At 33.3% G+C, this 70,474-nt stretch overlaps 9 protein-coding genes across 15 annotated transcripts; 5 read left to right on the top strand and 4 right to left on the bottom strand.

Annotated features, from left to right (window-relative positions):
• The first annotated feature begins 1,649 nt into the window (after positions 1–1,649).
• LOC100783063 (probable aminotransferase ACS10) lies at positions 1,650–4,960 on the top strand. Its single transcript, XM_003517396.5, has 4 exons — positions 1,650–2,712; positions 2,790–2,915; positions 3,014–3,174; positions 3,483–4,960. The coding sequence occupies exons 1-4, from the start codon at positions 2,347–2,349 to the stop codon at positions 4,336–4,338; spliced, it is 1,509 nt and encodes a 502-aa protein (XP_003517444.1). The 5' UTR covers positions 1,650–2,346; the 3' UTR covers positions 4,339–4,960.
• Positions 4,961–5,286: 326 nt separating this feature from the next.
• On the bottom strand, positions 5,287–9,402 carry LOC100805681 (probable LRR receptor-like serine/threonine-protein kinase At1g12460). 2 transcript variants are annotated; one of them, XM_006573681.4, is made up of 2 exons: positions 7,206–9,402; positions 5,287–7,116 (listed from the first exon to the last, which is right to left on the bottom strand). In XM_006573681.4, exons 1-2 carry the CDS (start codon positions 8,363–8,365, stop codon positions 5,619–5,621), a joined length of 2,658 nt encoding a protein of 885 aa, XP_006573744.1. In that variant the 5' UTR covers positions 8,366–9,402; the 3' UTR covers positions 5,287–5,618. The 2 variants fall into 2 exon arrangements, with proteins under 2 accessions (XP_006573744.1, XP_003516680.1); XM_003516632.5 differs by having other exon boundaries at positions 7,203–9,399.
• Positions 9,403–12,438: 3,036 nt separating this feature from the next.
• LOC100782521 (TVP38/TMEM64 family membrane protein YdjX) lies at positions 12,439–16,159 on the bottom strand. 2 transcript variants are annotated; one of them, XM_003517395.5, is made up of 4 exons: positions 15,712–16,159; positions 15,112–15,348; positions 14,792–15,009; positions 12,439–13,036 (listed from the first exon to the last, which is right to left on the bottom strand). In XM_003517395.5, exons 1-4 carry the CDS (start codon positions 15,955–15,957, stop codon positions 12,853–12,855), a joined length of 885 nt encoding a protein of 294 aa, XP_003517443.1. In that variant the 5' UTR covers positions 15,958–16,159; the 3' UTR covers positions 12,439–12,852. The 2 variants fall into 2 exon arrangements, with proteins under 2 accessions (XP_003517443.1, XP_014632325.1); XM_014776839.3 differs by lacking the exon at positions 12,439–13,036 and adding an exon at positions 13,057–13,472.
• Positions 16,160–17,503: 1,344 nt separating this feature from the next.
• LOC100781989 (probable sodium/metabolite cotransporter BASS5, chloroplastic) lies at positions 17,504–20,834 on the top strand. Its single transcript, XM_003517394.5, has 8 exons — positions 17,504–17,806; positions 17,881–17,966; positions 18,355–18,482; positions 18,775–18,968; positions 19,045–19,297; positions 19,378–19,631; positions 19,711–19,793; positions 20,535–20,834. The coding sequence occupies exons 1-8, from the start codon at positions 17,662–17,664 to the stop codon at positions 20,616–20,618; spliced, it is 1,227 nt and encodes a 408-aa protein (XP_003517442.1). The 5' UTR covers positions 17,504–17,661; the 3' UTR covers positions 20,619–20,834.
• A 2,175-nt stretch (positions 20,835–23,009) lies between these two features.
• On the top strand, positions 23,010–25,289 carry LOC100805141 (ycf49-like protein). Of its 3 annotated transcripts, none has more exons than XM_003516631.5 (3): positions 23,010–23,415; positions 23,482–23,550; positions 24,850–25,289. In XM_003516631.5, exons 1-3 carry the CDS (start codon positions 23,077–23,079, stop codon positions 24,943–24,945), a joined length of 504 nt encoding a protein of 167 aa, XP_003516679.1. In that variant the 5' UTR covers positions 23,010–23,076; the 3' UTR covers positions 24,946–25,289. The 3 variants fall into 3 exon arrangements, with proteins under 3 accessions (XP_003516679.1, XP_006573743.1, XP_014632321.1); XM_006573680.4 differs by having other exon boundaries at positions 23,011–23,415; positions 24,868–25,289; XM_014776835.3 differs by having other exon boundaries at positions 23,012–23,415; positions 24,815–25,289.
• A 7,914-nt stretch (positions 25,290–33,203) lies between these two features.
• Positions 33,204–42,940, top strand: LOC100804612 (kinesin-like protein KIN-UA). 3 transcript variants are annotated; one of them, XM_014776824.3, is made up of 19 exons: positions 33,204–33,672; positions 33,993–34,093; positions 34,218–34,340; positions 34,762–34,947; positions 35,037–35,258; positions 35,378–35,534; positions 36,037–36,186; positions 36,697–36,785; positions 37,024–37,227; positions 37,746–37,859; positions 38,284–38,415; positions 38,519–38,650; positions 39,650–39,785; positions 40,113–40,205; positions 40,518–40,643; positions 40,752–40,877; positions 41,560–41,712; positions 42,179–42,307; positions 42,396–42,940. In XM_014776824.3, the coding sequence occupies exons 1-19, from the start codon at positions 33,543–33,545 to the stop codon at positions 42,554–42,556; spliced, it is 2,664 nt and encodes an 887-aa protein (XP_014632310.1). In that variant the 5' UTR covers positions 33,204–33,542; the 3' UTR covers positions 42,557–42,940. The 3 variants fall into 3 exon arrangements, with proteins under 3 accessions (XP_014632310.1, XP_040873018.1, XP_003516678.1); XM_003516630.5 differs by having other exon boundaries at positions 33,216–33,672; positions 41,560–41,703; XM_041017084.1 differs by lacking the exons at positions 42,179–42,307; positions 42,396–42,940 and having other exon boundaries at positions 33,205–33,672; positions 41,518–41,640.
• Positions 42,941–46,616: 3,676 nt separating this feature from the next.
• Positions 46,617–48,710, bottom strand: LOC100781436 (AT-hook motif nuclear-localized protein 26). Its single transcript, XM_003517393.4, has 2 exons — positions 47,441–48,710; positions 46,617–46,870 (listed from the first exon to the last, which is right to left on the bottom strand). Exon 1 carries the CDS (start codon positions 48,380–48,382, stop codon positions 47,480–47,482), a length of 903 nt encoding a protein of 300 aa, XP_003517441.1. The 5' UTR covers positions 48,383–48,710; the 3' UTR covers positions 46,617–46,870; positions 47,441–47,479.
• A 14,470-nt stretch (positions 48,711–63,180) lies between these two features.
• Positions 63,181–65,174, top strand: LOC100804083 (protein DETOXIFICATION 56). Its single transcript, XM_003516629.5, has one exon. It carries the CDS (start codon positions 63,181–63,183, stop codon positions 64,714–64,716), a length of 1,536 nt encoding a protein of 511 aa, XP_003516677.1. The 3' UTR covers positions 64,717–65,174.
• Positions 65,056–68,619, bottom strand: LOC100527844 (ATP-dependent Clp protease ATP-binding subunit CLPT2, chloroplastic). Its single transcript, XM_041017079.1, is given in 6 exon segments — positions 65,056–65,348; positions 66,535–66,714; positions 68,088–68,197; positions 68,281–68,319; positions 68,401–68,570; positions 68,572–68,619. Coding segments are annotated over 6 exon segments (705 nt in total). The 3' UTR covers positions 65,056–65,190.
• Positions 68,620–70,474: the final 1,855 nt, after the last annotated feature.

Here is a 70,474-nt window from a genome sequence, read left to right as displayed (position 1 = left end):
CAAATCACATTTATTTCAATTGATATACGCGTGCAAATAATCAGGAAAACAAAAACAAATGTTCACGATTGGAGCTAAGACTTATCGGGAATGAAGGACAAAATTAATAAATATTTTTATTATCTACTGGCTTAAGAGTGAGATGAATTGAGATCCTGCTCCTTTTCCATATAGGAAAAAAGTACTCATCCTTATCCACTATTAATTTGTTCTTACATTCATGATTCTTTCAAGAATTCATCCCGTCCTTGTTTTCTGTTTATATTTTCCTCCACAAATAAAAAACATAAAATATTCAAAGTGTTAGAGGGAAAGATTGAATGATTGACATCAAGAACTAGAAGTAGTATCAAGTTATCAACTACCACTATGTAACTGTCAATATCAATTACGTATCTCGTTATATTAAGTTTTGAAGGAGTTTATTTATTAAGTACTAGTATACTATTAAGTATTTCGTGGATTTCACGTGCTTATTTTCATTTAAGTAAAAACACATAAGAGACAAACATACTATTATTGTAATTATCTATCTTAAAAAACACAAGAAAAATACAAAAGGAGATAATCCTTTATAAAAATAAGGATGCTATTTTATTAAATATAGAAATAATTTTTGAGAAAGCTTATGAAATTGTCTTGGAAACTATAAAAATAAATTATTTGAATCAAAGATACATTATTTTCATGCCTATCAAATGTGTTAAATTTTAAAATTAATAAATCATTATTGATATAACTTTCATGATAATTATTATAAAAATCAAGAAACTTATTATAAATACATAATTACTATAATTAAATAAAAATATAAAATACTTCACACTATCAATATATAATCTATTAATCCAAATCAAAATCAATATATAGTCTATTTTCTTAAAAATGAATTAAATCTAATTTAAATCAAACTTATATACACATTTACGATCTATTATGTATGTGCACTTATATTGGTAGTTAACTTTCTCGGCGTAATTAAAATTTGATGTTTTCTTGTAAAAAAGGATTAGTTATTTTACTCACTCTAAAAATCTTGGATCTCTTTTAATTTGATTGAGATTAGATTTAATTTAATATCATATTCAAATTCCCAAAGAATATATTGAATAATTCAAAACTGATATAACTGTCATTTAAATTTTTTTAAAATTAATTTAATATTTTCTATTAAAAATTTTATTTGTGTGGTGTAAGAAAATTTAAAATTTCTGTCATGAAATTGGTAATGGTACATGTTTGTTTGCTAGCATTAACTTTACACGCAACAGGATTCTCATCCAAGCCTCAACCTCAAACGTCCACGTCCCTGTTTTTATATATAATAAAATATAAATAAAAGATCTTATGCATGATTGAATATTGACACCAATGCCGGCCTAAGACTCAATCTCGGACTCTTAATATGAAAGTTTATTTTTAAACTTTCTAATGTATGGGAAAATTGCTTCATACTAACAAATGGAAAGAATAATCATACATATAAAGTCCTTTTAAAAAAAAATCATACATATAATATTTTTTAATCTCTATTTTAGTACTTGACATATTTTATTTTATTTTTCTTTTTTTTTAATCTGTCTTAGTCTTGTCATATGAAAATTATTGTAAAAGTTGATATAAAAGTATCATCACTCAAATTGAAATGAGGGAGTACCTGAGATTCTAAGTTTGATGATTTGTAGAGTTCTTTTCTCCGCTGAATCGTGTTTTGTCTCTCTCTCTCTCCCATACATTGATTATGCGCGAGAACAACCTTAGTCTGGGTCCAAATGTCAGCTTGTGGCCCAGAGACTCTCATTGCTTGTTTTTTGTTTCCATTTGTGCTTCATATTTACCGTTCATTTCGCTAATTGTTCTCATGATAAACTCGTTGACATACATTGTCGCATCTATAAACGTTCCATTGAACGGTGCACAAACCATTTGGCCGCTGCATGAGAACTGTGCATACGGCATGTCGCAGCAACGATGGGAAGCCACATGTATAACTTTATTTTATTAATTTAGCATAAAGTATGCGTAATATAATATCACATTTTCAAAATTTTATAAACTATTTTATTATATCACTTGTATTATCTCTTCAATTATTATTTACATTTACTGTAGAAATTATCCTAGAAAAACAATAAAGCATTATTTTTTATATTATATTAAACATTAATGTTTTTACTTATAAGTTAAAGGCAAATGCTAGTAAATAAGAAATTGTACAAGTTTTAGGTGTGTATAGTAAGAAACAAAAGTGGGTTAGAAGAAGAGCATAGAAGAGTGTGGATGGAGTTGGAGGGATGAGAATATCCTGAAGAAAGAGATTAGAGTTGTTTTGCATTCTTTGATGAGATGAGAGTGATAGTGCCTCTGCAAGGCCTGGTCCAAGGCACAGGGGGTCTTTTCTGGGGTTCTGTCATTCCTTGTGCTCTCTTGTACTTTCTTCAGCTCTACTTGAGAACCAAGCCATGCCACCACCCTCAGCCTCCACCTTCCCACAAGGACCAGGACCAGGATTCCACCAGCTTCCACCGCTCCCTCTCTTCCAACCACAGGCACTCCACTTCCTCCGCCTCTGCTTACGTGTCCCCTCGTGCCAATTCCCTCACTGCTGCTAACTCTCCTTATTATCTAGGCTTGCACAAGGTTGCCGTTGATCCCTATCACCAAACTCATAATCCTCACGGCGTTATTCAGCTTGCTTTGCACCAAAACACCGTGAGTTGAGTTTCTTCTCTCTTCACTCTTCTCTTCACAACTAAACCATAATTGCCTCTCTTCTTTGCTGTCTGTAGCTATCTCTTGACTTGATTCAAGATTGGATTCACCTCAACGGCAGCGCTGCTGTGTTGGGGACACCACTCGGCATTTCTAGGATTGTTCCTTACCAACCTCTCCATGGATTGATGGACCTCAAAGTGGTAATTCTTATCATTTCCCTTCTCTGTGCTCTGTTTTTTCTTATTATGAAGTGATTCTTGCTAGATGAATGCTCTGTTTTGATTCTCTTATCCTGCAGGCTGTGGCTGGTTTCATGTATCAAGTTTTGGAAAACCTTATTTTCTTCAACACCTCCCGAATGGTACTAACTGCAGGTGCCACTTCTGCCATTGAGATTCTAAGCTTCTGTCTAGCAGATAATGGAAACGCATTCCTTGTTCCCACGCCTCTTAGCCCTGGGTAACAATCACTTTCCCATCTCCCAACTATTCATTTTATGTTGCAGACATGTTTTTAAACTGCACCCATGTGACTACAGTTGTGGCCGCAAACACTCCGAAAATCTTCAAGTTGCGGTCAAAATTGCAGTTGCAGTTCAAAAGTTTTGCAGATTTTAATTTGGGGTTGTAATCACATTTTGTCACAACTGATGTGACTATAATTACAATTAAAAGATTCTAAAAACTTGATGCTGCAATCACAATTGAGGTTACAGACTGTTTCTTTAAACCTTTGCCTGCTTTGACAGTTTTGAATACATTGTGCAGCTTTGACGGGGTTGTAAAATGGCGCACTGGCGTGGAGATAGTACCTGTTCCCTGCCGCAGCACTGATGACTTCAATTTAAGTATAACTTCACTTGAGAGAACCTTCAAGCAAGCAAAGATGCGTGGTCAAAAAGTTCGTGGAATTATAATAAACAATCCCTCAAATCCTGCTGGCAAATTGTTTGATAGGGAAACACTGTTGGATCTTTTGGACTTTGCTAGAGAGAAGAACATTCACATAATCTCTAATGAAATGTTTGCTGGCTCTTCTTATGGAAACGAAGAGTTTGTGAGCATGGCAGAAATCATGGAGGCAGAAGATCATGACCGGGACAGAGTTCATATAGTGTTTGGTTTGTCGAATGAGCTCTCTGTTCCAGGTTTGAAGGTGGGTGTTATCTACTCTTATAATGACAATGTCGTGGCTGCTTCTAGCAAATTGGCAAGGTTCTCCACTGTTTCTGCCCCAACCCAAAGATTGCTCATCTCCATGCTTTCAGATACAAGTTTTGTGCAAAAATTTATTGAGGTTAACAGGTTGAGGCTGCGGAAAATGTATAATACATTTGTTGCGGGGCTGAAGCAGTTGGGGATTGAGTGCACTAGGAGCAGTGGTGGTTTTTGCTGCTGGGCTGACATGAGCAGGTTGATTGGCTCTTACAGTGAAAAGGGAGAGCTTGAGCTCTGGGATAGATTGTTGAATGTTGCTAAGATCAATGTTACCCCGGGTTCCTCTTGTCACTGTATTGAACCTGGATGGTTTCGTTTTTGCTTTGCTACATCCACTGAAAAGGATGTTTCTGTAGTAATGGAACGGATTCGGAGAACTGTTGATGCCACAAATGGACATGGTTGATGTGGGTGGGGTCAATTAGTTATGCAAATTTAGTTGGTTTATTGATTCTTTATTCTTTTGGAGAAGCCAGCATCATCCTAGGAGGAATAATCAATCACCAAGGGGTAGTTGGATGACATGGACATGGTGTTATGCAATGGAGTGGCTTCAAAATGATTGGTGGTGAATTTTAATTTTAAAACCTACGCATCAAGACTTAAAATTTTCAATGTGTAGTCGGAACCTGGTAGATGATTTCTACTTTCTTCAAATTAGTACTGAAATGGCTTCAGGTGCAATCATTTGAAAAACAGTGAAATACTAATGACCTGAAGAAGAGGTGGCACCACTGATGCTATCAAGTTAAGCCGCTTACAATGAGAAAAGTGTATGAAAAGAAAGGAAATATAAAAAGAAAAAACTCCTTGCAAGAACTCAATTTGGTTATAGGCATGATGGCAGTTTTTATTTTTTATTCTTCACCTTCACTTTTTACACTTGCTTTTATTTCATAAACTTATATTAGAGATTAGAGAATCACATATCCTTCAAGCTTTGTATATTTCAGCAGGAAGGTCCTATTGTATTATATACTGTAATATTTGGTGTGATAATTAACAAACCTGGGGGAAGAATTTGATAAGTGTTCTTGCTTGCTCAGCTGAAGTTTAATGAGCTTTTGGATGACATACTCCTTCTAAGGAATTCCTGAAGTCCCTTTATTAGGGGTGCTCCTCCTTCACGAGGATGGATCAAATTTAATGTTGATAGCAACTTTCCTAAACAACACTTTGTAAGAATATGGGTAATAACAGGCGTCCATTTGCTTTTGGGGGGAAAAAGGTAAAGAAAGAAGAAAAGGATAAAGATTAGAAACAGAGTATGGCATCATGCTTTCTCAACATTTTCTCGTATCTTTGTTTGTACCTCATGACATTTATGGAAAGTCAAAAGAGAAAAACTTGGAAATGAATCAAAGGCATCTTTTGTATTCCCCCTGAAAACACGTGAAGTAATGGAATAAACAAATGCCTTTATTTGCAGATGTTACAAATTTTATGGAAAAAAATGGCAATATAAGAATGAATACAAAAGAATTTTATCCTTCATCTTTTTTTACGATGTGAATGCCAAGTAACATCCTTCCCCATGCCCGCTTGTATACACAGTCCATCCCGATCCAAATCTCCTTCCATGTATGCTTGAATGCCTAAATCTGATACATCCGTTCCATGGAGAATTTAACAAAATAAGCAATCACTTCAATTCTGAACTGTACTGCATGGAAAAGCTCTTACTGGTTAATGGGATTGGGACTCCAATCCATTTCTAATGGACTCAAGGACCTGGACAACCTCAGCCATGCTTGGTCTCCTTAAAGGATCCTCCGAAGTACAAATTAGCCCCAATCTCATAACCTGAATCAATTCGTTCTCAGCAAAGCCAAGTATATTTCTATCAAAGCAATCTGAAGCTGAGCCAGTCTCCAACAAACCTCTTACATATTCACACAGAACCACTACCTCATTTGTGGTTGGACTTTCCACAGGCTTCCTCCCTGTAACCAGCTCCAAAAGAATGACTCCAAAACTGTAAACATCACACTTCTCACTCTGCCTCAGGCCTTGAGCCAACTCTGGTGCAACATATCCCACAGAATTGTGGAATTTGGTCAGACCATAATTATCCAAAATGGGAAGTAACTTTCCTAATCCATAATCAGACAACTTAGCTTCATACTTGTCATCTAGGAGAATGTTAGAGGATTTAATGTTGAGATGAAGAATTGGAGGTCTACAGTCATGGTGGAGATAAGCAAGGGCTCTTGCAGTTCCCACTGCAATTTGGAACCTTCTAGACCAATATAATTCTCTGTTGCCTGTACTAGTGCTGGTTCCAGGAAAGCCAAACCCATGTAGATTGTCATACAGATTTCCATTTGGGATAAACTCTGATAGAATCAACTGCATTGAAGAGGACCAATAGTAACCTTGAAAAGCAACTAAATGAGGGTGTTGAAGGTTGCCAAGTCGCCCAAGTTCATGCTCAAATTCCTCCTGGTTTCTGATCCTTCCCAAAGTCTCAAGCTTCTTCACTGCAATTGAGACGCCACCTTCAAAATCAGTTCGGTAGACTGTACCAATTGATCCACCACCTATCAAAGACTCTTTGTCAAGCAATGCTTTGGTACCTGCCTCCCAATCTTCATATTTTGATGGTAAACTTTTGCTGAAGAGAACCAGCTTTCCAATTATAACATTTGATTCTGTTGATCCAAGAGGTGTGCTCTCAACAATCATAATCTGATCATCATCTTTTCTTCTTCTACCACGCGCCCTCATATTCATGATGGTCACCAAACAAACCCCAGTGAGAATTACAGCTGCAGCAACAATTGCAACAATTGCTGAGGTGCTTAGAACTTTAGCCTTCCCAGGAGCTGAAGACGATCTAGCTCTGTTGCAAGGGGTATCCAAAGGAGGACCACAGAGAAAAGGATTATTGGAAAATGCAGATGCACCAAAATGCTGTATGGTTGCAACATCAGGAATGCGGCCAGAGAGATTATTGAATGAGAGATCAAAATGTGTCAAGTTATTTAAATTTCCAAGGGAAGGAGGGATTGGGCCAGAAAGTGAATTATGTGACAGATCTAGATACTGGATCCTTGATAGGTTTCCTAGGCTTGGGGGAATGCTTCCATTAAGCTGGTTATGGTGTAGGTTAAGGGATTCCAGGTTTGTCAAGTTGTAAAGGGTCTGAGGAATTTCACCTTCCAATTTATTACCCGAAACATCCCTGCAACAACATAAAAGAATGAACTCAGATTTTATTCAGAGGGTTTAAGATAATGTAGAGCAATTTAAGAAAGTTACAAAACTCACAACCCAAGAAGAAACTTGCAATTGCTTATGTCATCAGGAATTTGGCCAACGAGGTTTAGATTGTGCAAATCCAGCAACTCAAGAAGCTCAACGTTGCCAAAGCCACTGGGAATCATTCCACCAATGAAATTATTACCCAATTTGATAACTATTAGTCCACGCAATTCCTGAATATCCACTGGGATATTCCCCTCCAACCTATTCAACTCCAATGCCAAGAGCTTTAGGCTCTTGCATTTAGTTATGCTGGGAGGAATCTCCCCATCCAAAGAATTCCCTGAAGCATCAAAGATTTCCAATCTGCCACTACAGGCACTGATCTCAGGAATGTGTCCTCCAAACCCGTTATACGATAGATTGAGATAGGTAAGATTTTGCATTTCAAGGACGCGGAATGGAGCAAAATCAGTGAACCTATTACTACCAAAATCCAAATGTACCAAACTTTGGCATGTGGAAATGAGTTCCTGCACGCTCCCTGACAAGGCATTGTTTCTCAGAGACACATATGACAACCTTGGAATGCCACAAAGCCGCGGAGGGACAACCCCGCTAAGGTTGTTGAAGGAAAAATCAAACCCTTCAAGGTTGGAACAATTCACCAAGGAGGCAGGAATTGAACCAGCAAGGTTGTTATGAGAAAGAGAAACGAACTTGGTTTTGTAGCAGTACCTAAACAAAGCCGAAGGTATCTCCCCAGTGAAGCCATTCTTGGACAAATCTAGAAACCGAATGCTAGGAAAATCACCAATGAACTCAGGGATCGAACCAGACAAAGCATTGGAACTCAAATTGATCTTCCACAACGAGTGAAGTTCACCATACCCTTCTGGAATACCACCCGAAAAACGGTTCCCGAACAACGCCAATATCCTCAACCTCTTCAACCCCGAAAGTGACGAGGACAACACCCCCCCCAAGCTAGTGTTCCAAAGCACAATTCTCTCCACAAACCCTTCGGAGTTACAAGAAACACCGTTGTAATCATTGCACGGGTTTCCACTTGAAACCCACGAACTCAAGCTGGCGCGTGGATCGTCCGTGATGTTACCCTTGAATTCAAGCAAAATTTCCTTCTCAGTTGCTGCAGAAGCTGTCACAAACAAACAGAAAACGGTGGACAACAGAGCATGAGAGAGATGGATTTCACGGTGTCTTCTCATGCTCGAAACAATGTGATCACCCCTTTGACATCATAGCTGTCACAACCGAACTGGATTCGATTCTGAGTGTTGCTTCCTCAGCTACAACGTTTCAGGTCTCGTAAACGTTGGTCCGATAAGAAACAAAACATCACGATCATCACCGACTGGGAACATTCTCATTAAGAATACAGGAATCGAAGGAGAGAGAAACAAAACCCAAACAAATAAAATAAAATAGAGTTGTACTACCCGTTTAATCTCTCTCTACCTTTTCCTTCTGAGTTCTCTGCCTAGGAATGAAGAACAAAGATTCGTTAATGCCCATGTTGTGTTTTGTGTATTTTAATGGTTTGGGTTTAGTGGGGTGGCATAAAAATGAGAGCTTTTGTAGCGGGAGAGAGAGAGGAAATGGAGGGCAGGGTGGAATGGGGGAAGAGAAGAGAGAGTTAAATGTGATGAAATGAAGAAGGTGAAAATGGTGGCTGTACCTTTGCTGGAAAGGAAGCAGGTGACACAGTGCGAGGGAATTAAATAAACTTCTTTTAATAGGCTGTGATATATAAATTCAGAGATTGCCACCAACTGAAGGCTGAACCACGTGCATGAGAGAGTGAGTAGTAGACTAGACACTTTTCTCTCTCTATAGACTTTCTAAACCAATGATACCCTTTAACTATGAGAACCCAATCTGTGTCTGTGACTACGAGCTTGATGAGGAGTTACTGGTACTAATCTCACCACCATGTCTTGTGTTGTTATGTAGGGCCTGTTTCTCTTACCCGGCATTTATTCTTCCCTACCAACCAAGCCACTACCACCCCCGTCGCTATCACCAACGCCATCCCAATTAATATGCAAGAGGAGATAGGTAATGGCATGGGTTAGGAATATTGGGGAAAGAAAGAAAGAAGAGAGAGTGGAAAAGAAAAAAGTGTTAAGGAGAGTGTGTTTGTTTGTCTGTTGTACCGCTTCCTTGCTTTTATTCTATCTATCCGTTTCGTTCGCGACACTTTTCGTTGGAATTCGTCCTAATTAGCAGCTCATTACTTAATCATCTACAGTGCCAAGAAAAGAGAAAAATGGTCACGTCAAAGTATTTATACTTGCATTTGATATGTTGGTGTAATTAATTAGCCTAATTGTTTTCATTTTCTAAAGGATTAGGAAATAAATTTTTTTGAAAAAGCTTTTAGTGTACCAAATGTCACAAAACTTACAGTTATAATAAAAGAAGAGATGTAGGTAGCATCAAGTTAGTGGTTAAAGTAGTAGTATTATATTTTGTTAACAAATATTATTTCATCTGTTTGTTTTACTTGATGTCTTAAATATTGTAGAAAACATATTATTATTTTTTTAAGTAACTAAATTATTAAAAAAATAACGAGAATATTCTAACAGTTAACGCAGCCACTGCGATGCGACCACAATGAGACAGTGAAAGGCAAAGTAGAAAAATACGTAGGTGATCCGATTCTTGACACGCAGCGTTCACTTCTTAAGTTAGGTGATTTTGGCCGTCCGATTAAATTGAAAAAGATTGGTCCTTCCCTCCCCATTACTTCTTCTAGACGTTTGATTTTTATTTTTTTGATTTTTCAATTGTCTGAAAAGTCCTTCTCTTAAACGTTATTCCCTTTTGTTCAAATTTGTCTTTTAGCATTTGACTAGTAAAGAGGGACCAGAATCCTCTTCACTTCTGTTACGAAAATTTCTTTCTTTTCCTTTTACGTAAAGGGAGATTTTCTTACTTAATCAACGGCTAAAAAGCTCAACTTTTGCAAATGACACATTACAATGCAAGCATAAATCAACGTCTTCAAAAGGTAGGTTTCCCTCGTGCCACGGTTTGAAAATGCATTTAATTCAATGCCTTTTCTATCTAATAGGTAATAATAATACTAATACCAATAAAAGTCATGGCTGGCATAGTTGGGGTCACCGGGGGGTCCTTCTAAGTAAGCCTTGTCCAATGTCCTTATCTCTTTTGTTTAGAATAATTATATTTATACACCTCTGATGATATCATGTTCAATTCAACATTCTACAAATTAAGTACTTAAACCATAGAAGAGAGAAACTATCTAATAGGTTGGTTTATTTTCATCCTTGGTTGGTGCCTCTGTTATGGATGAGCTACCAGGTATGCCCTCCCTCCCACGAAAGAGTACGCACCAATATTGACCCATGTCCCCCAAAAAGAAAACAAATGAGAGGGCCAACTGACACCAACAGTTCAATGTCATTTATGGAGTCCACGTCATATACCCATTACATTTGTAATCAAATTCGAGTCTGTACCTGTGTGTTTATGTCACTGTGAAACAGTAGATGAGAGTCTTCAACACATTGAGACAATTGTTAAAGACGTGTAGCTTTAAGCACGTAATGTAATACATACATTCAATACGCGTCATTCTAAATTCTAACAACGTCTAACGTTTGTATGAACGGTGAATACAACCAAGGATAACCAACACAAAAATGCTCTACTGAGCTGTGCCGCACTGAATCTGAGTCGACGGAGGACAAAACATAGCTGATAGCTCACTCCACAACACTACAAAGTGTATACATATGTTATTTCAGACCTCCATGTACCAAACTCAATTATATACATAACCCACTCACTATATATGTGCGAGAATACATATGCATATATACACATTATACACACATAAAAAATAATATAAATATATTATAAACAAGTACCCAGTTGCTAATATGCCCCAGGGGTGCAAACAACACTGAGACTCTCTCCGCCAATTTTAAAAAAAGCCAATAAAATCAAGATAATTCGGTTATATCACTCGTCATGGTGCAAGAGAATCAACCTTACCCATTGTGACATTATTGAACCCTTACTATACTTCCGAATAATCGTTACAGACCAAACCCATTGCATTCTACAACAATACAGGGTTCATAACAAGTGAGATCTTATTATCAAGTTCATACTGCATAAATATTCATTCGAACATTGATACAAGTGAGATATTTTTCATCAATCATTATCCAATGTTTACTAAAAAAAAAAAGGAACATTTTAAAAAGGAAATTCCCCAGAGCACGATAAATCAAAATAAAAAATGGGTAACTGAGAGATACTAATGAGAGCTGTAGCATCAATAGGGTGGAGACAATCTTTACCCTTAGAAAACCCATCTCTAATTCTGTAATTCATGATTAGTTCCTTATATTTCCTATAATTTACATGACATTTATGTAGTTAAGCATGTCATACAGATTACCATTTCCCCGTCGAGCTTTCACTACTCTTTTCTTGTCCTATTTTTAACGCACAATTTCTTTTAGTGGAGTATATTCACAATTTACAACTAAACAGAAAAAGGTATGAATGTGATAGCTATACCTATACGACAAACCAATGAAGATATCAGATCATTAGTGGACAAGCATGTAGCTGGAAAAAGACAGGAAACATAAATATAACTTGTCAAACTCAGGGAAATCAACAAATTTCATGTGAATCGTACGCAGAAAGTAAATAATAGATTCAGTTAAAATTTAACTGAATCCAGTTCATTAAACCTAAGATATTTTATACAGAAGAATTTGAAATAAATAGTCGCGCATTAAGGGGTATTAAAAGAAACTCATGGCTCACACGAACTCATTCCCTGCCCTCCCGGTCATAGTTTTAATCTCAGATAGAAAGTTTTAAGGTAGGCCTCATATTTCACGTCATTTATTTGTATATTTATCTTATATTTACACCTAACGAAAAAGAACTACTTTGGTTCTCTTTCCTCTCTCTGTTCAGTGATTTAAAATTTTACAAGAAATATAAAGTGTAAATGAAAATAATGTGAGACAAACATTTTTCATAACCAACAAGTCAAAAATAATTCAGATTCGTTGGGTGCAGTGGGGGCAGGGTGGAGATGAACAAGTCACAGTGTCATTTCCATCATTTCTGTATTATTGGTTCTTGAGCTTTCCTTCATAACAAAAGGTTAAAAGAAAAATGCCAAAACCAAGTGGACTAGAACATTGAATCAATCATATGACAAATCAATGACGACGATATACTTGATTTACACAGACGAATCTTGGTAAGTTGAAAACAATTACTCTAAAAGCGGGAATTTCATTTAATTTAATACACATATAGCGTATTTGGAAATTTGTTCAGAATGAAAAAAATTACATTTAGGATGTAGAAGCTATAACTATTAGCTTCTTAAAATCACATCCAAAATGTACCACCAAACATGCTAGTAGTGAAATGAGATGGAAGCACCATCAAAGAAAACAGTTGCTGTAAGCAACATATGGAAAAAAAGATAGGAATGCTGATGTTAGCCGCGTTAGCTTGTTCTGTGGTAAGCCAACATGTGACGTTCAATCCTCCCATATATGAGGTTACTTAATAAATAAAACCTCACTCGACTGTGCAGTGTGCATCAATTTGATGTGCCAGTATAAGATAGTAGTAACTGCCTCATGCTGCCAGCAAATAAACCCAGACTACACCTACTGGATTATTGAAAGACCAGATCATTCTCTTTCTGTTGTAACTCCTTTAGCTGCCTCTTAGAATAGGCTGTGAAAAAGATTATTGTGGCTACAGTTACGCAGAAACCAACTACATTGAGGACAATTTGTGGAGTGGATAGAGTGTGATTTTGATGTGAAGCATTAGCCAATGCTTCTATCAAAATTCCCCTGCAGTGGAAGACCAGGAAACAATGAATTCAAGAGGATATTTGGCACCATTAGTTCCTAATTCCTATCTTTATAAGCAGTATAAACAAATCAACATTTGAAATGGCTAACATTAATACATTCAAAAAACAACTATAGCAGTATCAGTTAAGGGCTACCATCACTTCTATTTAGCTGATAAAAAGATTTTAGTGGAGATAGATGAAACCAAGAAGAAATGGCAGATCAAGTGAATGTGAGTTTTTGAAAACGGCCTAGGAGAGGGAAGGGAATAAGAGGAGAAAGAAAAGGCTCGACATAGAATTGACACGGTAATGATGTTTATGGCTGTCAAGTAAATATGCATTTTCAGAAAAGGATTCAGATAGTATTGTATCTTGCTGATGAGAATCAAACAACCCATCTATCCTAGGTAGTTGTATTTGTTTTCCAACACCTGTTCAAAAATAGGAAGACAAAAAGAAAATACTCAACAACATTCATTAATAACAAGGCATACTAAATTTATTTAAATAATAAAATGTGGCAAACAATCTAAGAAGAGAAAGAACAATCAGATAAAATTTTATTTTCAATTTTTAGCTTAGGGGGTGGGGATGGGGGGGATTATGAGAAAAAGAGGTTCCATAGGTTACCACAGTCATCACCATTCACATCGCATATCATGCATGAAAACAGATCATTTGCTTACATATAGACAAAGTCATAGAATAGATGGTAATGCATATTCCAAGTGAATATCTAAATAAGAATAGAAAGATATCACTGCTCTAAGAAAAACAGTCATTTACTTCATGGGTGAAATATCAATTTACCTGCCCAATATATTTTCCATGGGCAACTTCGTGGAGTAGCAAATAGTGAGGACAGAGTGAAATACACAATAAAAGATACACTTGTTTCTAAGATGTAAGTGTAAAATTTATGAAGGGAAATGGATCAGCAAGTATTGATCTGTTAAATGAACAAACTTTGATGACCAACCACAAACAATGTTTGAGTTTGGTCTGAAATACAGATAAAGAAATTTTATGATTAAAGACAACCATGAACTGAAAAAACTAGAGGTAAGGAAAATCTTGGCATATATGAAATTAAAAAAAAAATCAAAAAGCTATGCCAACTTTACCATTATATTATTTTTGGGCTTACATAGGCAGCAATGAGGTTGCAACTTATGACCTCATGCAAACTCCAAAATCTCTTTCCACTACTACTAGGCTGGGCTGATCCTAGTGAGTTGTTAAGATTAATTAATCCACCAAATCATTTCTAGATATATTTATTTGACTTAACTAATCATGAGCAGTAACATATTACAATGTACAACAAAGGGATGTTGTAAAGCAAGTTGGAGAGTCTGCAAGAATCTCAATTATATCAGATCTTAAAACATCTAATTGAAGCAATTATCACTAAATGACATGAGTCATGATGTAAGCAACTGTCTTTTTTCTGAAATAACCATACTATGGTGAAACATACTCATGCTGGAGGAGGCAAAGCAAGCTGAACCAATTACACAACCTAAATCCAAAGTATGGTATGGGCACCCAAAATTGAGCAAAAACAGGTCACCTTCTATATTTTCTGATGTACACCACATCTTCTGCATCTATACACACTTATTAGGTATTCAAGAAGTAAAAAAGTATGTAAATGGCCAGGCATAACAAAAGCAAACTCCTAGTATAGCCAATAAAGTGTGCATTAGAGAGAGAGAGAGAGAAAGAGAGAGAGAGAAGAGGACCCTACGTGTAAATTGAAACAAATATTTCTGGCACCATTCCTACCAAGGATCCGAGCAAGTAAGGCCAATACTTAACATTTGTTGCGACAGCACAATAGTTGAAGATTATGTATGGGAATGGAGAAACCCTGATTAAAGCAACTGCCCGAAATTGATGAAACCAATTTCCCCCACCAGCAGATCTTAGAACAGAAGCTCTCTTTGGATACTTTTCTAACCACCCCTGCAAAGAATCATGAAATGCCGGGTCCTAATTAATTAGCAAATGTGAGGCAAACACATGAAAGACAGATAACAACTTATACTAAAGTCACGAGGCATGTACTTCAATTTTACTATGGAAGATTGAACCGATCAAGAAAGGAAGTGATACTCCCACTGCTGCGGCAGAAATGATTAGCAAGAATCCAAAGCCATAACCAAATTTCAACCCAGCCACCCACATAGAAGGCGAGGACGGCAAAATTAGGGTAGGGAATAGCGCTATAGAAGCAAACAACAGAACAGCTAACACCGGAGAACTGAACGTGTTCGTCTCCCATTTTATTATAGGAATAATCACCTGAAAATAAAAATAAAAAAGTAATGTCATTCATAAGATAGGTGTTTCAACATTTAAAATTGTAATTTATAAATACAAAAACTCAAGTGCAATTTGTAAGTATTCTGGTAGCTGTTCTCCAATCAGAATTGAAATTTTCCCTCAGTAACCTATATTGACCTTTAATACAGACTTTTATTATTATATAGATTATCGAAGTGAAACTCTAATTCTGATGGGAGATCATTACCAAAAGCACCTAATAAACTAGATGTCCAATTTACAAATGAAGAGACATTGCATGAAAAGAAAAAGAAAATAAAATTTAAGATCATATACAAATTAAAATGCATGAGGCATTTGATATGAAGAAAAAGAGGAAACCTTTTCTATGAAGAGTGGGGCAACCCATTCAAAAGCAACGAGAGCCAAGAGGCCCAGACATAAGAAACAGAGCACCAATTTAACCCAATACCAGAGGCGCGATGATCCTCCCCGGTGAGTGGGCACGGCCTCCGGTTGTGGATCCCAAACCAATTTGACGTATTCTCCTCCGCCGTCGTGATTGCGCTCGACGTCCCTCACGCGATCACCGTCATCGTTAATGGCGTCCTCCTCGAAATACGTCATCGTAATTCGAAAGGCTGAAATGGATTGGACGGTGTCGGTGGCTGGTACGGTGGCTTCGCCGCCACCGGCAATGAAAGTGAACACAGTATCGGCGATTTGAGGGCCCCAAAATAACGGTTAAGATTCAGCACAACGGAAACCGCAACCGCCAACACCCGTCAAAGGAATGAAGGTAGATGCGGAAAGATACTAGTCAAATCAAATTCCTTTGCTTACTTCCAATTTATTGAACGCTGTCGTTTCGGCTATGTGGACCTCACCTCTCTGTTTTTCTTTTTTTAGATATTTCTTTTCTTTTGTTGTTTTCCACAATAATAATACAATTAATTTGTATTTCAGCATTTGGCTTCTTTTGTTGATTACTATTTATATGTTTGTCTCTTATTTAACTGGTGTAGTGTAATAATGCATGTCACTATGTCTTATATACTTATTTTTATAACATTTAATTTATAGTAAATGATATATTTAAATATAATTCATACAAGATATAACCATGACTATTTTTTTAATCATGTAGATAATAATATTTTTATATTTTTTCATCTACCATATAACAGAAACATTTATTTATATGATTTATGTACTAATATGTTTATTGAAAAAAATGTTGACTTATAATGTAAATGTGTATTTTGTAATTTATATATTAATATTTTTTACATGTTTTTTTTATTTACCATATAATAAAAGGATTTTTTATATACAAATGTGTTTATTAAAAAAATGTTGACATGTAATGCAAATGTGTATTTCATAATTCATGTAATAATGTGCATACTTTGTTTTTTGACAGATTAATGTGCATACATATCCTGCAATATATGTAAACACGGTTATTCTATAATTTAATACTAGCATATTTTTAACTAAGAGAGTTTAATTGGTTGAATGAGATGAATGAGTTATTTAATTTTTATGAATTAAAAAATATTAATACAATTTTAACTGGAGTTTTTGATCTAGATTAATACCAGTTTTCTAAAATATAAAAAACAAACAAGATTAACGAATTTGAGAGGAAAGAAATCATAAATAGAAAAAGTCAAACTATTAAAGTTTTATTATTTATTTGAAAAGAATATAGATAAAAAGATTTTTTATTTTAGTTGCTTTGTGACATAAAAAAAGTAAATAATTCATATTGAGAAATATTAGTAAAAGCAAAAAAATATTTTATTTAATTTAAATATTATGAATTTTTTAATTTATTTATTTCTTCTTTTTTCATTTATTCAAATAAATGAAGATATTTTTTTCACTTCTTCCCTTTTATGTATCTAAATAAAACATTTTTTTTATTTTACTTTTATTTATTCTTCTCTCCATTCCTTTTTAATTGTTATGTTCTTGAAAAAAAAATATTTCTATTTATCTATGGTTGAGAAAGTTTAACATTATATTAATTACTCCTTTATCAATTATACCCTATTCTTCCCCTAGTAAATTTGATTTATTCATATTTATTAACATATTTAATGTTATTATTCCACAAAACACTTAATGCTATTAAATAAATTAAAAGAGATGAGTAGAAAGTCAACCCGATTTCATTGGGCATTGCCGGGTTTTTTTAATTAAAGAATAATAAGTATGAGTGTTTTGAAGAAGAAAGATAATTGGGTGATTTGATAAATCAGAATCAGGTGGGAGTCCCATCGCAATAGACAATAGTAGCTGTTGCTGTGCAGTTCTTCAGTCACTATGATTTCAAGTGGTCTGAAACTGAAGCACTTCCGCAATGTTGATTCGCTCTTCCATTTTCCCAAATCCAAACCCCCAATTTTACTCCCATGCTGCCCAACCATCTCTTCTCCATGCTCCATTCGTTTCAATTCGCATTTCCCATGTAATCTACTCTCTCTCTCATTTTGCACTTCCACCCATCTTAACTTAATTTCTATGTGTGTTCTGTTTTCATAGACCGGAGCACCAAAGTTCCCCTAAAATGTGCACCACTCCCCTCTTCAGATTCTCTGCCACCTGATCTTTCCGATGCCCCGACCCAGGTATTTTTTGTTCCCCTTAAGTCTAGACTTTTACTTAATCAGATTTTTTTAGCAATTGAGTGAAATTCGTGTGCAAGTGCAGCCTACTAAATCATTTAGGTTCCACTTCCTATTTTATGATACTCACATAAAATTTTCCCAACAATAAAATTTTTTGTTGACATTTCTATATGTTTGCACATGATGGAAAATCTGCTTAAATATTAGTATCAGCAGTAGATTTTGCAGTTTTTTCTTTTCACCTTTTCCATCAAGATTCAGAGCATGTAGGTTTCTTTCATGTAATCAAGTTTGACTGCTGAAATGCCTGCCATGCACAAAAATGACAAAATCAAAACAGAATAACGTAGGGCATTTTCGTTCTTGGTTATTTTGTTTCTTTCCTCAGACGGAGCAAAATTCCATGTCAATTCTGGAGATTCTGAAGCAATCAAATTCATACCTGCCTCATGTACTCATTGCTAGTATACTGCTAGCTCTAATCTACCCACCTTCTTTAACGTGGTTCACCAGCAGGTCTGTGGATTTTCTGATGAATTGATAGATGACAAGATTGTTTTACAATTATTTGCAATTTTGTGAACACAACTAGTGAGATGATTTGCAGTTAATGAAGGAACAACGATTAGCTCTGCTATAGAATTTCATGCGGTATCTCTTTGAAGTTTAAACTGCAAATGCAAAAATGGAATGTAATGCTGCAAACTAGTGATATCTGAAATCCAGAATGAAAAACAGACAAATAACTTTTTTTTTTAAATATTTACAGCCATAATTGTATTATTATTATTAAGTGATATACTTGCAGATACTATGCACCTGCACTAGGTTTTTTGATGTTTGCTGTTGGGGTTAATTCAAATGAAAATGACTTCCTCGAGGCATTTAAGAGGCCAGCAGAAATTGTCACTGGTTATTTTGGCCAGTTTGCTGTGAAGCCTCTTCTTGGATATCTGTTTTGCATGATTGCAGTAACTGTTTTAAGCCTACCAACAACAGTAGGTGAGGGTGGTTCATGCTAATATTAAAAATTGCTGCTCAGATGCATTTTCTAATTTTTGGCAGTAAAATGAATCAGGCGCAGGAATTGTATTGGTGGCTTGTGTTAGTGGTGCCCAGCTTTCAAGTTATGCTACTTTCCTGACGGATCCACAAATGGCACCTTTAAGCATAGTTATGACATCACTGTCCACTGCTTCTGCAGTGTTTGTCACACCACTCTTACTACTGTTGCTCATAGGGAAGAAATTGCCTATAGATGTAAGAGGAATGGTGTACAGCATTACACAGATTGTGGTAGTACCTATCGCAGCTGGCCTGCTTCTAAATCGGTAATACTATGGTCACAGATAAATGCTAATATTAGTGTTTTTTTTTAAGGCTTCATCTTCTTACCCATTCATTTTTACAGATTCTATCCTCGTATTTGCAATGTTATTCGACCATTTTTGCCTCCACTATCAGTACTGGTGGCATCTATCTGTGCTGGAGCACCACTCGCCTTTAATGTTGAGACTATGAAATCCCCTCTGGGAGTTGCTATCTTGTTGCTTGTTGTTGCTTTTCATTTGTCATCTTTTATAGCTGGTTATATCCTCAGTGGATTTGTCTTCCGTGATTCTCTTGATGTGAAGGCACTGCAACGAACAATTTCCTTTGAGACAGGTACAAAGTTTCTCCATTTTCATACATCAAATGCCTGTAATAGCATGTTGTTTCAATAACTTCATTTATCTAATACCAGGAATGCAAAGTAGCCTGCTTGCCTTGGCTCTTGCTAATAAGTTCTTTGAAGATCCAAAAGTGGCTATTCCTCCAGCAATTTCTGTAAGTTCCCCCTCCACTTAGACTTCAATTTCAGTCATTTGTTTGGCAATATGAATCCGCTGTCTCTTTTCTGTCACATGCATGTGTGACGCTGTGTACATATGTTCTGCTTGATATATGATTTTAAATCTAAAAAAAAGGGATAGAATGGTATATGATTTAAATTCCTTCACTGCATACTTATAGCAACACAGCTGATTGTTCGATGTTTTGGAAAATGCAAAGCTTTTGTTTTTGGTCAACAAAATAGAAGGCACTGAAGTATCTAAATATCAATAGTGATGGGACACTTATGTGAAGTGTAAACAGCATGGTAATTTTTTATGCATTTAGTAACTATCGGGCAGTTTTGTGCTTAGTAACCATTTTATAGTTATGTATGCGTGCTTTTTTTTTCCCCCTCTGTATATGGCATGTTAGTTTCTGCATTCAGTGTGGGGATTGCATTTTGAGTGTGATCCAGAGAGGAGGATTTGCTCTTGGGGCTTAGGCCTGTTATTGTGTATTTAAAGATGTTACTCTGTGAGGGACCTTGTCGTGTTTTTTTACTCTTTGAAATCTGTTGCTACCGCTTTTCTGGTTTAATTCAAAAGATATATAAACAAAACTACCTAGTTTGTGTGTGTAATTCTCGAGGCTAACATATATTATTGCATGACTAATCTACCGAGAGAAGTAGGGTGTAGTGCTGTTTAATATTTTTTATGCTATTGCAATGTAAGTTGCCAAATTTGCTTGCAGACTTCAATCATGTCTTTGATGGGATTTGTTCTTGTCCTGATTTGGACCAGAAGAGGAAAGAGAGACATAAAACACAGCTCTTGAAAGGTATGGATATAGGGATACATATTACTACAAATTGGTCCATCTTGTATTCTAGTGAGCATCGGTTCTGCTTACTAGGAGGGACCGATGGCAGTCGTAGTGATAATGTATTAATATCACATTATCTATTCATGACTATTAGCCTGTCCCTTTTAGATTTTAGAAACCTCAAATAAGCAAGTTTGTTGTGATCAATAAAATCCAGATCATCAGTAACTTCTGTGTTTTAATTTTTATTTTTTTTAATGCTCAAACCAAAGTGGTATCTAACGTACGCCAGATCCTCAAGTGTTAGTTGTCGTTAGATTTAATAAATGTTTTATTGAAGGCTGAGGTTTGTTACCTGCAACTTAGTGGATTCGGTGATAGGCAGCTTTCAAAGGAAGAGATTTTAGTAGAAAGAGTAGCAGGAAATATTAAATGCTAAAATCTTAACAAATAATATTTCCAGCAAGGGCATCTGTATGGAGTGGACTAATTCCCTCGAAAGGTACATAAACATACTCAAAAACTGCCTTCGCTAATCCTCAATAACGTATTTATAGTATCTTATATACAAGACGTAAATGACAAATTAACAATTGGACCTACAACTAAAAGCTGGTTTTTAATTGATGCTGAACATGCACATCAAAATACATTAGTACCCAAAGAGAGAGAAAAAAAAAAACAATTTCGGATGTATATGGAATAAAAAAGAGTCCTGGGCTTGTCAGCGTGTGTCCATATAGGTTGCCAGCTTGGTCTTTGGATTTGGGTACCTTTTGCATCCAAGCCATCCCAACCTTTCTGTCACCTCTACTGTTTATTTCATGGTCGAGACTTGAGGGTTAAAGTTTGCATAATAGGTAGACCCTACAAGCAAAAAGTTTGTTGAGTTTAGTTTCCTCATCACATTGTTACATCTTAATAATTTCAAACACAAAGCAATAATTTGTTGTTAATCCACCGAGTTTTTTACTTATTCCGCATTACGTAGAAAAAAGTTTAGATAACAATTATTTAAGGTGAAATATATTGTGTCTAGATAAGCTTTAAAAGAAAACTGTTTGAAGATATAAATTTTACTGATTTTAATTTTTTTTAATTAGTTTTTATATTTAAATGATAAAAAAAACTTTTAGTCAACCAAACATATTAAATCATTATATAAATATCTCAATAATATGCATGATCAACCAAACATATTTAGTCATTCAAATAAATCATAATTTCAGGACATAAAAACTTTTCTTGTACCAAATGCCTTCAAAAGAAAACATGAAAAGAAAATATCAAAATAAAGAAAGTCCCTAATTATAATCGGATTTTTCTGGTTTTCTAAAGTATAATGTGAACCATTTATTTGTTTTGATAAAGAAAAGATACTTTTTAAATTAGATCATCTAGGTGAAGCTAATATTTTTTAAACATGAGAAATAAACATTGCCAACTTAAAATTTATGGAAAACTGACAAAATTTCTTGCACCAACGTCCCCTTAATCTCTTCTAAAAATTAAACTTAACCGCAAAATCTCAATCTATATTTAAGATGCATTTGTTTAAACTTATTTGTTAAAAAAAGTTTTTTTTAATAAAATAAGTAAATTTTTTTTATTTTTTGGAGTCTATTTAAAAAATTTTGCTTTAAAAAATAGTTTTCAGCTTTTTTAAAAAGTAAATCCTATCAGCCTTTTTAAAAAAGAAAAATGTTTCTTGAACAACTTTAAGTTGTCTATAACTTGAGAGAGAAAATAAAAGAGGAGAGATAAGTAATTGATGATGTACTGGGAAGAGAGATAGAGAAAAAAAAAAGAATTATTGATTGAGTGTTTTAAATTTTTGATTGTCAAAATATAATCATCCTTTAAAAAAACAGTTTTTTCAGAAGCACTTTTTTTTTTTAATTTAAACGAACGAGCCCTTTACCTACATGGACACACGCTCAGAAGCCCAGGACTCTTATTATATTCCATATACTTTCGTAATTGTTTTTTTTTTTTTTGTCTCTTTGTGGTACTAATGCATTTTGATGTTTGGACTTGAGTAACTTCGGACTTTCTCTTATATTTTAGCCCATGAGCCCTGTTTTGCATTATTTAATTTAAGAGAAAAATGATTATAGTGTAAATTTTTTTACATTATTTATTTTATTAGACATAATAAAAATAAAATAAAAGAATTAATAATTTAAAAAAATGAAAAATGATTTGAAATAAATTAAAAAATATATTTTATGCTCGCCAGATAAAATTGTTGTTTCTTATCTATATTAAATTAGTGTTTGAAATTATGAACATCAATTAATTTAATTTTAAATTATAAAGATAAAATTTTTATTTTTAAAATGATCAATAATGATTATTGTGATTCTTAAAATTACAGTACAAATGACCAATGTTTAATAATGTACATTTTTAGAACATCAAAATAGGCGTGGAAATGAAATGAAGGAAGGAGAAAGGGTTATCCGAAGCGATGGCAGCGGCAACGTTGTACTTGGCAAAACCATCTTGGTCTTATACTCCCAAAATTCCGTCGTTGCCAAGAGTGAGGGACAGTGGAATTGGAACGGTTAAAACCAAAGTGAAAGCGAAAGCGGGTATCCTGGGACTGGGTCTGTTCCACTTCCTCAACTTCGTCGAACCCGGTTCATGTCTCCAACTGCAATTCCACGAACCCCCCAATGCCCTCTCTTTGCCCACATGGGCCATTCACGTGTCCAGTGTCGCTGAATGGATTATAGCTATGGCTTTGGTGTGGCAATACGGAGAAAAATCTGGATACCCAGCTTGGAAGGGCCTTTCTTGGGGAATGGTCAGTCACTTCACTTTCTTCACTCCATTTTTTGTTCCTCCATCTCTCATTTTCTGATTCTTCTAGGTACCTCTACTTGGTGGAGCTTTTTGTGCGTGTACATGGCATTTCTTTTATAACTCCGACTCCCTCGAGGCAAGACTCTTAACCATGCCTTTGCATCCTAGCTATGTTTGGATTCATAGAAAAGACTGAAACTCTGTTCCTTTGTTTGGATGGTTTCGAATGTTATGGAATATGATGGAATGCATTCCATACCATACACCTCCATTTCTTCCCTTCAAATTGAATTGTGGAATCAGTCTTCTTTTTTTCTTTTTTTTTTCTTTCCTTCCATAAAAAAATATCCAAATAATGAAATGATAATTTTGTTCCATTTCATTCCATTTAGTTTTATCTCATTTCATTACATTCCACTCACCATTAGATATCTAAACTTATCCTTGGAACCCAGAGTTTAAAGTATAATTTAAGAACATTTCAAAACTCAACATTGGCTTGGCACCGATCCTTGTGGAAATTTTCTTATTACAGATACTTTGAGAATTACATACTTTAGATTACAGAGTACTTTTGCTATTCTGCATTTAGATTATAAATCATGTATAACCAATTTCCTTGAAAGCAATTTGTTGTCTAGGAAAACAAACTAGCAAAACATTAAATATGTTCCTCGTGTGTGTGTGTGTGTGTTGGGGTGGGGGGGATTGAATTTGGACAGAGTGAGAGCTGGGGTAAAGGTTGCCAACCCTTTCTCTAGTCCAGCAAAACTCTGCCCGTTTCTGTTTTATAAACTGAAATCTAATTTCATTTCATTCATTACAACATCATCGAATCAGTTTTCTCTTTTTAAAATCCAGAACCTGAATAAAACCTGCTTTCAATTGAAACATATTAAAAAATTACAATTTGAAAAGAAGTCTCAGGAAAGTAGGAAGTGAGTGTTAGTGGTGGACTTCTATGGTTAATTTGCAATGTCAATTTTCTCTACTTTTAGTTTGTTAAAACAAAATACTAGCTTGTTGAAAAAAGTAAGTATTAGAGACGAAGTAGGAGAATCCCTTCCTGTCATGGTGTAAATTGTATAATTAGATATTACTAATTTACTAGTTACTTCAATCTGAACACTTAAAATTTTCTATTTTCCCTCATAGAAACTGAACTCGTGTACCAAGTTACCACTAATCCACTACCATTACTATCTATACTTCTCAGAATACAACAAAGTTTAATTTTTGGATTACCAAGTTGCACTGTGAGATCCATTCTCATCCATTACATATTGTCATCTATGTTAGTGTGACACTGTTTAGAAAATTGTCTTGTTGGATTACAATAGTAGACATTCGGTCGTTCCGTCTTGTAATAAAAAAATGTTTGACTGTGAATTATGCTGAAGATATGAAGCGATTGGGGTTCTCTAATGGGCTGTAGGTATTGGTGGCTCTTCAGGCGGCACTGACTATTATAGGTAATGCCACAATGTGCATAGCTGCATATCGGATATACAAATCATCCCAAGACTCCTAGAACTTCTGAATTGCATGGATGTGAGAATCTGGAAGCATGTATATACGCCTCAATGAAAATCAAAGGCTTTTGCTGATTGGTAAAAATTATCCTTCATGGGCTGCATGAATGTGAGAAGTGTCTGCTGGCATACCAAAATATTTTAGTGACGAAGATGGAATTCATGTGTCCTGATTTCTGTTTCCTATTGTCTTTTATTTTCTTGTGACAGGATAAGCATGCTAGGAGATGTTCATTCTTTCTGAATTTTATTCACAGTTGGTTCTTTGATTTTATGTAAGGTAGCTTTACCTGAAATTGAGCTTTGGACTTCTTACACTTAAATAAAAATATTATTTTATAAATTTTTTGGGCTTTGGACTACTTGCAAGTATCTTCTACCTAGGAAACAACCTTGTTTGCATCGTGGACATATGCATCATGGTGCAATTAACCTTCCAATAAGATTTTTAGTACTTTTATATAAGGTTAGCATATGATATTTTGTTTAAGGAATTTAGACATGCATAACATTAATTAACCACCCATTAGTAATATTATTTTATATTTTAATTATAAAGATAACAAACAAAATATATAACTAAATTTAAATCCAATGTAATAAATTAATTACGAAACCTGGTGTACATCTAGTGCTTATAATAAACAGAATAATTACAAAACGTGATAATTGATCTCACTTTCTCCATATCATAATTGAAGTTTTACTCCTCAACTGTATATTACAGAGTAATGTTTTTTTATTTAGCAACTTTCCTCTCTCTTTAAGTTTATATTTTATTTATATAAAAACGAATTAATGTAGGTACAGAATGCCTCTCGTTTTCTTACTTTACTTTTTTGTCAAGCAAACTACTCACTTTGAGGAGTTAAATTGGAAAGGACTCGATTATAAAAAGAAAAAAAAATGTTTGATAGACTTAAATATAAATAAATTTTAATTACTTTTATTTTATTTAACAATATCATCTAAAAACATCCTTCAATCAACAATTAAGATTCTATGTAATTCTGCTTTTCTTGGAAGCTCATTTGTATAGTTCTTCTCAAAGAGCCATAAATTATAATGACATCATCAGTATTGGACAGTTTACGTAACAATCTAAGATTGACCTTATACCTTTAATTAGGATTTGTGCCTATATTTATTTTATTTTATTTTTATAGACAAAAGGCATTCATTAGAAGGATTTGTGACTAGAATGGCTGGTACGTATAACGTATTAAGATGTCAAGACTCCTGCAGTACGTAGTTGTAGCCATACGTTTACTGCTTAATTATAGGGCAGTGTAACTATCCTGTGTGATGATTTAGTTAAAAAATAAATGGTATGACCAAAAAGTTGTTACCATCACTGAATTGAAGATCGATCGATGTGAATATAATAATCTGATAACGCAAATGAATATAATATGATCAACTGGAGCACTTTCTTGGTAGCTACGTAAACCATGGAAAACACTGGATGTTGGGGCTAGTTTGTATACGAATTGAAACTCAGATTCAAAGGATGATCCCAATTTATTAGGTAATGGATGTGGTTTTTATCAAAATTAAAAATCATAGCTGCTGAGATCCAACTTTGAAGAGTCCTCCATAATATTTAGCGATGCTATATATATATAGGAATTGACCAATCTTTTTTTTTTTCTTTTAATCACCGATGTAATCCGGAAATTCAACCACATGCACAATAGTTCAGTACTACAAATCATTTCAAGCTGTGGTCCATTCCATAATTAGCGATGCGATTCTTCACATGTCCTACTTCTTTTCAAGTTAACAAAAGCTGTTCCATCTTATCTCTACGGAAAGTCTTTGCCATCCATATCGATGATAAGAGACTTCACGGCTTGTGTCACCACTCTAAATCTAAAGTTGCTCAAACCACCGGCTTTTTTCCTGAACAAAGCTATTTGTTCTTCATGATGCCACTGACTGTGTGGACTCTTATTCATGTATAACATGCTCGATATTATTTGGTGATCATGCCTATGCCTTGCATGTGTGAGTCATGCTATTGAATCTCAAACGTGTCATTTATTCTTCTAATCTCTTCTTGGCTTCTCCTTTGTTGGAATTTTGCATTCTAGCTTGGAAATTGAACGAGTTGGCGCTGTGAATGCTCACATAAATCTAATAATGTTCCAAATTTGAAGATGAAGGATTTAATGATACATATGCTATAGGAAAAGTGTTTAAGGTGTGGGGTTATTAATTTCACCACCCCACGTCCCAAATTTCCCAATTCTCCACTAATTAGATTCCACCGCCACCCCCTTTCCGAAAAAAGAAGAAGACACTTACACAAATAGAAAAGAAATAAAGAAAGTCTACGGAAAGGAAAATAATTAAACAGAAAAAACAAAAGTAAAAAGTAAAAAGTTAAAAGGGAGAAAAAAATTGAAGTATGAAAGAAAAAGCAGAAATAGAACGTGATAAGCGGAGGAAGAAATGAGATAGACATTAAGAATTAGATGTGGAAGCGGACAAAGTGTATTATGAAGAAGTTGTGTGTTTCAATTATTCAGTGGCTGTCACGTGAGTTGGCTTAGAGATGCTTGGAGTTTGGGAGTGCTAGTGAAGTTTGGTTCGTCAGAAATAATGAGGGATAGGGCAAGCTAGGCTGGGAAATAAGTATAACATGCACATTCACTTCGGGCATGATTAAGTGGGGACCACAGACTTCACTCTCAACGTTGAACTTTTGAAACTCTAGCATTATTGATGAGTCTTCATCGTGATGAATCCAAGGTGGATGAGCCTCACCCATAGTCATAAGGCCTGCATTGGTGGAGCACACCCTCCTCCAACTCGATCTTGAAATCTCCGTCACTAAACTTTTTAGCCTTCCGAACTAAGAATGAAAAAGATAAGGTCCACTTTATGCCTTTAGCTTAGACATATCCCACTGCCGAAACTAGCTAGCTAGGGCCATCTCTTCGTGTGTGTTATGTCTTTCTTGCTAAAGTGATTGTTCAGACGGGGTTGAAAGATTCTATAATATTTATTTAATAAAATAAAGACATTAGTGGGGATCCTAATGAGACAATAACATTTGAATTAATTTGGAGGGCAAATAGCCAATAGAAGAATTAATGTAGAGCTAGAAGAGCTGAACAACGAGAAATTATTATATGATCCCAAATTATTATTATTATAGACTCAATCAATTTTCACATTGTACAATTAAAAATTTTAGTTACATTTGCATGAAAATTGATTAGGACCATATACATACTAGGGCTTTAGATTGTTTGTTAAATTATTGTCCAAGGTCAGCACTTGTCACCACCTATCATCTGGTTGAAGGAAGACATTTGTAATAATTGGTTTCGTTGTTGCTGGCTTCAACAATGTTGGATTTTATGTTGAGTAACCTCATCGATCGAATATGATGGCCCTAGCTTAGCCCCAGTTGTAATTGACATGATAACTAGAATGTTATTGGTTGCTTGTATGTTGAATATATACTTGTCCTTCGCTAAAAAAATTAAAAAGAAAAAACTTTGGTAGGTGAGAATATATGATGCAACCGCCGACAAACTGCCAAAATGCATATCACCATCTTTTCGTATTCTTTCTATTTATGTACAGCAAATTGATCATCTTAATATAGTCCTGCACGTTCATGCAAGGTAACAATTCAGTAAGCTAGACCATGTATATAACTTACGAGGTTTTTCTTTTTGATACGTTACTACAGCTAGCTAGCATTGCAACTTAGGCATGCATGTAACAAAGATGTACAGATGATTTGGATGTTGTTATATATGATACCTACTAAAAATAGCTGTTAATATTATCAGATAATAGAAGTTTAATAAATTATTTAAATATTAGTGAGTTTAACGTACTAAAAAAGTAAGAGATTTTTTTGACACAAAGTAGGAGATTAATACAAGTCAAATTACACTGCTGCATAAATCTTGTTTTTATTTAGTCTTTGTTTTTCCGCTTAATTGTATGAAGTGACTGTAAGGTCATTCGAACGGTATATATTCTGCTGGAGAGGGATGGAGAGAAAAGTATGTTGGAGAAGATATGGATTCATAAGAGTGAGTTGGTGGGAGAGAGGTACAAAAAAAGAGAAGAAGAAAATGAGAAAGAGCTAGAAATTAAGGGATTTGACTCTCCTTTAGAAGAAAGTAATAAATGAGTAACTCACTTTTAAAGAGAGTAGCAAATCTTAGTTGTTAATGAGAAAATCAATTGTTGAAACTAATACATTAATGATCTCTTATGTACATATATATAGTATTAAAGTTGATTTTTTTTTATCTATAATTGAAAATTGTTATTATACTCTCTAGAATGAGTCATTCATGACTTTAGATGAATCAAATCAGATCAAGGAAAAGAGGGAGAAGGATGATAAGTAGTAAAATAGGTGCAAAATTGATAACTTTGAAATTTAAGTTTAATTGATAGTCAATTTTGGTTAAAAATGATTAGAATTTTTTTATCTTATAGTTATTTTTAATGAAATAATGAAAAATTTAATATCATTATAATTTTTAACAAGCAAAATTCAAAAGAAGGAAATTTCAAGTGCTATGAAGGGAAATTGATGCAAAAATTTAAAGAAAAAAGTTTAAAAAAAGGGGACAATTCGCTTAGCGCACAAACTATGCTCAGCGCACATCCTCGCTTAGCGGGCAAGCTCAAACTTAATGTGAAGAAGACCCACGAAAAAACTCAAAGGTACGCTTAGCGCAAAATCCCACGCTAAACGCGTGACTGCCTCGCTAAGCCCAGATGTGCCGCGCTCAACGCGTGATCACCCCGCTAAGCCTTAAAGGGGCACGCTTAGCGCGAGATCGTGTGAATTTTAAGCTACTATAAAAGGAGTATGAAGCAAAGGAGAAAGACACACAAGACTCAAAGCTCTCTATTGAATACATTCAAAACCTGAACATCTCTCATAGGGGAAACTCTCTCTCTTTAGCCATTCCCCCTTCTCTTCTTTTATCTATTCTTTTTTTTATATAGCTTTGAGAGACTAAACCTCCTTTGTTGGGAGACTAATAGCTAACATCCTTGTAATGTAACTCTTTTACTATCTATTACATACAATTTTTGTTTTTATTGTTTCTTTTCTGCTCTTCATTTGATTGTATTATTTGATCATCTATGCATTTGTTTTAGGAGTTATACATTGGAAAATTGTAATTTCTAAAAAACTGGAAAATGACATCTAAACAACTCATTGCTAGGAATAGAGTGACTTTGTTTTTTGTTTTGTCTTTGCATACATTTCTATACTTCAATCAATTTTCTATTCTATTCTTGTAAAGGGGTCTTGAAGAGAGAATAGATAAATTAGGTTCTTGAGGGATCAAGATTAAGTGTCTTAGTAGATATGAGTGGAAAATAGGATAACATTAAATAGAGAAAAATATTAATATTACATCAAAGGTAGTTAGACATGTTAGACCCCAACATATTAAATTTTGAAGTTATCATTTGGATTTAATCTTGTTTATTTTATTGTTCTTGCCTTTTAATTTCAATTTCTTTTTTTCTTTTTTCTATTGTAATTCTTTATCTCTTGCTTACAAATTTGGATATTCATCAACTCAAGTACAAATAAAGTTCATGTAAATTTGACACTCGAATTTTCGTTTTAACTTTATTATTTGTGACAAATTAATATACATACCAACGAGTTAACAAAAATAAGAAGACAAAGGGAGAAAAAAGAAAAATTGAGGAAGCTGAGACCAAGATATACAATAGAGGGAGGAAAAAGAAAAAGATATATATATATATATATATATATATATAGAGAGAGAGAGAGAGAGAGAGAGAGAGAGAGGACACTAAAGTTTTGGTGTGAGAGAGTTAAGAAAAACTATGAAAGAGGAAAAAAATTCTTATTTCAGGTATTATTTAAAATTTATTTATTTTATTTGAAAAAAAATCTCTAAGATTTTCTTTCTTTAAAAATGATTGAAATTTAATATTTAAACAAGTTATTTTAATTAATCCATGATATTTTAAATTCACTTAAAAAATAATATTTTTCTCTCAAAACTCCTTATCTAAACACACAATAAAAACATTTAGTAAAATAAGTGGTTAACCTATCAAATAAGTACAAAATGACATAAAAATACATTTAATTATGTATTTGACTATAACTTGGAATTTGATAATTATTTGTAGTTTCAAGCAATTATATATTACTTTTTTGTATTTTTATTTATTTTAACCAATGTCCTATAAGTATTAATTAATATTTTTCTTTAATAAGTGAACTTAATAGCCTTTACCAACTCCGGTTAGTCTTTTAGCTTTTCCATATATTTAACTTTTATCATACACATTCAATTCAATCAAAGCTTATAATCACGTTTTCCACTTTCAAGTAGCTTGAAAACTTGTGACTTTACCATTTATAACCTTAATCAAACGCATTCAATTCAATTAAAAGCTTATAATAACTTTTCAAATTTTAGAGTTTATATATTTATTACTTAAAAGTAAAGATTTTTTATTTAAGTGGTCACTCAAAATTAATGTGTCATTATATCGCTTTTTAAAAAAATCACTAAAATAATCTTTCAAATATCATATCTTATTACATTGATCCTTTAAAACATTTTGATATCCAATTAATTCTTTAAATATACTGTACAAAATAGTTATTAAATAATTTTGTTTGTGCTATTTTAGTTTTCATAAAGATGAAACGTAATGGCATTTTTAATTATCAAATCATGATTTAGACATATGAATCTTTTAATTTACAAATTATTTTAAAAGATTAATGAATAAATTAATTTAAACGATTAATGTTGTATAATCTTTTTTTTTAAAAGAAAAATCTTAATGCTCTATTAAATATATATTTGAAAGGTGGATATAATTCTGAAATTTCCCACTTCCTTTTGGAAGGAGCGTTAATAAATAAGTTCACGATTGTTTGTTAAGAAAATTATTTTATTCGCTGAAAATACTGGAAACCCCTAATTTAAGTTTTATTGTAGGCTCTTGGCGCAAAGTTTCCAACAATCACACTTGATCGAATGAATTCATAAGTTTGTAATCAAAAACATCATGACAACTGCAGAACACAGCGTTGGACCGATCAGAAGGGGGGAAAACGAAAAAAGTGTAGGACAAAAAGTTGCATATTATATTTCAAAGGTTAATGGTGGTCGATGCTTCTTCCCTCCATAGTTTATTTAATTTGAATATCTATATACACATGTATAGATTTAAAGCGATTCATCTTTATTCACTTGTTACCCCTTTTTGTGACAACTGCATAGTCTGCAGTCCCTCTTTGCCTCTCCATGGCATTCTTTAGGAATTTGTCAAATCCTTGCATTTGTTCCTCAATAGTTTTTTTTTTATCATGTTTTGTTGTTACCACTTAAAAAATAATTTGATAAATTTACATTTAATTCTAAATTTTCAAATATATATTCTTTAAAGATTTTTATGTTTTACTTTTGCATAGTCTGCAGTCCCTCTTTTGCCGCATATTGTGATGTTTTACTAACTATTATTGATTTCATCTTACTTTATAAAAAGTATTACAAACAGTAAATTTGATATCACTTTTCAATGGATATCAATAATTTCATTCGAATAAATAATTTTAAGTAATTAGTAAAAAAATAAACGTTTTTTGTACAGTAGTATTTTTGTAAAAATACATGTATAGTGACTTGAGATAAAGGCAGAAAGGGTGTAAATTGCTTTTAGAAAGAAAAAAAAAAGTATGTGTACATAACAGTTTGAAGGATTATGCGGTACCTGAATTGAACGAGCATTGAATTTATGATTAGCTTAGTTGAATTTGAACCCTCAAGCACTAGTATTAAATTTTAGGAAACTTGAATGTTGTTGGATTTTGGACGTATACGACATTGGTAAGTGGTAGTGGCTCCTCTGAGTCTGAAACGTGTTCGCAAATCAGCATGCGAAATGGACAAAAAAACACATCCAAAAAACGGCACAACAGACAGTTTACTTGTAACAAAGCTATGCTTTCGAAAAATAAAATGCAATAAATAAAAACACCCAGACCTTCCATGCGCTACATTTGACCTTTATTCTTTTATATTAACCTTAATCACTCGTAATTATCGTTTTCATGAGTTTATTTAACTGAAGCAGTTGCAGAATATTAATAATTTTTACATAAAAAATAGCAGTAATCGGTGATTAGAAAGTGAATAGAGCGGTTGGGGGAGTTGAAAGAAATTGAATGCTGCCGGCCTACGATTCATTGCGGGTGCGAGGTGAGACCTCCTTTTCTGTGGAAAAAAGAAAAGCAAATTAAACTTGGTTCCGATTTTGCCCATCCTTAAGGACCTTTAATTTGAAATAAGGAAGGGCGTGTTGGTACCTTAGACAATTCATCTGAAGAATATAGAAATGGGACCCGCGAGATGGTCCATTATTAGGCCCAGTCTCAGGTTGCAATTGCTAATTTTGATGCCCGAAACGCAACTACGTATGAGGAAATATCAAGTCAAAAATACAGTGGAAGCAGAATTTATGTGATTCAACAAGTGCAATGCAACAAACAGCATAATGACCAACATCATAACATAGATCAAACCCTCTTATCTTGAAAACAATGGCCACCTCTCAGGGTGCTAACAGTTACAGAAATGCCAGAACCTCTCTCAAACCTCACGTCAAGTCAAAGCCTACGCAACAACGCCGTAATAGCACCGGCTCCGTCAACGGCAAGGAACACGCTGCTGGTGAAGCTTTTGCATCCTCTCTCTCTCTCTCTCTCTCTCTCTCTCTTTGAGATCTTCGTTTCCTATTTTCCCTTTTTTTTTATTATTTGTATGCATTTTCTGTTCGGTGATCGATAATTGTTCCTAGTTAGGAATGAATTGTTTTCTTCTTCTGGAGGAAAAAAAATCTTTCAGGATCCGTTAATTTGGTAAGAGAAATCCGTAAATAAATGCATGAACAGACGCGCGATTGGTGTTTATTGAAGCTTAATTAAAAGTAATGTTGTTGTCTCACTTTGGTTTGGTCCTAACATCCACGTGCTTATTATGTTTGGGTGAAGTTCCCGGAAGAGTTAGAGTGGCTGTTAGATTGCGGCCACGGAATGCAGAGGAATCAGTGGCGGATGCTGACTTTGCTGACTGTGTTGAACTGCAGCCAGAGGTATGGTAAATATATCCTGTAACTTAACATCTTGTTTGTTTGAGAACTATCTTCTGGCTGCTGTCTGTATCTTTATGCGGTTGTTGGATTGTTAATCGCACTCATTTGTCTGGCTCTATTGCAGCTCAAGAGGTTGAAACTTCGGAAAAACAATTGGGATGCTGATACTTATGAATTTGATGAGGTTCTCACCGAATTTTCATCACAAAAACGTGTTTATGAAGTTGTGGCCAGGCCTGTTGTGGAGGTGGGTATTCATCCACCAGTGGTTTGGGTTCAAGCTCTAGTTATTTGTTAATCAGGTCCATTGATGTGTGAGGGTGCATGAGCAAGTGGTTCCAGGATCTCTGGTAGAAAATTAATTGCGTTTTTTTTTTTTTTTATCAAATTGATCAAATATGCTTTCATGTTCAGCAATTAAAAGCTAGTTTTAGTGATGTGGGCTAACCGTATAACTTCTTGCTTGGGTTTCCCTACTTTTTCGAGCTCATCATTATAGATTTCCTCAAGAATCAATCCTAAGGCTTTACATCTATTTTGGTGCATGTATTTTATCACCGGAAAATTTGGAAGAGTATTCATATTAAAACAAATGCGAATTTGGGAAACTATGCTCTTACTGTGGAACTTCCTTTTATTTCATGATGACTGACTTTGACCTTCTGCAGAGTGTACTGGATGGCTACAATGGAACAATTATGGCATATGGGCAGACTGGTACTGGTAAGACTTATACTCTTGGACGACTTGGAGAGGAAGACAATGCTGCACGTGGAATAATGGTGCGGGCCATGGAGGATATTCTTGCAGATGTTTCTTTGGAAACTGATTCAGTCTCAGTCTCTTATTTGCAGGTACTTTGCAATGAAAAAGATTTTGGTATATCTTTCTAATTTAGTTTCAATGTCTATGATGTATGATGTTTCTTAATTTCATTGTTCAGCTTTATATGGAGACTATACAAGATCTGCTTGACCCTGCCAATGATAACATAACCATCGTAGAAGATCCCAAAACTGGTGATGTTTCATTACCTGGAGCTAGCCTAGTTGACATTAGGGACAAGCAGAGTTTTGTAGAACTATTAAGATTAGGAGAGGCTCACCGCTTTGCTGCAAATACAAAACTGAATACAGAATCTTCTCGAAGTCATGCTATTCTGATGGTAAATCGATTTGCATATCTTGCTTATGGGGCTCATGTTACTGTCTTAGGAGTTATTGTTCACTGTTCAATATTCCTATTTTTTATGTTGTTGGAGGATTGAATATAACCTTGATATAGGTGCATGTAAAGAGATCCGTGAAAGGAATAGATGCTGCTCTTTCAAGTGAAAATGGCAATCATCCACACATGGTTAAATCAATAAAGCCACCTCTTGTTCGGAAAGGCAAGTTGGTTGTTGTAGATCTTGCTGGTTCAGAGCGAATTGACAAGTCAGGTAAGTACATTGATTTAATAAAGTGAATTTTGTGATCTCTCCATATTCATCTGTTTTTAGTGGCTTTAAATCATCAGAGGCTTTACTTTCAGGAAACAATCCATATTTCTCTCCATCTTTTTCCTTTACATTTTATACATCTTGATATACAAATGCTTTGAGGCAACATGAAATCTTTCAAATTGCTGATTGATATAATTCAAACTTCCATGCTCAAGGTAAATATTGATTATCTAAGATGGAAAGCTATACAGTTCTGGTTCTGCTATTTTCTTGTTTTATTGTTATAAAAATGACAAAAGGTTATCGGGGTTGAATGCTTGGAATTTGGAAAGCAAATATGAAATCTTGTCAAAGTAAAACTTGAATGGCATACTTATGAACTAAGTCTGGTAAAATCACCAGTTGCCAGTAACCTATTAGTTAGGCGATCAGGCTTGTTTTGCTTGGTACAACATCTATGCTACTTAATGAGACCATTACATTATTTGTGTCTTAATAGGAAGTGAAGGACATACATTAGAGGAAGCCAAATCTATCAATCTGTCCTTGAGTGCATTGGGGAAGTGTATTAACGCACTTGCAGAGAATAGTGCACATGTGCCATTTCGTGACTCAAAGCTTACTAGATTGCTACGTGATTCATTTGGAGGTAAGATTCAGTGAGTATAATAATTCATATTTTATCTTTGTTCATTTATATAAAGCAGTAAGATTCTCAATTATGGCATGCTATGTAGTGGATGCTGACAGGCAAAACACTCTGGTAACCTGGATCAGTCACATTTTTCTGCCTGGAGGAATAAAAAGATGCCCCAATAAATAAAGAATTATTCCAGGAGACATTCAATTTGTACATAGGGAACACATGGTGAAGCTTGGGACACTTTGGGTGTAGTAATCTGACATTTAAGAATAAATTCCTGACTCAGAGTTAATGCTTGTATATATACTTGCAGATAAAGCTTTAAAAAGGGTTTGTGCTTAATGTCTTGATATTAGAGGGAAATCTTGGGTTAGAAAATTCATAGATAAATCATTCCTTTCTAGATTAGAGATATTACTACGAAATACATATTTTGTTAAAGTTGTCAATCATCTTTAAATTTTATGAATCACATCTGTGTGGTGTATGTTTCTTGACATCTAAAAGTTTTAACAGGTACAGCGAGAACTTCACTAGTAATCACTATTGGGCCATCTCCACGGCATAGGGGAGAGACTGCCAGTACTATAATGTTTGGACAGAGGGTAGGTTCCGAATTCAGTAGTATTTTCTTGTTTCTCCCCCCTACTTTTAAGATTATTGTAGCTGCTGAAATGCCCTATTTTCCTTTTGTTGGTTGGCTTGATCTCCTGTTCTGCAATTAAATTTTAAGCCCTCCCAGGCAATTTATATTTATGACTTGTGAGAATATTGCATAGAATAATAAATGACTGGGTGCCTTGTAACCATTATGAAAATGCTGAACATTTGTGCCTCTTGTAGGCTATGAAGGTGGAAAACATGGTAAAGCTAAAGGAGGAATTTGATTACAAAAGCTTATCTAGGAGGTTAGACATAGAATTAGATAAACTCATTGTGGAGCATGAAAGGCAGCAGAAGGCATTTGAGGATGAGATTGAAAGGTTATCCACTGAAGCACAACATCGGATATCTGAGGCTGAAAGAAACTATGTAGATTCATTGGAGGTCGGTTTCATATCAATTTTATATATCTATGTTACTTGTATTGCGGTTTGTATGAAAGATTTTCTCTAACACAGTATCCAATTACATAGTTTCTGCTACAGTGAATCCATAGTATCTGATTTAATTAGTGTGTGTTTGGATGGATGTTGGCAAAATTGATTTTGAATGGAATTGATTTTGGTTAAAATTGATTTTGAAGTGATGTGGTTTATGTTTGGATGTTATATATAAAATCAACTTAGGAGTAAAATTCAGTACAAAATTTTGGATCCGACATAGAAGCTACTCAAAGTTGCTTCAACTCAAAATCAATTCTGAATTCTTCTGCAACGTGAAACCAAATACATGTGAAAATGTATCCAAAATCAATTTTGGACTAAAAGTCAATTTCCCAACACCAAACCAAACACGCACTTGGTCTTTTGAGATTATATTGCCCATATTGACAAAATATGTTATTGATTTGATGCTGATGATTTCCTGGGGAAAATGTTCTGATACTCATTTTCCTTTCTCAGAAGGAGAGATCAAAATATCAGAAAGACTATATGGAGTCAATTAAAAAGCTTGAAGAGCAGTTTGTGATGAATCAACAAAAGAATGAGGAATCTCATATGAAATTGAGTGGAGAGGTAGTGGTTTTTACTATACTATATTTGTCTCAAGCTTATTGCAATAGATAAAAATTACTAAGAACTGCTGAGTAGAGGACAATTTCTCTGGAAAACATAGAAGGAGGACAGATAAGACTTGGGGAAAAAGTATCATGTAAAGTTAAATCAGGATAAGGACCTTTGTAGCCTAACTTGTTAATTTAATGATTTTTTCCCAGTGAGTTTATGATATGAATTTGTCACTTGAGTTATGCTTGGGGGATTTTTTTCCCTCATAGATTTAAGGACTTAAAATATTCCAATGAAGCCTAACTAAACTGCAATTTGTGAATTTGAAAACAACTGATATTATCTCCATATGAAATAGTAAAGTTTTCCCATTTAGTTATTCGGGATTTTCTTCAATTGAGCATTGTGGTTCACTGGAATTATCTTTTCCTAGATTCCCAGAGTGTCTGCTGAGGAACTGGCTGATTTGAAAAAAATGCTTCGGAAAGAGACTCATCTAAGAAAAGCTGCTGAAGGGGAAGTAAACAATCTGAAGATTCAAGTGGCTGAACTAAAAAAGTCAGAGGTTTGTTTCCGTGCCTCCAATGTTTATAATTTTCATTTGCATGTCCTCTTCTCTCCTTGTTGGTATCTGGATTAATTTTACACTGAAATGCTTATTGTAATAGGCATCAAGAAAGTCAGAGATCTTAAAACTTCATACCATGTTGGAAGATAAGGAACGCCAAAAAGAGAAACTTGAAGGAGAAATAGCAATATTACAAAGTCAATTGTTGCAGTTAAGTCTTGAAGCTGATGAGGTAAGCTGTATCAAAAGTGTACAAATGCCTTAGTTACTTGGCTTTTATCTAGCAGATGTTTCATAAAAAGATTAGCACTTTTTGCATTATCATTTTTCTTCCTTCTCATGGTTTTCAATGTGGAGAACTTTTGAAATTTTTGAATTTAACTAGTTTGTCAATTATGCATTCATTTGCCATGCATATTCATTTTGATTCACAAAAAAAATATCTGATCTCATTCCCAAAGTTTTAATTTTTTTTTTGTAACAAAAAATGACTAATATTTTTGTCCTCTTTACTTTCTAAATGAGAAATTAAGCCAATTTTTAAGAGGAAGAAATTAGTTTACAAGTTTTTCTTTGAAATCCAGCAACTGAAATTATTAAATTACAGTACTATTTAATATCTTGAATTCAGCTTGGGCTAGATATGACTATGTCAAACAAGTGTCTATCTCCTTTTTTAGGTCTATTTTTGCTTGGAAATCATATTTTTGCCATTGGGATTATGGGAGGTAATGGCAACTTCAGGCGCTTGACTTTGGGCTATATTTTTAGAGGGCTAACATGTTGGTTTCCTTATCTGTCATAAGTCATGATTTATGTCCATTTTCATCTGTGGGAAGACTATTCGATGGTTTATGGACCAATAAAGAGGCCATGAATGAACTGTTTGTGTCCTTATGATAGCTATCTACTGGTAACATGTACATTGATATTGCAGAAGTTGATACTGCAGAATGTGAATGTAACTAGGTGAAAAACTTTAGCATAGTTTACCCGTCCACCACCCCCACACCCGTTTTTCACCAGCGGGTTTCGTTTCTTTCTTTGATGGCGGAATTGGAAAATTGACCAGCTTAAATAAAATTGTATTGAGACCATGTAAATGAAAGCAAACCAACGTTGTTGTTCTTTGCCATTTTTTTTATCATTATGTGCACTTCTTGTGAATTTTCATGTATGATCCTGTGCTGGAATTATGTTTTGGCTGATCTAACTGAAATTGATCCTGTAGACAAGACAACAACTTGACAGAGGTGGGTTTGAAAAAGAAATGGGTGGTCTTAATTCTCTCACTTCTCAAGTTAAGCATCAACAGCAAGCTTCAGGAAATGGAGAGAAACCCTCAATAGCCAAGCTCTTTGAGCAAGGTAGTACTTAATTAGAATATATCATTTGTGTTGACACGACTTATATTTTGTTAACGAGGAATGATAATGATACTCTTTCTGACACTCTCTTTGACTGACTGAAATTTATTGGAAATCACCAATTTTGGTGAATCCCACTTCTCATTGAATGATTTTCTCTTTTGATTTAGAAGTGGGACCCACCAAAATTTGTGATTTTTAATAAATTTAAGCCAATCAAAGAAAGTGTTAGAGAATGTCACTAGCATTCCTCCTTTGCTAATACTTAATAGATTATTGTGTCTATTTTGGACTTATTTCTTCCTGATAAAATAAATATTTTTACAGTGGGATTGCAGAAAATTTTGTCTTTGCTTGAAGCAGAAGATGCTGATGTGCGAATCCATGCTGTGAAAGTTGTAGCAAATCTAGCTGCTGAAGGTTGTTTTACCTGCTTTTTTTGAAATTCCTCATCATGCAAATGAATGGAAAAAAAAGTGAAAAATAATGACCTGTAAATTATTTGATTTGGAGTTAATGAATCCGTGAATATTTGTTAAAAACAAATATCAGCACAAAATCATATTAAATCTTTTTTTCCTTGTTCCTCCTTTGATACATATCATATATTCGGCTTGGTTTATTAATGCACTTATTCAAAGAAGGAAAGCACCTCCTTCTCAACTATGTTTAATTTACAGAACTTGGAGTTATAAGACTCATTGGCCCTAACATCTATCCAACTTATTACAGAAACAAATCAAGGGAAAATTGTGGAAGCCGGAGGGCTCACATCCTTGCTTAACCTGCTTAAGAGCTCACAAGATGAGACCATACATAGAGTTGCTGCAGGTGCAATTGCAAACTTGGCAATGAATGGTAAACTTGTGTTTCCTTTTCTTTTCAACTAGTAATTTTATGAAATAAAAATATTTATTACTTAGTTATCTTTTTCCCGACCTCTGCACCTTTATTCTGTCTTAACAGAAACCAACCAAGAACTCATTATGGCCCAAGGGGGCATTAGTTTGCTGTCATTGACTGCAGCCAATGCCGAAGATCCTCAAACCCTTCGAATGGTTGCAGGAGCCATTGCTAATCTTTGCGGCAATGGTAAGCTGCTGATCTTATTCTATTTTTAAATTATTTTTAGATTGCAATCAATCTCAGAGACTCATTAATTATGAAAGATCCTTCTGGTCTGGTGAGGTGTAGGATAAGAATCATGGACAACATATTTGTTGAGCCACCTGCTTCACTGCACGTTTCCATCTTTTCTATTTTGAACAAGTAATACGACCAAATATAGAATGAATCATTTACTTCATTCTACCTTTAGATTATACAACCATACTTCATTGTTGGTATCTTCTAGTAAAACTTTCCTTGGTTGATATTCCTGTTTTTGAAAGGAGTATGAATTTATGGAGCCCTCTGTTGAACAAATATATTTCAATAATTAGAATCACTGTCAAACTAAATCTTTGAATGTTACATGAATAAGCCATATTTTTTAAAATCCAGCCGCTTGTCTTCTATAATATTTTTTCCCCTAGTTATGCCTGGTGAATGCTCTGAAAACTTTCATGTTGAAGAGTAAAGGAAAAATAAATATATGGTAGGTTGCCTATTTTGAAAATGTCATACAGTTGCTTTGTGAAGGATCTCATTAGGCCGTGCTGGATATAGTTAAGTATATTGATCTATGGAGGCTGGGAGTAATTCTAGTTTAGGCACCATTTACTTGAAACAGAATAACCTGCTGCCACTAAAAGTTTGGTGTCCCTGCACGTAGATAAACTACAAACAAAACTAAGGTCCGAAGGTGGTATGAAGGCACTGCTGGGAATGGTCAGATGCAGACATCCTGATGTACATGCACAAGTTGCTCGTGGAATAGCAAATTTTGCGAAGTGCGAGTCAAGAGCATCTAGTCAAGGTAACCTATGTAAGCAGCTTGCTAAGTCACATATTTTCATTATGATAACGTTAATAGGTTCATTGAAATGAGACTTTTGCATTTAACCGCAATGAAGGCTGTTTAGGCTGGGTTTAGATGTCGAAGCAGATTTTCCCACATTAGTTGTTCTGAACCAACTAGAAATATGAAAAAACAATATTATCTCAGATGACCAAATTTTACAAGGCTGATCACAATATATACATGTTAGGGAAACTGTTCTAACTTTGGAATTACGGGCCACAAATCTGGCCCATTACAAGAAATAAGGGAATTTGTCCAAATTATAATATACATGCTGCAACTAAAATGATACAGATTCATCCCCTCTCATTCGTCCATTACTTCCGCATTTCACTTTTCATTGTTGCACCTTGGCATATTTTGGCCTTGCAAAATCATGCTCCATCGAGTATCTATATTGCCGGAGTTAAAGTTTTGCCACATTGTATAGGGACAAAGAGTGGAAGGTCTTTCCTTATTGAGGATGGTGCCCTTCCATGGATTGTTCAAAATGCAAACAACGAAGCTGCATCAGTTAGGCGTCATATTGAACTTGCACTCTGTCACTTGGCACAACATGGTAAGTACTAAGTAAACTCTACCTGTGAACTAGAAACTAAACTTTCACTGGGGTATGGCCGTAAGAGCCTCTGATTGATGCATTCCAGAAATAAATGCAAGAGACATGATTAGTGGGGGTGCATTGTGGGAGCTAGTTCGTATCTCCCGAGATTGTTCAAGAGAAGACATAAAGACTCTTGCACATCGAACACTAGTCTCCAGCCCCACTTTCCAAGCTGAAATGAGGCGTTTGCGGGTAAATTACTGAAGAATTCTGTAGAGTAAACTAAAGTGGGCTGAAAGATCCGAAGACAAACAAGACTTTTCAATATGTATACTCTATAAGTATTCAAGCAGGAAGGCTTTGTTCAGTGTTCTAGCTGAAATTCTAAACGAGCGTAACTGCGTAAGTGAGTTCTTGTATGTGGTTGATCCATCAATGAATGGCCATAACTTAATCAAGTCAAAGTGGTGTCTTTCTTTCCGCTTGCTAGTGTCCAGCAACTGGGATGTAAATTGATTTGTATATTAAATAAATAGAGGTAAGGGTAGTGAAAGTTTTGAATTTCTTCCATGCAATAGCTTGTTGCCATTCATAGGGACAATTGTTGATTTGTTGATTAGTGATATTATTTGAATTGTTTTAACATAATTCTGTTTGTTAAAAAGTGTGGACCCCGTGAGCATTTATTTTTTCATAACGAGTTGCGAAATTCAATGTATTATTATACTATTTAATGCCTTTGATAATTTGGGATGACTTGAGTTGGTATGACAATAAAGGCATATGCGCCTCGAACGTATTTTGGTCTAACAAAAGATAATGAAAAAAGTAGTCTTTTAGGTAATATACTATTCAGTTAAAAAACGGTAATATACTATTATGGGTAAATTACCCTCATACTTTTTGAGATTTAATAAAATTTCATTAATACTCTTATCTTCTACTATAATCTGACAAAATCTTCCTTAATTTATACAGCAATATAATGTGGTAAACTCGTATATCCCTTTTCATTAATATAGACTGCCTGATTTCTTGTGTAGTTATATAGATTGAGAGGTCATAATAATATAAAAATTAAAAGAAAAGGATATCAAATATTTCTTTTCTCATAAGTAAAAAGAATATCAAATATAATTTCTTTAAATCTCATGAAATATGAATATAATTTGTCATGTTAGTGGATAATGATATCTGGCTCGGGACCGTGCCTGCCTTCATCAGATTGTTGTCTGAACATGATATTTGTTCACACTACATAAGGGTTTGCATCTGAATTTGATTGGTCATTGCCAAAATCAAATTTGGTCCAATGGATGTTGAGATAACAAGGAAAATATGTGTACATAATAATACTATTGTTGTCAAATGGGCATAGATTTAAGGCAGACGTTGATGATCCTCAACCTGAGCGCATTAATTTATTGTTAGTCTATTAAATGGTATGATAGACTAACAGGAGCTGAGATATGTCTCATCTGACAGCTGGTAGGTTTAGTATAATTATAATACGATCAATGGAGGGAAAAAAATAATCAATCAGAACAAAATACATCCCTTTTTAAAAGGAAACATCGTTTTCAAATTAATCACTTGTTATAATAGCTTATGGTTTACAAAAATTGATTCTTGTTAATTATTTTGTCTTTACATAATAGTTTTACATTAAAATCATGCATGTTAGTTCATGCGCAGGATTTAGGCATATGTGCATCCTTCTGTGGCTCTATCCCTATGTATTGAAAAGAACGGGGGAAAACGCAAGGCCCGTGATATACATTTGGTCAATCTAGTGCGGGAAGTCAGCCAGATTTCACGTAGTTATTATTTATTTATTTCGCGGGCTGCGTATTTTATTACAAGTTTTAAAATAGTGAATGATAAAAAAATCAAAGTCAGAGGCAGTTTCTTTTCATATCTTTTTTGTCTCCATTAAAACTAGTTAATTGGCCCCTCAATGTGGTTACCAACAACTAGTTAGTAATTAGGAATGCAATAATTAATAGATCCCTATAGATGAATTGTGATACCCGGGCACTGACGCACTGTTAAATGCTACTATTAATCTATTTACTGTAACATCAGGGTTTAGATTATTTTTTAAGATTATCATTTAACTGAAAACAAAATATTGATCTTACTACGATTTAAATTTATTTGATAATTTGGTTTTAATAAAGAAAATTATAATCTTAGTAAAGGAGATAATTTTAATAATAAATAAATTTTTATATTTTATAATTAAAAATAATAATACATTTTTAATTCACTTTTATTTTCCTTTTTTTGTTTCTAATAATTGATTAGTTTAAGTATAAAATTAATTACTACAAATAAAATTTTATTTGTAGTTGAATATACAAATTAATTTCTCTTACAATTCATTTAAATATACACTAATATTATCCATTAATTCTCTAATGCCTTTTGAATTAGGAGTGAAATAGAGATGGAGGAAAGTAGTTAGAAAGATAAAAATATAAGAGAAATACGTAAAAGATATGTTGTTGAGATAAATAAAATTTAAAAGGAAAAAGTGGAGAAATTTCTCTTCAGTTACATAAGTATAAATAATTTAAAAAATTATAATAATTAAATATTTTTTTTGAAAAGTCAATGTTAATGATTATAAATGGAGAAAATGGAAAAAATGGAGAAATCTCTCTTCACTTATATAAGTATAAATAATTTTAAAAATATGAAAAATTATAATAATTAAAAATATTTTTTAATCTGTTGTTTTTTTCTTAATGTAAAATTATTTATTATTTTTAAGAAATTAAAACAAAAACAATTAAAAATAAAGATATTATTTCCCTTACATATCAAGTTAGAAAAATATTTGGTCGTAGGTCTTATAAAATAACTTACTTCCTTCTTTTGTTTTAATTAAACAAATGACGGAAACTTAATATTTTATTTATATATTTTTATTTTCTCTCATTCCATTTCTCCACAAATAGAGATAATAAGTCCCTCGGCAACTAATTTAAATAAGAATTTTGATTTTTTGACACTCATAAATTTCAAACACTTAGTTGACATTTTTATTTTTTCTTTATTTTTCTTTTCCTATCAAATTATATCACATATCATACTTATACTTCAATCTTTCTCTCTTAAGTTGTAAGTAAACTAGAATTGGGTGTAAAAAAATTATTTTTCTTTAAACAATATCCCAAAACAATTAAGATAACCGGACCAAAAGAGAAGATATGTTTTCCTTTCCTTAAAGAGAAAAAAAGTAATTAGATCAGAACAAAGAGAAAAAAGTAATTAGATCAGAACAAAGAGAGGGTTCCAGCATAGTTTGGATAGAGATCTGGAAGCAGTGGGTAGAGAATAGAGGCGCAACAAGGACAAATAATTGGCTTAGATTAGACAAGCCAGCCTTTTTTAGGGCCAGAGTTGAAGTGAGTTTAGGTGCATGGAATGGAATCTTATTCTTAACGGGGTTTGGCTTCAACTTGAGCCTTGAGATGAGGTGAGAGGGTTTCAACATGAACGTCAGAGAGGGCGTGAAGGAGACAGGCTATATATAACGTTCGGGAACCTTGTTGTCTTGGTTATCGTTGCCTTTTTAATCAAAGTGTGGGTGAATGCCTCGAAAAAGAGCTCTGATCAGACACTGCATGTGTGAACCAGTTGCCAAACTTTCATGTTTATCTTCTAGTTCTACTTCTACTGTGTACGAGTACGATGTACTCTAACAAAAAAAATATATATATCACTAAAATAATGTTTTTTTCTCTTTAGTCAAAATGTTTGCAAGTATCCTGACCGTGTAGGTTAAAATTTTTTAAATAAAAATAGTTTTATTGAGATAAGAAAAATTATATTATTTATAATTTTTTTTACGTTCTTATATATATAATTTAAATAATAAATAATTTTTCTAAATTTTTTAACCAATATCCACTAATGCCCTAAAGAACTTATGACCCTTTTCTTTTTCATAGGTGCATAAGCTAAGAAGTTGTTAAAGAAATATTTTTTTTATAAAAATAATTTATTACGTAAAAACTACAAAGAAATTATATGGATAAAAATTCTATTTTTATCTTGTCAACTTATATCATGCATGAGATAAATCATAAAAGAATCGATAAAAATAAATTTCCTTAGAATCTGAATGAGATGTTGTAAGAATATATGGAAGTTAATTATCACTTAATATCTTACATTAAACCCTAATACTTTTATTCAATGAAAGCAATTACAATATATTTTTTTAATTTTAATATATTAAAATACTTTATATTTTAATTCGAACTTGAATAGCCTAACTAAGATCATATATACATATGCTCTTTATCAAGTGCAATTCGTCAAGAAACCACTATTACTATTCACTAAATATCCATCACACAATGCGGGCATATGTATTAATACATCTACCTGTTAGGGTCGCTAAACCATAACCTCAAACTGAAACAACAAAAAAGACGTAGTTACCTTTCAATTCAGAAATATGAGCAACCCAAAACGCTGTTCTTCGGTTTCTAAACCTGATAGATGACGCCCACGAATAGCAACGAACAAAAAAGAACGAGAACAAGGAATGCAACGAATACCAACCTGCAAATGCGAGTTTTCAAACACTTACATTAAGTGTTCGATCGAAGACACAACATGCAGTAGTACTAGAGAACCAGAACTTGGTGGTCGATCGATAATATATACATATATATATATACACACACATTACGTGGTTCTCTTAAATCTTCCTCCTCATTTTCCTTTGCATTCGTCCTCGTATTACTAGTCTACTACTGCATTGATTGACTCATGAATAGAATAAAACTCGGCAAGGATTCATCCATGAATTTAATTACAGTCTGAAATACACGTAAACATATGCCAACTGACTCACCTAATAATGAAACCAAAACGACAAAGAAAGAAATACCGATACTCCTAATTAAAGAAGCGAATAGAATAGCTGAATGGCAGCACGTTGGTTGGTTCAACTTAACATGGAACACTACTATTCATTCCCTACAAGCTAGCCTTTTCGCAACACGAGAGTTTGGTGAATCCCTTGCTATGTAGTAGTACGTACCCGAGCCACCCCAAAAAGCTAAAAACAAAAGGAAATTAACCAGGCAACAGCGATTGATAGATAGATATAGATAGCATTTCACTTACACCAATGAAATGATCCACAGTCACAGTGTTACTTTTACATCAGTATGGAGAGCGACCCGTTGCCCAGAAAGTCTCGGACGGCATCTGAACCGAATTCAGAAGATTGGGATTCAAACCATGGAAAAGAGGCGCAGTGGAATCCCCCATAAGCTGCTGAGATGGCTGCTGTTGACCAACGCCACCGCCACCTCCACCGCCACCTCCCGGTGACCCAATCGAACCACCTCCCTGAAGCGCCATCGAAGGGTCTTCATCTTCCAAAGGAAGCCTCTCATACGCAGCGTTGCTAAACGAAGCTGACATGATAACCACGGGCCCCGAAGCGATTAGTGCGCCAACCACGCTTCCTCCGACGACTTGGCCTTGTCCTCCGGCGAGGTATATGGTCAAACCGGAGGCTGCAGGCGGCGCAGGAGGGGGCAGGAAGGACCCGGCGAGGGACAAGATCTCGAACCTTCCGTGGAGAGTGACGACGGCGCCGGAAGAAGCCGGTTGCCTCAGGGTGACGTTGGTGACCGTTCCGGTGCCGCTCATGATGCAAACCCCTCTCTGGCGGCGGCGGGCGAAGGCGGAGACGCTATCGACGATGTCGCAGCCGTCGGCGACTTCCATGACGTGGGTTTTGAGGGCGTTGGCGCTGTCGCGCGTGATGATGATGGGGGGTTTGGGCTTGTTCTTGGATCCGGCGGGTCTTCCGCGAGGTCTTCTTGAAATTTCGGTTTCGCCGGAGCCAGCACCTCCACCTTCTTTGCCATCGCTGCTGTTGTTGTTGTTGTTTTCTTCGTGTTCCCTTTTGTGTGCGAGGTTTAGGCCTCCGCTGCTTCCGCTCTGCTCGTCTTCTTGTAAGGAGTGGAACTGGTGTTGTTGCTGGTGGAGGTGGAGATCTCTTCCTGCGTGGAAAGGAGGGGGAAGAGAATGACCGTGTGCTGTAATAGGATCCATTTCTTCTTCTCTATTTCTATCTATGAATATCTCAACCTGATTCGCTCTCTCTTTCCTTTGCAATATACAACAAGTAGACAAAGTGAATTATATATATTCAATTGCCGAATTCCAATAGATGAGACACTATATATGTGTAATTGGAGCTACAGTGAGACTTTGCAAGCAGAGTACTAACAGCTAGTGATGAAAGGAAGGAAGAGAAGATATGAGATTGAAATTCGCATGGGAGGTGAATTGGAGGGTGTAAAAATTGAAGTTCCTGGGAGGAAAAACAAAGTAGAATATGATGTTGTGTGATGAGTTAGGGTTAGATTGAGAAAATAGATCTAAGGTTTCGGTAAGACTTCAAGCTTATGGGCGGTGCATGGTCCCCACCTCTGCACTACACTTATTTTTAATTTTTTTTATTAGAGCCCTTAATTATAATCATATATTTAATTTATTATTTTCATCACATTATTTTAAGATAAACATATTTTTAGTCCATCAAAACTGAGTCTATCTTCTTTAAATCCTAAATTAAAAGTGATATCTTTTAGTCTCTCTCAAGTTCGTAAAATATTTTTTAACCCCTCCTAATTTATTTTTTAGGTAATTTATGATATTTTTTATCACAAAATAAAATACTACAAAAATATATTGCAAATTTAAGGGATCAAAAAATTAAATTTTAATTTAAAGACAAAAAATATTTAAATTCTTTTTTATCTCTTTATATTTCTTATCGTATTATATATTATATTTAGTATTTTTTTCTCTTTTCTTTCGTTCTCTCTTATCTGAATGATGTTCAGATATCCATTGTTTATTTTTCCTACTTATATTCAATTTTTCAACAAAAGGGCAGTTGATTTATTTATTTTACAGAATGGAAAGTTGATTTAGTGATGCTTGCTTTATTTTCTTTAAATAAAATTTCAATTCAAATTGTTTGTATCATTTTTTAATTAAAAGAGATAATTCTATTATATATATTACTTCTATGTAAGAGATAATTGTATCTACTTTGATGAAAAAAAGTCTTCAAAATTTATAATTTTTTTTAGTAATTATTCAAGCTGGCAAAATTACGTTAACTACAAAAACTGACTAGGTTCAATAGATAGTTGTATCAGTTTACATTAATCAGGGGAAGATGAAATTACACCATGCATCTATTAACTGTATAATTTTATCTCAAAATCTATCGTGAAGTCAAAAGTTCCAATTGTATATAAATCATATTTACAATTTTTTTTATTAATATAAAACTATATGTAATATCTCATTTATATATATTAAAATTAATGTATGCAATATATATTTGAATATATGAATAATTTTTTATCATTATTTAATTTTAACAAAATTTAACATAAACTATCAAGGTGAATAATATATAATTATGATTTAATAGTTGATTTGATAAAAATCATATTTTATATAAAATTATTGATGATGTAATAGGAGATAATAATAACTTTTATTAGTTTATTTTGATCTCTATAATTTTTTTAAAAAAATATTCTCTGATAAGTTAAAAAATACCTTGATGTAAATGAAAAAAAAAGTATATAGTAAGAAATTTAATCTCTAAACTTGATGTATATATATATAAAAAAAAACATCTATTATAAAAGCTAAACTACTCAAATAAAGTTCAATATCTCGAAAATTAATCGTTTGACTCTTTGGCCAGAATATATTGTGTTCACCCCAAAATCAATAACACAATCGGTAAGTAAGATCAAACTAAATTGTTAAGGCCCCTTTTTCTATCTCTAATCAACATCAAACTCTATCGTATCTAAAAAGAAGATATATCTGGTGAAGACATACATATGCACAAAACTAACAACCATAAATCATGCTCAATTAGTTAGTACATCAACCAATAGAAGAATTCTTTCATGTGCAAAGTTGAGACCGGCCAGTTTATATCTTATTTTATTATTGAACATTTACTATATACAAATGAAATTAAATTTTGTGGATAGATTATTTCTAAATTAGTCAGTTTAAAAGTTTTCAAACATGATTTAATTGTGTTATCCCATTATTAAAATAATAAAAATTATAAAATGCCACTTGAAAAAAAAAAAACTACAAAATGCATCCGAACGGACATTTATCAACTGTCAACTACATAAGGTCCTAGTAATCAGGACCGTTTAAAAAGGTCTGAATTCGATATCATGTTGTTCACAGACACAAAGTTATTAATTAAACTAATGAAAATTGAAAGATCAAAAGATTGAGATCTTTCTCATGTTAATTTTTGTAATGTTATGAAGAAAAAACAATAATTATAAATTCATGTAATTAAATTTTATTATGTTTCTGAGTAGCTTTCATGTCGTTTTGCGGAGAATATCCACATCACAAACGGGAATTACGGTCACATCATATGTGGCAAAATTGATTATATTAATGAAACCATAGCTGGCACAATTAAAACTTAACTGGACTAGTGTCATGCACACACAGAGTCTGAGGGTGTTTGTTTGTGCTTCAATTTTCTATGAATCACCACATGCACCACTTGGGTCGTCTGCAAATTCCATCTTTATATAGAATATCTTAATTAACCAAGTCTAACCTTAAGGTTGAGCTAGCTAGGTCCACCTGCTCCAACCATGGCGGGTGTATCTTCCCCCGCTTTTCTCGGGTCTATTCCTGTGGACTCCATCCTTTCTTCCCCTCTAGTTTAATTTTACCTTTGATTTGCCAAAGTACTAATCATGTCATGTCATGACTCGTGTGATTTTCAATTTACATATATCTCTAGTTTAGTCCAGTGATTTAAACATAAAAAGGCTTACAAGAATTCTTAATTATTAAGCATTGAGGGATTTGGATTAAAATATTGAGAGCAAGAATTGAAGCAAGACTTTTAATATATATATATATATATATATATATATATATATATAAAGCAAAAAGATAAACGCTTTAACTTATATTGGAGCAGGTTCTAACATAATTGAATTGATGTAGTTGGGAAATTGATTTATTTATCTAGTAGGATATATATCTGCGAGCTAGTGCTAGAGCGAGAGGTAACAATAGAAAGATTTAGGTTATGGGAAAGAGTTGCATGTTGTTGGAAATGCGATGAGATTGAGAATGGGAAGGAAGGTACATGTATATGGGTTGTTTCGTGGGAAGGGGCAGATAGAGGTAGTGACCCACATGCACCACACTTTGGGACAATCGGCGGCTTAAAGCCCTTTAAGGAGAGTGGAGTCAATCTCGATCGTTTTAATTTAATCACTTGAAAATCGAGATTAACAAGACATCAAACATTGGGTGCACTGCCACTACCAGGAAATGATGAGTCTTACGAAAAGAAAGATAATGTAGATAATTGCAGTTGCAACAAGGTGGGCTGTTCTCGAACTTGAAAAAGATGGACCAAGAGTACTACCTCCTTTCACTTTTTTTTTTTTTATCATGCAACAACAATATAAAATAACAGTAACCAAAGATCGCTCACTAATACGTACCTTGAGAAATTATTATGTATACGCATGATATATATATATATATATATATATATATATATATATATATATATATATATATATATATATATATATATATATATATGTATGTATGTATAAAACATAAAGTCATTTACTAAAATATTTTCATTATAACTTTTATATAATAAAAATATTATTAATATAAACTGTCAATATTTATATTTACTATAGTAGTTTAATGTTCATTAGATAAAGACTATAGTCTAATCCAATATATATTATACTGATTGCGTGCGGTTTTTTTATATGATGTACTTGTGTGTGACCATATGTTTAGATGATTTTTTTATATACCAGTGAATCCAAATAAACCCGTACGTTAATTCTTCGTAATTATCACAGTACCTAGGATATAACTGACTGCTGCAACTTAATTAGGGGATACTTAATATATAGATTTTAAGATGAGTAGTGTATAGCTTATACTATATAGTTAGCGGGAAATGAAAGTGTGCATTTGAAGGTAACATGCATAACATATAATGGAGCTAGGCGATGAAAGAAAGTGTACTTGTACAGGGTGTAAGGGTGTTGACCGCATAATCCAGAGTGTTAATTAAGTTGGAGAAAAAGACGTACAAATGGAAAACGCCACAATTCACAGCTGAGATGAGGTAACTGCTCTCACAATTCACAGCTCACAAGTGTAAGTAAGTAACATCTCTCTCGTCTCGTGCCCTGCGTAAATAGAAAACCCATGCATCTAAAGATGCTCTTTGTCGAACCTTTCTTTAACCAAGTTCATGGTGGACCCCCCACTCCCTCCCTCTGTCAGATTCTTACTCGCGTGCCCTCTTCAAATCCAAGTTTAATCCACTAACCATTTCTCAAATCACAATCATCATGTGAAGCTTTCTGCATAATCTACCCATGCTCTCCAGTAGTCAAATTTTTATCACTGACTTGTCAACCGAATTCTGCAGAATCTCGGTGGTTTTCATTTAATTGTTTCAAAATATAATACTATGGTTGTTCCCACATTCTTTAGGGGTAGAATTAACTCATATTTAAAGTACCGTGATTAAGTATGTGACGAAAATAAACAAACCTCCAGGAAAACTACACTTGCATACATATATATATATACACACACATATACATATATATATATATATATATATATATATATATATATATTTTGATTGAAGAAAATATAAGATTAATCTCAGAGAAAAGTAAAGGAAGGAAAGAAAAATCACAAATTTAAATTTATTCAATTAGCATTTTTAGTTAACTAACATTTGTCGATTTTTTTTTAAAAAAAAGTATTATAACTGAGTCATTCCTATTTAAACTTTAAAGTACCTGAACTATGTATAATTACCTTTCTTAACTTTTTATCATGTCTCGATTTCTATTTTAAAATAGGTTAAAAATATAGATTTTGGTTTCTTATCTTGTTTTTGCTTCAGTGTCATCTCTTAAGTTTAAAAATATCTCAAGCATAAAACAAAATTCATGTATTACTATACATCTCATTTTAACTTGATTACCCAAAGACTATATATAATTTTACCATTTAAATACAATGCGATGTTTTTATTATATTTATAATTCTCTTTTTAATTATAATTGCAAAATAGATAGACCACTCATTAGATGTATGAGGATTCTCTCTCTCTCTCTATATATATATATATTGAAATCCAAAACAGAAAACCTCCCTTGTATCCATATTTATCAATTATAGTAAATTTGGCAATGTTTTTGGACCGCCCAATTATAATAGTCATGATCTGATAAGTATCTTTCCTCGTAAGCACATAAACATGTAAGATAGTCAAATTTTATAATTGGGTGAATAACCAAATAAATTATTGTTCTTGTCTCTCTCTACATATTTTTTGTTCGTTATTTACCAGACAATCACATGAATTAATTTAATCCGAATGACTCCAAAATCTTTATAATTAAGACTGTTCAGCATTACGAGCCAATTAGTATAAATCACGTAGTGAGAGGATGAGATTTGATTAGGACGAAGGTCTTGAATTCAATTACCATCAATCCATCATCATATGATGGCAAGCCAAGAATCAATTAAAATAAGGGTTGTTAGTGTTTTCATCTCCTTTTCTAGCGTAGTCATACCTTCATAGCTAGCGAATAAACATGATACCCCTAAACTGCAAAATACATATATTGACTCCGAATTAAAAATGCAGATCAACAGAATGAGATATATAAACAGATACATCGACAGACAAATGAGGATGTCGTGTGGGGTACATCCATGTGAATAAGATAATCGATGGATTAATGATAAGAACAACTTCAATCATCCTATCCCTATCCGAGATGTACGGGTCAGGCAAACGCTACCCACAGGAAACCTTTGACCATTTTTTTGTCCACTGTATTATATTTATATTAATTTAAGATTGACCTTGCAACATTGATTTCTCTGTCTCGCCGGTTATCTGAATGGATCGCAGGCCAGTCGTATTCATTCCTGTAGGTTTGTTATTAGAGTTTGGTTTTGCTTTATTATGAACGTAAAAAAATCTATATATTGTTGTTTATTTATGTTAGGGGAAAGGTATTTGTTTCTATACTCTTAAATCAGAATTACTTCTATCAAGTAATACCGACTTGGAGACTATTGTTATAAGGATTATTCTGACATTAGACATGCTAGGACCGATGTAAGAAAATAAGTTGGGGCAAATGAAGCCATCAATGTAGGATCTGAAATATAAATAATAAGTAATGCGTGACATAATTAACATTTTCGTCCTCCAAGGATCAATAGCGGTCTATAAATATTGTATCTATATAAAGAATAAGATAACTTTGATTCTTTTTATAACTCTTCCTCACTCTTTCTCTCTCTATTTCTCTTTCAAAACTCTCTTTTATTCGTGATTACGAACTATAAATGCTATATCTATATAAAGAATAAGATAACTTTGATTCTTTTCGTAACTCTCCTTCTCCCTCTCTCTTTCTATTTCTCTTCCAAAATTCTCTCATTTATGATTACGAACACTCTCCTCACGTTCTAGTGATCGCACCATAACAATTTATTTGTTAAAATATGTAAAATAAAAATTTCAAGAAAACCCTTATAATTCCTGAATGCCAAATGCTCAAATGAATGAAAGTTGGAAAAGTTTTGATCCTCGTATTTCTTGTATACAAAGTTACTTTGTGGGTTTAAAATAATCTAAATAGCTAAAATATCCATCAGTGTCGCCTTTTCAATATTGGAAATCGTTGTTTTTTGTGATTAATTTTGTTGCAGTGAGAATTGAAAACCGAAAACTTTTTAAATTAGTTGACTGAATTAAAAATATTTGGTAAGATTAACTTATAATGTAATTGATGTTTTATGCGTGTCTTTTAATATTTGAATTTATTTTTAATAATTTATTATCTTAAAAATTAGGATAGTAATTTAAAAAATGATATGGTAAAAATTTTAGGAAGAAGATCGATGGTGCTTCAAATAATTAAGAAAAAACTCTAAATTCAAAGACTAGTTACATGGAAATTTAATTATGTACATTTACATAATCCCAAAAAGATAAATAAGAATTCAAACTTGTGACTTCACATATTAGACAATATCTTGTTCTGCTTGATTAACTCCTTCATAAGACAATGTCTTGTTTTACTTGACTAACCCTTTCTTAAGTATAACTTTAATCTAATACTTTTAAAAGTAATAGACGGTCCTATATAATTTAGTTAAATAAACTTATATTTTTTTAAATTAATTTTTTTAATACGTTAATAATTTTCTAATAATATTATTTTAAAACAAAAAGAATAATTATTTTTCTCTATAATTTAAATTTTTTTATTAATTTTTGTTTAATTACCAATATTTTAATTAAAATTGAATATAAATAATGCAATAATAAATGAAAACAAAAATAAAAGGAATTTCAAATAAATTAGTTAAAATAAAAAAAAAGTAAAGAAATTAAAAGCTAATTGAAGTAACTTCTAAAATAAAGTTTAAGTTATTACAATTAGTTTATATACTAGAGAAATCTATTTTAATTAAACTATATACAAAATAATCAAACCAAAATATAAACTACTAAAAAGAGTTTTCAAACATATTTGATACCACTATTAGAAAACTGTTATTCTAGATCGGTCGAAATGAGTATTCTATATTGTGAGTTAAGTAAGACCACCTTAAGTCGAAGTTACGATGACTGAGAAAGGAAGAGCTAAGTGACGATGCGAATAAAGTGACGAAGGCTAAGGCACACAACTCAGTCTTCAAAGGTCACAAGAGTGTTATTCGAGACATGTTGCTATAACGTTGTACCAACGACGACGATGTTCACGAAACCAAGGTCGTCAAAGTCATGTTTCCGCAATTCAAAGACGGGTTTGTACATCACCGTCTTTGTTTGCTAATTTTATAATTATCAAATTGTCACCGCTTATTATTCCACGTCGATTTAAGAGGATAGATGTGGTTAGTGTGTCGTAAAAAGCATATTTATGTTTTTATCACACGTCATTAGCTTTTTTATTTAGCATTAAATTTATAGAATATACTAAATTCTAATATTAATTTCATAATTTGTATCTCTTATTATTTTAATATGCCTTATTTTTCTTATTAATTATAGATATAAATACTATATATTCATAAATAGGTCTCAATTTCCCTTAAACTAATTACTGCATCTCCATGAAAGACAGTATTTACATTAATTGAAGACAATATTCTCAATGGAAGACCAACAGAAACCTTTCACATGACGATTAATTGAATTATGTCTAAGGGTGTACAGTATTTGCATTAATTGAATGTTACTGTATTAGATTAATTCTAAAAAAACCGACAAATTCATGCACCACACACGTGAGTGGCGGCTGTTAATTTGAATCAGTTTTAGTCGTCACTTGAATTACCTTAACCCTCCGGATGCAGTTTGTCCGTAAATGAATACTGAGCAAATATTAATGTTAATTAGTCACTTAAAAATTAGTACATAAGACAAAATCCTTCAATTAAATAAGTGAGAAAAACATGCAAATGGCTGAAAAAAATTAAACAAAAAAAGTAACTCAACGTCTCAAACTAGTGGAAAAAGAATCATGCAAAATTTTATACAAATGATAAAAATAGACAAGAAAAAATCATTTAAATCAATATAAAAAGTAGGTGTAAAAAATATACATAAATAATCAAAATTAAAAGTTATAAATGAAGTGAGAAATCTCTTTATTTTGAGAAATGAAACTTACCTATACCACCATACATGAATAATCAATATTAAAAGTTTGTTTGTGGTCATATCACTTTATTTTATCATCATGTAGAATATCTATTAATTTTATTGATAATTAATTTTTATTTAAAAAATTGATTAATTATTTTTAATAAAAAAAAATTCATTTATAAGACTTGAATAAGAAATTCTATTTAAGATGATATTATTCAAATCAACCACATATTAATTATATTATTATTTTGTGTGTACAATCATGACAATAAACTTTAAACTTAAAACCTTATATATATATATATATATATATATATATATATATATATATATATATATATATATATATATATATATATATATATATGATCATGTGTGAAATTAATTATCATTATCGTCACTCGTATTTACGATTTGGAGAGGGAGATCAAGCACTTTGTAGTACATGGAGACTCTTATATTATTTATTGATAATATATAGCAGATTGTTTCTTTTGTGTCTTTGTGAGCTTTTAAGATATATATATATATATATATATATATATATATATATATATATATATATATATATATATATATATATATATATATATATATATTATCTCCCATATAATTTTATCTTTCATACGTGAAATAAACTTTCGTGCAGAGATTTCTTTTTTCCTTAGCTTAATAGGATTCTCTTGCCTCTAATAAAAAATTGTGTTCTCTTAGCTCACGATTAAATTTTAAGGCACCCACTAAATTTTTAAAAATTTACCTCTACTTACATTTTAAAAATAATTTTATCTTATCATAATAAACTAATTCTTATTAACGTACTTTTCAAATATCATTTAAAAAAAATACATATTAAATTTTAACTTGAATTCCTTCAACACCAAATCTTTCAAATTTAATTCAAAATCTAAATGAAAGGAATTCCAATTTGACTCACAGTTTCTTTAATGCTTCTAATTCAATTATTTAGTTATCACTAATCACAACACATTTACAAGAGGTTTAGATTTTATTGTGTGCCGGAGTGCGTCCATGAAATAGGCTGGTACAGATATGTTTAACCCATCTCCCATCATACGCTAGCCCATTATTCTTGGATTTAATGTTATTTTTCACTATTATATATATTTTAGGAAAGAAAATGTTATATCTTTTGAACAATGACCACATATTATTTTCGTCATTATTCCAATAACTCATGATTTGGCATATTATATATATATATATATATATATATATATATATATATATATATATAAAAAAAAAAATGTTACACAGTTGAATGTTAAACTTTTGTATTTTTATCACTTAATAACTTTGTCTAATAAACCCATCCTTACGGTTTAATATTTCTTCTATATAATTATGCATATCATATTTCACATAATGTAAACATTTCTCAGTATTCTATCGAGTAATGGCCACATAATTTTTTTTGTCTTCATAATGTGTGGAACATTTATCAATTTTGTTGATGATTAATTTTTATTGAAAAATTTGATTAGATACCTTTAATGAAATATTTTTTTTCTCAACCATGTTTTATTCCCCTACAAAATTTTGTTTAAGAAAATCGAGTCTAATATCACTCAAATGAATGACTTATTGGTAATGTATATGTGCATGCATGATTTGTTTGTTTATAAAAAATATATATATGGTATAGGTTCAGGTATATTATTATCCAACCATTTCATGCTCGCATGTATTTAATATTTTAATTTAAAATAAAAAATAATATACAATTTTCAAATTTTACTTAAATGATTTGTTTTTTAATGTTGAAATTAAAAATCCTAATTTATTAATGTTGCAATACTATTGCAAAGTCTTTTTTTTTTTAAGTTTGTTTGTTGAGAAGCATTGCTAGTAATTATTAGTCTAATAGTTTCATCTTTAAAAGTAGGATATAATTAAAATAATACTTTTGTTCAAACAACAAGTGGCTTTGGAACCCAGGAAAAAAAAAACGAGTGACACTAGTTGAGACTGACTAGTTACTGGATTAAAAAACTAATGTCTGGATTATCATTTTTACTACCAGTTTGAATAATCAGGTATTTTATTTGGATAAACTTCATCCCACGATTGACTTTGGTAAGCTACAAACTATTATTGTTAATTCCTGGCCACATTTGTGCCTTTATTTTGCACTTGGCGCTTATCATCCTACAATTTTTCTGACCGTGAAGTCATTATCACGAAAACACTCCTATGTAGATATTCATAATTGTGTTTTTCTTTCCCTAGTGGACGTAAGTGTGTTTGTATTGTAATTTAAGTCTTGGCTAGATTTCTTGCCCCATTAAAACCACTTATTATTATTTGTTGCATGTACAACAGTACGAGGACCCCATGTATACAAATGGTAAGAAACCAGAAATCTTTTGACAAGAATAGATGATCATCGTGCAATGATTAAGATATTAAGAATCACATATATAATTGGAAGGATCTTTTAGGATCATAGCAATATCCTAATGAGCAAAATAATAGTGGGAATCGCCTTGCTTTGCATACCATGTTCCTTTTCTGAGGTATACTGTGATGAATGCAGCAGCACAGGCTTACATGACCTTTCCATCTTTTCATATTAGCTTGCACCATCATACAATAACATCTGCCCCTTTATCACATCTTGACAAAGTAAAGAGGTACACCTCAATTTCCACTCCTACAATTTTATATATTAATGAAAGGTACTCGAAGACAGGCTCATCTCTTTTTCTCTCAATAATTTAAACTTTTTAAACATGCGCTTTATATTTGGCCTGTTATCTTTCCCTTTTGTCATGTCACTTAATTATCTTGTCATCATAACAATTAGAATTTTTTTTTCTTCCTTAATTATTAATTTATGATTTTCAAGTGGTACATATCTGATCACTCACATATTCTCTACAAGCACTAACATGTTTCTATTTGCTCTCATTATTCTTTTAACTATAATTTGATTGCTAATTATTCTTTTAAGATTTACTTTTACCAAGTTGAATGTATTCTTGTGTTCAATCTCTGGCATATAATTTCATTATAACCTCTCTACACCTATATTCAAGCATATAATGTGTACTTATCATATCTGATACACAAATATTTTTAAAATTGCTGAAAAAGACAAATATTTTAAAATTAGTGACATATTTATTTCACACCTACGAGTGTCGTCTGTCTCTATATCAAAAGTTGGATATTTTATATATTCTAACTATCTATGATTCTATATATACATTTTTCTTTAGATTGAGATAGATTTATTATCACAAATTATAACGGTTCTATTTATTTTTGCTTAGATAATGCTTTTTCAATAAATTTCGAAAAAAAAAACTAGTAATAACATGATAATGATGGAAAACCTATCTATCTATAAAAAGTATATTAAGAAAAAAATAAAATAAAATTTAAGAAATATGTAAATATAATTATATTTAACTTCATATACTGTTAATTATACCTGTATATTGATTTTTAAAATAAAAATTGATGTATTTATGTATTGTTTATATTTTATCAGTTACTCATTGCAAGGTAGGTTTCCAGCTTGCTCGGCCTCAAAGTGGATGAAGAAGTGTTCATTGTCATATATACATAGTTATATATGCTTCAAGTTGTGTAGTAGAATTATGATTAAAAAGCTTATGAGACGAAAAATAATTAGTGGTGATGGATCATGTAAGGGACAAGTTACATGATTAGCTTTGGTAAGCTTTTGTTCTGCTTCTGGACCAAACCTCCACTAACCACTTTACAGAGCCGTGAGTGTCTATCATTAGTGGGAAAGGGAACGTGGAGAAAAATAAGTTAAAATAAAAAGGATTCAGCCCTGAAGTATCTGCTTCCACCTTTCGGTTCTCTTTTCCCCCTATGCTCGCGGGTATATGACAATTTCTCCAATCTGATTATATGTATATGTATCTGTTAAAGTCGCACACCATGGTTAAATTCCCTTACATTCCTCAACCTTAACGTTGCATTTATATGACCTTCTAGTACCTACAGTCCTTTTATATTAAATTAGGTGTCCAAGTAGCACAGAAAAAGCCAGGAGCTTGTATTGTAGCCTTTCATTGATTCTCATCCATGCATGCCTTTGAAATAGCCAAATAGGAGCATATATTCATTTTTTTTTGTTACAAAATACGAGCATATATATATATATAACATGAATTTGGCACATGAATATTACTTTCAGCCTAACAGGGTATCAACCGACGGAATTAATCTGCCCGAATCAATGAATATGGATTGAAACCGGTTTGATTCTTCATTAATTCTTCAACGTTTAATTCAAAGAATATATTCGGCAATATACCTCGAATGGGATTTTTTTCGACCTAAGATTGCATTTGTCACATATGCTCGCATGCTGCCTTGAGAAATAAATATTGGCGTACTGTACGTAGTATCTAGTCCACTAATTGCAGTAAAAAAAATCTAGTCAACTAATTTGAGATGACTGTAGTTTTTTTTTTTTAATTGTATTTTACTAAAGGCATATCTAACCAGCAGTTAGATATAATGAGCATAATTGAAGTGAACTTTACCTCTCAAGAAAATTTTCCATTCCGACTTAATATACTTCTCTTAAAAAAATAATAGTATTTATGTCATTTAACTTTTAATTTAAGTTTTGCTTTAGTTCTCGAATTTTTTATAGTTTAATTTTGCTCTTTAACTTTTTATTTCAAGTTTATTCTTTTATCATAACGTGTTTGATGATTAGATCTTATTACACTGTTAGTTTGCTGAATTTAAGTTTTTCGTTGGAAGTTTCCTCGTGTGTGTGTATATATATAAAACAATTAGTTTTGAGTCTTTTGACAATCTTTCTTTTTCTCCACCCGTACCACTATCAAACAACTTCCTTCTCCCTTCTCAATTCCATTTGGTTTTTTCCATATCTACATTATTTTGAGAATTTAAATCAAATTTAAAACTATTGTTTTAATGTGCGCGTGGGAAGATGAACGTGCGAATATTACCACCAATTTGGTTAAAGAAAGAATAAATTTTCTTTTTCGTTGAAAAGAATAGTGTTGTTTACAGTATATGAGGAAAGTTCTCTTATCGTCAAATTTGAGTGGCATAAGACGATAAAGGAATTTTCATTTTTGCACTTTAGAATTTATCCGCTTGGTTTTGGGGGAAAAAAAGAAATATCTTTTAAATACTAAATCAGTTTTAAAATTTTCACCTTTCCGAAAATTAAAACATGTGTGTAGATGATAAATTTTAACTCGTTATGTTTTCACGTCATGTACATATAATTCACATTTGATGTCTCAAAGTCAACCAACAATTTAATATAGAATGTTATTTAACAAATATTATAATAACAATTGAAGTGCTTCAATTTCAAGAAAAAAAATTAATTACAATAATATCATTGCTTTTAGTACTGTTTTGATCAAAATGATAGCATATCTCTTTATTATATCTTACTGATATTTAATGATAATTTTTAAGTATAAATATGTTTTCATTATTATAATTTTTTTTAGTTTATTACCTAATTTTTTTTTATTACCTAATATTTTTAAACTTTTATTTTTGATATTTTACCATTAGTTTAAATTTATTAAATAATGACATGATATTTTACATCATCACTTATTGGTTTGTTATGTTATTAGAAATCCGAGCTTAACTATACAAACAAAAGTTTAGAAATGTGAGGTAATAAAATAAAAAATATTTTTTAAATAATAAACTAAAATAGTGTTATATTATATGTATGAAAAAACATTAAGTCTAATTTTTACTGCACAAACTATGAAATAAAAGTATGACAGGAGATATTGCACTAAGTTTTGTCTAAATTTTTAATTCCTTTTGCAAACCAGTTAAAAAAAATCTATTGCAAATCTTCCCCTCAACGTAGGGACATGTCTTGGTTCTTGCAATAACCGAAGGCATGGCTCATCATGCTCTATAAATCTTTCACCAACCGCTTCTTCTATTGGCACCCAAAAAAAAGCCTGCTACCACCACCAATCTATTGCGCCTTAAAAAACAACTCCCTCACGATTAACAAACTCGTGCATTCCACCAATCCCAAGGCACAACAGCAACAATGTCAGCAACCTTAACATGTAAACTAGGAGACAACAACCTAAGCTTAAACGATAAAAACGACCAACCCCCTTCACCTCCTCAGCCCCTACAAAAATGCCCTGCCAATATGGTTTCGATGGTGGTCTCAGAGCTAAGAATTCAACGAGGAATAGCCCTTCCAATGGTGGCCATGAATTTGGCTTGGTTTGCCAAGACAGCCATCACAACAGCATTTTTAGGCCGTCTTGGGGAGCTTAGTTTAGCAGGTGGAGCTCTCGGCTTCACTTTTGCTAATGTCACTGGCTTCTCTGTCCTCAATGGTCTATGTGGTGCCATGGAACCCATATGTGGACAGGCTCATGGTGCCAAAAACTTCAGGCTCCTTCACAAGACCCTTCTCATGGCAATCTCGTTGTTGCTATTGGTATCACTTCCCATCACTTTCTTGTGGCTTAATGTTGACAAGATTTTGATCCTTTTTGGCCAGCAACAAGACATCTCCACTGTTGCCAGGACCTATGTTTCATGTCTCATTCCTGACTTGTTTGTTGCCTCACTGTTCTGTCCCTTAAAAGCCTACTTGAGTTGTCAGAGCATAACTCTTCCCACCATGTTTAGTTCTGCTGTGGCACTAGCCTTCCACATACCAATTAACATAGTGCTCTCAAGGACCATGGGCCTCAGAGGAGTTTCCATGGCAGTTTGGATAACTGATCTTATTGTCGTGGTTTTGCTAGCCATTTATGTTTTAATTCTTGAGAACAAAAAGGAAAGCATGTGGAAGGAAGGAGGGTGGTGGGATCAGAGCATTGAAGATTGGATAAGGCTGCTCAAGCTTTGTGGATCATGCTGCCTCAACACATGCCTTGAGTGGTGGTGTTATGAGATTCTAGTTTTACTTACTGGCCACCTCACAAATGCTAAGCAAGCAGTGGGAGTTTTGGCCATTGTGCTAAACTTCGACTATTTGCTTTTCTCAGTGATGCTGTCACTAGCCACTTGTGTTTCCACACGTGTCTCAAATGAGCTTGGTGCGAACCAAGCTGGTCTTGCTTACCGATCAGCATGTGTGTCTCTGGCATTGGGCTTTATCTCTGGTTGCATAGGTAGCTTGGTGATGGTGGCTGCCAGGGGAATTTGGGGGCCACTGTTTAGCCATGATATGGCAATTATAAAGGGAGTAAAGAAGACAATGTTGCTGATGGCTCTGGTTGAAGTGTTTAATTTTCCGCTGGCAGTTTGTGGAGGCATAGTTCGAGGGACAGCACGACCCTGGTTGGGCATGTACGCGAATCTAGGTGGATTTTATTTCCTTGCTCTGCCACTTGGTGTTGTTTTTGCCTTCAAGCTCTGTCTTGGGCTTGTTGGACTCCTCATTGGACTTCTGACTGGTATTGTTACCTGCTTGACGCTGTTATTGGTATTTATTGCGCGGTTAAATTGGGTGGAGGAAGCTGCCAAGGCACAAACACTAACAGGCCAAGAGCAGGTTAAGGAACTTTCCAAATATGACGCAGAAGAACGAATTGACGCCCATGAAAAAGATGTAGTGTAAAATGAATATTAGAAATTATTATCATCTCCATCTAACCAAGTTCATACGTATCTCCAAGCACCAGGTCACGATGAAAAAGACATGGCTTAACCGTGTGCACAAATTGAAAGCGGGAGAAAGGTCATACATACAATAGCTTAATTGCCTGTCATCTGTCAAACCCATTTTTAGAGTTTCAGTGCTCAAGGACTTTTCCTGAAAATCACTTAGAAGCAACCGACATGGTTTATCTGTCGTTTTAGATCACTTTCTATTGCTTTGCTTTTAGTTGTTTATATCTTTTTTCTTTCTTTCTTTCTTTCTTTATTTGGTTTGAGAGAGTAAGGGGCACTTCATATCTGAAAAGAAGATTTATGCATCCAAATCAATAGGCGGAACAGACAGCCTGTTGATCTATCAATTGTACAAACAATGGCATCAATGGCCAATATGCAATTAAAGCAAAACTCTTGCTCATACATATTAAAGCAGACATCAATCATCCGTACATCCAGGTTTAGAAATTGAGGGCTCAAGCTCTTTAGCTTTTTCATCATTAAAGCCAAGAGTAAACAGAATCTTGTGACCAGGAGAATCCACTTCAGACCAAATGCCAAGAAGTATGTGTGAAGTGGTAATTTCCCCGCCATCACCTGCAAGTCACGAGTGGATTTATAATAAGGATTAATCTTAGCTTTGGAGCATAGAACATTTGATAAGAATCATCATTTGCAAAACAAAAAGTAATGATGGTGCACAAAGTGAATGAGTAATATACCGCGAGGATATGTATAAATTCACAGCGGCTACCCAAAAATGGCCTTTCTACATATATTGAGAACAACTGTCCCACAAAACAAAATCAATTGCGACATTCTTTCCAATAAATCTTCTTTAAATAATAATTAAACAATGGGATATTACAAAGGATCATTACAAGCGAACATTTTAAGAAACAAAAACCATCTATTCAGTAGCAGGAAGCATAATGCCAAAAAATGCCTTCAGAAATGACAAAGGACTCTTTTGTTTGGCTATAGAACCAACATGCCTTCAAATCTACAATAAAAGCATTTCAAACTCTATCAGAGAACTCTAAATAAATCCTTCCATTTATTTAAATATCAAATTGCCTCGGCACTTTATCTTGGAATTCCTAGTTTAATTTTTATCATATATCATGATTTCCGAAAGCAGAATTGGGTCTTTTTTATAGTTGAAATTTGAATGAAAGTCATGAACTAACAAAACCATCATCAACTGGGATGTAGGTTTGACAAACATTTTTGCTACGAGCTTCAGGACCAAAAGACGATACATCATTAGCACACCCAAATATCACAAATTCTTGTAAACATGTTATGTAACCAAAAATAAGTAACTAGAAGCATAGGCAATGAGAGCCAGGGTACATCAAAATATGTAAATTCCGTACATGTTAAGCTATTTCCATAGAAATTTTCATATAGAACTCATTACAAAATAATGTCTTCTTGGCATAAGCTACAATGTAAAGTGTTTAAATGCATAGGTCCTACAAAATACAAATATTTTGTTCCATCATTCCGTGTATAGTAACCATGGCCCATCGCTTACTTTTAGATTAACCCTTCATGACACATTATACTATAAACAAAAGTCTGTCCAACTTTGTATGTTTTCACGTTTTTTAAAAACAATTTAGAGGGAGAGAAGAGAGAGTCAGAAAATATCAGAAATTTAAACCACTAGTAAAAACATTAAGTAATGCATAAAGTCATGTAAGCTTTGCAATCAGCCGTCCACTCCTCTGCAATTGGTGATAAAGAATAGTAAATGAGAAAAATGACAACAACCAACCATATTTTATTTTTTGATCAACAGCCCAATCAAGGGCCCTCTGAGCTTCATCAGTCAGTGGAGGATGCTCTGGGCTGAAGAAAAACAAATCAGCTTTTCCAAGTAACTTCACAGTTTCATCACGCACCTTGAGAATTGTAATTCCATGGGCTCGCAAAAACTTAGCAGTTAGATTAGTACCTAAAGCCCAAAGATAGATTAGCACAATGCTTAAACTTAGAGATTCAGAAGTTTCATTGGAAGAAATGCATTAAACAAGGGACATATGTAATCAATTAAAAGCATCCCAAACAAGATTAAGGCATAAATTTTCAACTAGAAATAACTAAAAACAAAATGTTGTCTTTAAGTTAATTTGCATGAAAATGTTCATTTTTTCCAAGTGGAAAAACGAACCATTTTTTGCCTTGAATTATTTGTAAGGACTAAGGAGAGGTTAGCAACTCCATATGAGAGTTCTATTCAAATTTATGAAGTGGGTTGACAATTTGATGAGCCAAGTGAATACTAGTTCTCGTCTAAGGAGAGGTAATCAACTCCCTCTTTGGATACTCTTATTACATTTCTTCGTTGATGCATAAAGCAAATATACATTAATATACTTTATCAAACAAAAATCTGAAGCATTATCCATCTTTAAAAAATTTAAGGCCTCTACCAAACTTCAATAAAATACAATAATCAAAGTCCTTCAAACTGATTCTCTGAGTTCAATCTTTATCAAGAGAACTCCAAGTTGTAGCATCAACTCCAGTAATTTAATGTGACAAAATCAACCAAAGTCTAAAGCCTAGTAACCCTCACGCATAATCATGTTCTTCACTTGCACACAACGCGTATGGAGAATTAGATATCTTCTTTGTACAGGAAAAAGTCCTCACGAAGTATCCATTGTTACTCACATTCCAGCTCAAAACCAGAAAACAGATGTCCTAACAACGGCTCTCTCCAAACTTCTCTTTTGCTCTCAGACAAACACCAAGTGTTCAGCAACTCTCAGTTGCAGCCACCTAAAGTTTGACGGGGAAATCATAGTAGTCTCATTGTAATATTCTAAAACTCTCTATATTCAGTTAACATTCTGTTAAGACTGATAGCAGTCTGTTCAGTGTTTCTATGTATAATATAATTATATACCGTTGTAGTTAAATTATTAGTTGTTCAATGGAATAATATTGCAACTTCAGATACTCTCTCTCTCTCTCTCTCTCTCTCTCTCTCTCTCTCTCTCCTTTTCTCTCGATACTCAAAACACTTATAAAAACAAGAAAAATTAGGCTATGGAACCAGGAGTTTTCCATAAAAACTTAACGGGAAACTAAGATCTATTATTACCAAGGACTGTCACTGATCCCCACTGTTGTGAGCTAAGTTCCCATCAAAAGAATATTAAGATGTTTGTCCATTCATGTTGTACATGCAAACTAATTCACGTTACAACATAAAACCTCAACTTTTCCAAAATAAACGCATCTAACACCAATCCCATCAAAATCAGAAACAAACATAAAGGTTTCAAAAACAGCAATGGAGCAAACGAGTTAGTTAGTTACTCTCAATGAGAACCCCCATGAGAAGGGCTTCAGTGCCAGTGGTCAGATACTTCAGTTTTCTTGCCTCCAATTCAGACATTGCAAATGATTTTATAGCCTTGGAAAACCATCTTGCTTTCATCAAACACAATTAGCAAGGGACCAACGAGAAAAAAGTAGAGTCCGACAAACACATTTGGGCGATACTACTCACTTGGGAATTTCTTGGCCAGTAGAAGCACGCTCTGGCTTTCTGCAAACATAAAATCACAATAAACCTAAAACCCAAAATGGGGCAAATCAATTCCGAATCGGGAACTGAAAAAAAGCTTACGCGGTGGGGAGGCTGAAGGAGACGGTAGCAGCGAGCGGGCGCCGCCGGGAAACGGACACGACAGGTCTAAGATTGAGACTGCATGGCGAAACCCCAACTTTAGTTCCAATCCATGAATTCTCGAAGCTCTTTAGCGTCAAAGTCTGACCCAAACGAACACTAGAGTCGGTCGGAGCGGAATACCAGACTCGCGGGGCAATGGCAGCGCGAAACAGCCATTTCACAACAAAAATTAATGCGAGTTTGGAACTGAATAAAGATGTTTTAAGCGGAAGAAACATACGGTGTCGTATTGCCGTCGTCTTTATTTTTGACCCGACTGAGGAGTAGTTGGGCTTATAAGGTCTCCAAAATTGCTAGTTGGGCTGGATTCCAATACCGAAGCCTAACGCATTTTAATACTGCACCTTCCAATTTTAAAATATTTCCCAATTATCCTTACCAAAGTTGTTCACCTCAATCTCACCGGAATATATATATATATATATATATATATATATATATATATATATATATATATACACACTTCTGGAATAGAAATTTTTTTCTACAATTATATTTTTTCTATTCTAAAAGTGTATATGTATTCTAAAATAATTATTTCATAATAAAAAAATTTATTTTAAAATTTTTTTCATAAATAAATTTTCTATTTTGGAATGCAAATACACTTCCAAAATAGAAAAAATTATTTTCAGAAAAACTATATCGGAATGAGATTTTTATATTTTGGAATAATTGTTTCAAAAGAGTATATATGTTCCAAAACAACTATTTTGAAATAGAAAAAATCTCATTCCGAAATGGTTTTTTTTTAAATATTTTTTTCTATTTTGGAATACATGTACACTTCCAAAACAACCGTTCTAGAATAGTAATTTTCATATTCCGAAGTAGCCAACGCGAGAAGCTTCACATCTACTACACGATGGAGAGTTGGACGCATGGCAATGCAAGGTGGGTGGAGGGTCGATGCACATTACTAAAGGAAGGAGACAAAAGAAATACGACATGACATTTTTGTTCATTCAACTTTCTTTGTGAGGTACATGATTCAAAGTGAGAGGTCCAAGGTTCAAATGCCAAAGGCAAATAGGAACAAATAATGCGTTGAAGCGTAAATTTAGAAGATAAACCACATGTGTGTTGCTGAAGGCAAGACAATTAGTTTTTGTAGCTAGATCCAAGTTCATTTCCAACAAATAATGAAAATTTGAGGATACTTCCAAAGTACCAATTATTTTTTGTATTGAAAAAGTTTAGGTAAACTGGGTCCAAGGACTCACCAAGGTCAAGTAGACCCCGAGACTCTATGAATACTTATAAATATACTTGCACATTATCTACTAATAAGTTCATCATATTGACAACAAAAATCAAACTCACATTTTTTTGAAATATGAATTTGTTTCTTACCAACTAAGTGTGTATTGAGAATTGTGTCAAAACCCCTTGAATGTGCATATTTTGTGATCAAACATGAAAAACTTAGTTGACCATGATGTTTGACTTCTCCGCTAGACGTGATTCACTCCATCAAAATCAATTTTGAAGCGAAACAAGGTCGGGGTAGCTTCCACGTGCAGGTAAAATCAATTTTTACTTATGGGTTATTGATTTCTCTTGTTTGCCCTTCACACAAACCTAATCTTTGTCACTCAACGAGTTTTACATATAGGTCTTTGATTTCTTTCAAATTAGACTCTTGTCACCCACTGATTAATGTTGATGGGCATTTGATGTTATGTGTCTATGTTTTGCCTCTGTTGCAGACCTACTCTTCTGATGGGCATTCAAATTTTTAATTTAGTTTCTTTTGTTTTGGGCAGTGTTGGACAAACTTGTTGCAATTAATGTTGATAATTCATTTTGTAGTATGGATTGCAACCACTTCTCAACTAGTGTTAACCTTTTTTCGTTACATTTGGGAGAGAAAAAAAGATTTGGTTATTTTGTTCCAGATGATTTAAACCAAACTAGATTGTTTTGGCTTTAATTAATGGGTTACCAACTACCATTTGCTTATACTCTATTTAAATTTGTCTATGTTCATTTATCTCACAAAATAATATCA

Source organism: Glycine max, chromosome 1, assembly GCF_000004515.6.
Source record: "Glycine max cultivar Williams 82 chromosome 1, Glycine_max_v4.0, whole genome shotgun sequence".
NCBI classification, from domain to species: Eukaryota; Viridiplantae; Streptophyta; class Magnoliopsida; order Fabales; family Fabaceae; genus Glycine; species Glycine max.
Note: the sequence above shows the minus strand (reverse complement) of the source record. Positions and strands in the feature narration are given on the sequence as shown.

Coding starts and splice junctions, on each gene's coding strand:
- LOC100783063 (XM_003517396.5), top strand. CDS start 2,347: ATGAGAGTGATAGTGCCTCTGCAAGGCCTGGTCCAAGGCACAGGGGGT. Junction 2,916..3,013: donor GATTGATGGACCTCAAAGTG/GTAATTCTTATC, acceptor CTTATCCTGCAG/GCTGTGGCTGGTTTCATGTA. Junction 3,175..3,482: donor CCCACGCCTCTTAGCCCTGG/GTAACAATCACT, acceptor TACATTGTGCAG/CTTTGACGGGGTTGTAAAAT.
- LOC100804612 (XM_014776824.3), top strand. CDS start 33,543: ATGGCCACCTCTCAGGGTGCTAACAGTTACAGAAATGCCAGAACCTCT. Junction 34,341..34,761: donor TGGCCAGGCCTGTTGTGGAG/GTGGGTATTCAT, acceptor GACCTTCTGCAG/AGTGTACTGGATGGCTACAA. Junction 36,187..36,696: donor GCTACGTGATTCATTTGGAG/GTAAGATTCAGT, acceptor AAGTTTTAACAG/GTACAGCGAGAACTTCACTA.
- LOC100805141 (XM_003516631.5), top strand. CDS start 23,077: ATGGCAGCGGCAACGTTGTACTTGGCAAAACCATCTTGGTCTTATACT. Junction 23,416..23,481: donor AGGGCCTTTCTTGGGGAATG/GTCAGTCACTTC, acceptor TGATTCTTCTAG/GTACCTCTACTTGGTGGAGC. Junction 23,551..24,849: donor ATAACTCCGACTCCCTCGAG/GCAAGACTCTTA, acceptor AATGGGCTGTAG/GTATTGGTGGCTCTTCAGGC.
- LOC100781989 (XM_003517394.5), top strand. CDS start 17,662: ATGATTTCAAGTGGTCTGAAACTGAAGCACTTCCGCAATGTTGATTCG. Junction 17,967..18,354: donor TTTCCGATGCCCCGACCCAG/GTATTTTTTGTT, acceptor TTCTTTCCTCAG/ACGGAGCAAAATTCCATGTC. Junction 19,794..20,534: donor CTATTCCTCCAGCAATTTCT/GTAAGTTCCCCC, acceptor ATTTGCTTGCAG/ACTTCAATCATGTCTTTGAT.
- LOC100781436 (XM_003517393.4), bottom strand. CDS start 48,382: ATGGATCCTATTACAGCACACGGTCATTCTCTTCCCCCTCCTTTCCAC.
- LOC100782521 (XM_003517395.5), bottom strand. CDS start 15,957: ATGACGTATTTCGAGGAGGACGCCATTAACGATGACGGTGATCGCGTG. Junction 15,349..15,711: donor CCCCACTCTTCATAGAAAAG/GTTTCCTCTTTT, acceptor TTTTATTTTCAG/GTGATTATTCCTATAATAAA. Junction 13,037..14,791: donor ATATTTGTTTCAATTTACAC/GTAGGGTCCTCT, acceptor CTTCCACTGCAG/GGGAATTTTGATAGAAGCAT.
- LOC100805681 (XM_003516632.5), bottom strand. CDS start 8,365: ATGAGAAGACACCGTGAAATCCATCTCTCTCATGCTCTGTTGTCCACC. Junction 7,117..7,202: donor TGCAAGTTTCTTCTTGGGTT/GTGAGTTTTGTA, acceptor ATGTTGTTGCAG/GGATGTTTCGGGTAATAAAT.
- LOC100804083 (XM_003516629.5), top strand. CDS start 63,181: ATGTCAGCAACCTTAACATGTAAACTAGGAGACAACAACCTAAGCTTA.